This window comes from Cyprinodon tularosa, unplaced genomic scaffold, assembly GCF_016077235.1.
Source record: "Cyprinodon tularosa strain WSP-4 unplaced genomic scaffold, ASM1607723v1 ctg415, whole genome shotgun sequence".
Lineage (NCBI taxonomy): Eukaryota > Metazoa > Chordata > Actinopteri > Cyprinodontiformes > Cyprinodontidae > Cyprinodon > Cyprinodon tularosa.
In genome coordinates, this window is record NW_024039136.1 from 162,040 (window position 1) to 234,128 (window position 72,089).

The following is a 72,089-nucleotide window of genomic DNA, read 5'->3' on the forward strand; positions in this document are numbered from 1 at the left end:
AAGTTTGATTGAAGCCATTATCTAAAAATCTGCAAATTATGGATAAACTCCCAGACAGTGACCTTGTTCAAAGATTTGCATTTTCCAAAAGACAGCATAATGATCACATATAATTATATTCCTAAACAAAGAAGTGGCCCTTGTTGTATCTGATGTAAAACAGTGGATCATTTTCACAAAATTAAGTTACGCTGACCTTAGGTGATACACCACCGTAATGATTCCAAGCACAATAGCAAGGCATTCTCTGAATGATTTGAAATAAAACTAAATTAATATTTTGGAATACCAGGGTTACAGTATACAGGTGCTGGTCATAAAATTAGAATATCATGAAAAAGTAGATTGATTTCAGTAATTCCATTTAAAAAGTGAAACTTGTATATTATATTCATACATTACATACAAACTCATATATTTCAGATGTTTATTTTTGTTTAATTTTGATGATTACAAATGACAACAAATGAAAATCTCAAATTCATCATATCAGAAAATTAGAATATTACTGAAGACCAATAAAAACAAAGGATTTATAGAAATGTTGGCCAACTGAAAAGTATGAACATGAAAAGTATGAGCATGTACAGCACTCAGTATTTAGTTGGGCCTCCTTTGGCCTGTATTACTGCAGCAATGCGGCGTGGCATGGAGTCGATCAGTCTGTGGCACTGCTCAGGTGTTATGATAGCCCAGGTTGCTCTAATAGTGGCTTTTAGCTCTTCTGAATTGTTGGGTCTGGTGTATTGCATCTTCTTCTTCACAATACCCCATAGATTTTCTATGGGGTTAAGGTCAGGAGAGTTTGCTGGCCAATTAAGAACAGGGATACCATGGTCCTTCAACCAGGTACTGGTAGCTTTGGCACTGTGTGCAGGTGCCAAGTCCTGTTGGAAAATGAAATCTGCATCTCCAAAAAGTTGGTCAGCTGCAGGAAGCATGAAGTGCTCTAAAACTTCCTGGTATGTGGCTGCGTTGACCCTGGACCTCAGAAAACACAATGGACCAACACCAGCAGATGACATGGCACCCCAAACCATCACTGACTGTGGAAACTTTACACTGGACTTCAAGCAACGTGGATGAAGTGCCTCTCTTCTTTTCCTCCAGACTCTGGGACCTTGATTTCCAAAGGAAATGCAAAATTTACTTTCATCAGAGAACATGACTTTGGACCACTCACCAGCAGTCCAGTCATGTTTCTCTTTAGCCCAGGCAAGACACTTCTGTCGCTGTCTGTGGTTCAAGAGTGGCTTGACACAAGGAATGCGACAGCAGAAACCCATGTCTTTCATACGTCTGTGTGTGGTGGTTCTTGAAGCACTCACTCCAGCTGCAGTCCACTCTTTGTGAATCTCCCCCACATTTTTGAATGGGTTTTGTTTCACAATCCTCTCCAGGGTGCGGTTATCTCTCTTGCTTGTACACTTTTTTCGACCACATCTTTTCCTTCCCTTCGCCTCTCTATTAATGTGCTTGGACACTGAGCTCTGTGAACAGCCAGCCTCTTTAGCCATGACCTTTTGTGTCTTGCCCTCCTTGTGCAAGGTGTCGATGGTCGTCTTTTGGACAACTGTCAAGTCAGCAGTCTTCCCCATGATTGTGTAGCCTATAGAACTAGACTGAAAGACCATTTAAAGGCTTTTGCAGGTGGTTTGAGTTAATTAGCTGATTAGAGTGTGGCACCAGGGGCCATCAATTTTGAACCTTTTCACAATATTCTAATTTTCTGATATGATGAATTTGAGATTTTCATTTGTTGTCATTTGTAATCATCAAAATTAAACAAAATAAACATCTGAAATATATGAGTTTGTATGTAATGTATGAATATAATATACAAGTTTCACTTTTTAAATGGAATTACTGAAATCAATCTACTTTTTCATGATATTCTAATTTTATGACCAGCACCTGTAGACCTACATTTGACTCATGCTGTTGAATTAACCTAAATAGGGTCTTAATACAACAAGCGCTTCCTCACAGTTGCTGTGACTGAGGTTTACACACACAGCTGTTTGCTTTAGGGGGTATTTTCTCTTCACAAAGGGCCTACGTCGTCTTTAGATTTTTATTTCTTAATATACAACATTATTTAGAAACTTCCTTTTTTAATCGATTCAAGTTACTGTTGTCAATTATTAAAGTTTCTGAAAGGGCAAATACTTTTTGACTGCTATATGTTCCTGTATTTCTAATAGAACCACTGTAAGAAAAGGACCTATTCAGTCTTCTATTATGTCGTTCCGGAGAAGTGAAAGACTCCGAAGAGGGAGCATTTCAGGAATTAAAATCGCGCCAGATGTCGGGGGCCCCTCGAGGACTAAGGCGACACATTAAACATAATATCACCTCGTGCACTGGAGTTCAATCATTGGTTCTCTCCAGGGAGCTGTTACACTATGTGTTGCTGCCACAGTTTAAATCTCAAGAAGTAAAAAGTAAAGTAGCAGAGACGTGGGCTTGGCCCACTCAAAGCAGACGCTTGGGAGATGAAGTGGTGTCTGCAGCTATGGTGCAAATCGTATTTTTACCCGTATTGAAAAAAAAAAAAAGAAATCAACAGAAAATATTTACATTCGACTTCAACACATGTTTTTTATAGTTTGTACTGCCTGCCTTACAAAGCAAACATTAAAAAAAAAAAATGCTAAATTTTGATAAATAATTTAATAACTGAAATTTTTGGAAAATTGTTTACCATGAAATACATCTTGCAGAATTTTGAAAATTAAACCAAAAACAAACCAAACAAACCAAAAACAAACCAAAATCAATTAGTGTTCTATCAAACAAAACTATTAAAAAAAGATTGATATTTATGAATAAGAAAGCTTTTCAAGGTTTTGATCAGTGTTAATTTTGAGATGTGTGATGAGACTATTAGGTTAAAAGGAATGCTAAATTACAGTAATGACATCTCTGTAATGAAATGAAATTACTGCAATTATTACACTCTAATTATTGTAAATATGAGATGTTTAGTTTGAGTTTGATAATTAGCTGTGCTGTGAAGTAACACATTAATTTCATATTACAGTGTCTTAAACTGTGCTGTGACTTTAGGAGTATAGCAGATAGTCCACTGAATGATGCTACGCTCATTTTGTGTGACTGAAACTGTTGTCATCTGAGCCTTTTCATTTTTGTTCCACCTGGTTCTGTCTGCTGACAAAAACAACTTTTTTTTTTACAGATAAGGCAAATAACAAAACACATCATAAAAACAATTTTGAATGATAATCATGAACTTGCACAAATAAATGAAACCAAAATTACCTCATGAACTATTAAACAATTGCAAAGCTATAAAAAAGAACAGAACATTTTCAACAAAGGCGTTACTACTGTATGAATCTGTTATTTGTGTTTATTTGGAAACTCTTCTTCCTGTTTTTCAATGCCTATTTGGAATTATATTATTTATACTTACTTCTGGTGTTGTCAGATTTTATACTAAAGGCAATCTTGCTTCTTCTGTGTATGACATCACTTTGCGTTGCTTCATAGAAGAGACCGATTGAGACATTACAGGGTGATTTTACTTTCCAAAGACTTGGTTGATCTACATGGTACTTACTTCAATCTGACAGAACATCTATGGGATACAGTATAATTAAAACCTAACCCTAGCCAAGCCATCTCACACAACATGAGTGTCTGACCACAGAAATGCTCTTCAGGAAGAGCTGTACATAAAGTCTTCCCTGAAGAACTGAGGTTGGTATAGCGATAAAAGGTAGGCCAATTTAGCATTAAATCCTAAAAGCATAACACTAAAGCATAAGTATTTTTTTTTTCCAACAAAGTGTACTGTACACGGTGTATTACTATTTCAATTCATAATTGCATTTCTCTTACATTGGAGAAATGTATCTTTGCAATTAACCCATCCCCTTGGAGAGCAGTGGGCTGCCATCGCGGGGGCATCCGCGGAGCTGTGTGGGGTTAAGGATCTTGCTCAGAAACCCAGAGTGGCAGTCTTTGGGAGTGGGGTTCAAACACAGAACCTTAGGATTCCAAGCTCTATGCCCTAACCACTAGGCCGCCACTCCCCATTCAGTTTATTTATATGGAGTAAATTCACAACACTTCATCTCAAGACAAATCGGTGAGATTGGTTCAAAGTTTTCTATCTAAAGCCCCTTTCACACCTTGAATATTAAGCCAGCGTATTCTTGACTTCCAAGAATCTCCTAAAACCCTGGCATACGCTGAACTTTCTATGTATTTTTTCAATTTACATACCCATAGAGTATTTATAATCTGTCCAAAGCATATGTCCAACAACAGCTTAACTTATGCATAACGCATAGCAGCGTAATGCCCATGATATGTCACAAGCCAGTGTCCTGAGGGTGGCAGCAACCGGGTGGTGCCCGTTCTGCATAAAAAGATTTATTGGATCGCGGTATTAACCTAGCTGCTGTGTACCGCCCTGCAAAAAAAAGGAATAAATAAAGAAAAAAAAAGAAAAAAAAAAAGAAGGAAAGAGGCTTTGCAGTTGCAGCTGATTCAGCGTCATATCTTCTAGGAAGTTTTTTTGTCATGGCTGTGGGCGTGAACGCAAGGAGGATCCATAACACTCACCTTCTTGCTCAACCTATGATGGGAAGAAGTCTGCAGGAGAACTGACGGTTTCCTTCTGTTAACCCCCTTTTATACCAAAATGCTGCCAATACACCATTAAACAGTAGCTGTTAGAAACACATTCAGCGGTCGTCTGGAACATTTCAAATAAGTTGATATGCGTTGGAGATAAGTTCTTGATAAGTTATCCATAAGTGATGCACAAGTTACTCATAGGTTTTAGATAAGCTAGACACCACGACATATGAGTTACCTACACTTAGCATATGTCAATGATCCCATAACTTATCCAATGTATGCCAGCGTTTTTGCCAGGTTTTTCGTACGTCAGGCATACGCTGACTAAATCATCAAGGTATGATAGGGGCTTAAGGAAAACCAGGTACCGGTAATTGAATTGACTTATTTACTCGAAGGCAGTCCCTCACACCAAGCATGGTTGTAGCAACAGTGGAGAGGAAGAAACAGGAAGAAAGCTCCAGCGGAACCAGGCTGAGTGTGAGTGGCCATCTGCCGAGGCCGACTGGGGTTCAAGGAGACACAAGCAGACATAGAAAAATAAGCAGAGGTACAACAATAATTGGACACTAGAATAGGTTGTGGACAGGCTCATAATTGACTCATAACTGGATCTGCAAAAAGATCTCTGCAGATCTCTTCCCAGGTCCCCCTTGAAAATGAGATCCAGATCTTAACGGGGTTGACCTGGTTAAATAAAGGAAATAAAAAAATAAAAAAATAAATAAAATACATGCAATAAACAATATTTGAAATGCCCTATGATGGACTGGTGAACTGTTCGGAGTGAACCCCTCTTCTTTACAATGACTGCTGGAGGCACGCCCTCATGGACGGTTTGAACTCTTTAATACTTTATATGACTATATTTAGATTCCTATTTAGTCATATTAGACACACCTTACGTTACACATTAAGTAATGAGTCTACATTTTTAGAAACAGATAAAGGCTACTTCGTGAATTTTTTTTAGATAAAATTTTGTCACAGGGAGAGTATGTCTTCTTTCAATACTGTAAACATTCAGCAGCTTATCATGGTTCTTTCACAGCAAGAATTTGCTTTCATTACTGTGCTACAGGGCATTTGACTTTCACAGATAGTTTGCTCCAGTAAAAAAATTTAATTAAGAAGATGATGTAACCTCAAGGGTTTACTTTTTGCTCCACTCTTTTTCACATTAAGTAATTTCAACTGTTCTCTAACTCTCATCAGTGATCAAATCTTGGGTCAACGTTTAGTCCCTATCACTTCCATCTTCGTTTGCCAATAGGGTGCAGATGCTACTGAGTTTGTTTATGTGGGTAAAAGGGCAACAAGAAGACAAATGGGGCAAATTTAGCTCAGTCCTTTGTGCGATTTCATGTTCATCCAAGTCCATTAAGAGTCAGAACTGTAAACAAAAGATTCATTCCTCCATTAAGCATTTAAATCCAACCAGACCCAGGTGTATCTCTCTGTCTAGCTAAGCAATAAAACAGTTCAGACCATTTATGCATTGTCCAGTGTGCAGGTGGCAGAGAAGCTTCTAGGGCACACCTGGCAGATGATTCACCCATTAGAGGATGTGCCACACCGTCTACAGGCCATGTCCCACGAGGGAGTTCCTGACCATGCAGGTGCAGAATAACCTGTGATGGATTACAGCAAATTTAGCTCTAGTTTCGTCAAAAAGCTGTGTTGTGACTGCAAATGATGAAATTGGATGCTTACTTTCAATGAACTGGATATAAATATATATACATTTTTGGTTTACATGAAGGTATACATATCTCAGAATTAGATTATCCCAATTAAGCAGCAACAGATAGATAAAATATCTACAATGCTGGAATGGAAATGGAAAAACTATCAATTTCTATCAATTTCTTGTGAGTTTTTTATGTTTTCAAATTACAAGCAGACAGAATGTAATTTATATGCAATTTTATGTGACAGAGCAACAGTTGATGGTGTACCCTTTTTTAAACAGCGCTAAGGAGCATCACAGATTCCCTAAGGAAACATTAGATATAATGGCCATCTCTCAGAAAAGCCTGGATATTAAAAATATTTACAAAGGAAATAATGTATAAGATGCTTTTCATTGAAATCTCTCTTAGCTTGGAGGCCACACATTTCAGGCGTTTTGTAAATTGGTTTGAAAACCATGAGTTATTTCCCTTTTGATTCACAATTATGCACGGCATTGTATTGTTCTATTGCATAAAATCCCAATACAAAAAAAATAGGGATATAAGGTGTGTGTTAATCAAAGTAGCACAGAGAAAAAAAACACAAAAAAACACGATGAATGGCATGTTAAATCTGAATTACTTGGAATTTCACATTTTTACGCTGCCAACGTTTAACCCTGTCAATGGCCGAATTCGAATTTCGGGGCTGCGTCCTCTGAAGGCCAGATTTGTAGGCCGATTACGTCATAGTGCAGTGCCGCGGTCTGTTCGGAAATCCAAGAGTCCTTGCTATGTGAACTAAAAATGCATCCTTCTGTTTGCCTGGTTTGAAGGACAGGCCAAGTGTATCCTACGTAGCCTCGGATATCCCATGATTCATTATGAGTCCAAGTAAGCTGGCTGCTCGATGCTCAGAGGAAAAAGGTACTTGGCGCTGAACAGTGGTGAATATTGGAAGTAAAGTTTAATACAACACAAGTATGTGAATAGTTTCGTCTGAAATTAATGAAAATTGTTGTTTTAATGATTGTTGAGTCAGATATGTGGCGGGTAATGTCTGATTTATCTAAAGGTTTTTATCTGTTACTGCGTAAATGGATTTGGCTGTAATTTAAGGACAGGTTTAGCTAGTATTTAGTATTTTTTGTTGTTGAATTTAACAGATTTTGCAGATATATTTTTTATACAGACATTGTTTAGATTTACTTATATCTTTTTACCCCTTTTATGGAATAGAATAGAATAGAATAGAATAGAATAGAATAGAATAGAATAGAATAGAATAGAATAGATAGTCCATCTATTGTCCCACAATGGGGAAATTCTGGTGTTTACAGCAGCAAAAAGATTATAGAAAAAATGGTCACACAAATGTGGATCATATAAAAATGTATAGGAATAATATAATAGTGAAGAGTTAAAAGATAAACAGTAAAATACTGTACTGTAAAGTGTTTGAAGCAATGTTACTGTACTGTAACCTGTGCACATGGAGAATAAATAACCAATATACAGCAATGGACAGTTTTACAGTAATGGATATTTGAAATTAGCAACAGCATCAGAGATGTGCAAAATGACAGCAGCATGTTTCACTGACTAAGGTTTATATCAATACATTTGCTTTTATTTGTTCCTGCTCCCGAAGGTTGTCACCGTTATTTCTCTCTGTATTCTGGTGAGTGTAGTTTTTGTTCACTTTACAATAAAAGAAAAGAAATGAAAAATAAACAGTTTTGCAAAAGTTCAGTATTAATTATTTTCCCACTTTCTGTGTCAACAGTCACGGTTGGTAAGCAACAGAGCAGAGAAGGCTAGACATGTTTGAATCCAGAGCCAAAACTCTTCCGCTCTCCTTATTTTCACAGACTTCCAAGGACACAGTTGACACAGCCCATGAATTCGAATTCAGCCATTTTTAGACAATTTCACAGTCCAAAATCGACCAGCTGCTGTTAATGGTTTCATATGACAGCCGGAACCAAACTATGACTACACCAATTTAAAAAAGCTAAAAATCAAATTCTCCAGGATTGAAGTGTGAGTCTTTTTTTACTGGAATCAATAAAACAAAGCTGAGTTCATCACTATTTATTGTTTTGTGGGAATTTAACCTTTTTGGATGATCTTTAAAGCGCTATCACAACATAGTCCACTGTGTATTGGAAAATAAAAAACATTAATTTAAATCAGTTCAACTCAGTTAATTTATATAATGCAAATGTACTATAAATGTCAGGTGGAGTGGGGGTTTTGAGGACCCAAATGCAGAGATGAGGAGGCAGAGATTACTTTTGCTGATTTAATAGATGTCCAAGGCAACAGGGGCAAAAATACAAAAAAAAACTGAGAACCAAAAAATCCAGATAATATCAGGGAAAACACACGTGGGGAGTGAGAGATGAGGACGCAACAAATCAACAACAAAAAACCATAGAGTGAAGGTTGTGCTGCTCTTTAAAGCCCAGCACTCTGATGAGACTGATGAGATCCACCTGTGTAGGCTACCCAGGTTCTCCAACAAGATCCTCTCAAGAAGAGATGCATCACTAGCACTAATACAACAGACAGGGACACTGACAAAAATACAGTTATACAGTTCAGTTAAAGTTTTCTATCAAAGGAAACCCAGCTGGTTGCCCTAAGTCTTCCTCCATTTTTTAATTTAAGCAATGTCAAACATAGATTCTATCATTTTTATTCTACCTTTATTTATACAGACCATTTAAATACAAGATCTCATTTCCAAGAGACACCTGCGTATCTCTCTTGGAAAGACACAAATATCTTGTAGGCCTAACATGATATTTTTGATAGCTCTCATCTTTTCTTTTCCTAACAAAGTGTTAGCTATATGTCCCAATAATTAAACAACTTTGCATCTTTTTCCTACTTTTTATGCTACAGAATCTTGGGATTTCTTCTTAGTATTTTCTTTGCACATATCTGGCTTCCTTGTGTCCCTGGGTCAGTTTCATGAAGCAGGTGTAACAAAATCAGATTCAAATCTGCAACTCTATATTGATCTAGCCAAAAGTCGGGAACTCTGACTGTTCGGGTTCATAACGGCTGCTATCAATTAGTTCAATCAATTTGGACTAGGTCCACTCGGAGTTAAGCGTGTGCAACAAGTATGAAAAGCCATTATCAGTGGAGCACTGATTAAAAGAGTCACCATGACAACAGGCAACAGGAAGTGCCTATTTCACCCTACTGGAACTAGAGATTTTAATGCAAAAATGCAAAGAAATGAAAAAGGAGAATGTGTTTTAAAGAAAGAGAAACAGCACTACAGCTACCAAGGAAAGGAAAACGGCAAAGGAGAAGATTGTTGCTTGAGTTAATGTGTACGTTTATATAAAGTGGGCTATGGGAGGTCATATTTTTACGTTTATTAAAAGCACTCCTCACTGTTATTCCATTTGTAGATCACTAAAATAAGATTCTTTCTGATCAAAATCAAACTCCTAGACTGAACTTTAATAATATATTTTCTAAATTGCATTCTTGTAGTAGAAACTGAATTTTAGAGAGTAAAAAAAAAAAAAAAAAAAAAAAAAAAAAATTATACTAGTAAGAATTAAGTTTTATATATCTAGATATGTTTTCACATTTTTACTGGCCATTCTGACATTTATCAGCTTGACTGAAAATGCATTTATGATACCTGAAAAACATTTTTTCATAGTTAATACAAATGCCGACCAGTAATATTAGGAATATGGAGATCTAAAATTAATTTGTAGACATCAAGATTGTTTATTCTAGAAGTGGAGAATGTTATTTAGTTAGAAATGGTAGTTTAGACAAAGAAACAATTTTTTTTTCAGATATCAGGAAAACATATTCAGTAAAACTACTAAATATCAAAACAGCTTGCCATAGACGCTGTTACTGTGAAAACTGGATTATTTCTTAAATGGTAGTAGATCAATGTATCTATTTAGGTGAAATCTTCTGGCAGCAGGTGAGGATAAAGAATAAAAATGTTCCTCTAATATATAGAACCTGTGGATTATCTCATATGTCCCTCCTCATGTTGATTCAGTCTGCTTTTACACAGTAAAGAGACTGTTTACATACAAATGGCCATTATAAGCTGCTACCAGTCCCATAGAATGGCGTTAGATTGTGCAAGTAGGCTCATTAAGTTTTTATCATCAAGTGAATTCTAATCATCAAGTGAATCCTAATCCTAACTCCAAAGTAATTGCTTTCCCTCATGGAATTAATTAATCTATTAACATGTAAACTGAAAATAATCTCAGTAGTTCTTCATGTGCTATAAATATAACTAAATGAAACTAAAATGATCCGCATCTCGCTTATATTAAACAAACCAAAAACAAGTAATCTTATGCCCTGTCAACTGAGTTGTAGAATCCTCTGCCTATAAATATTTTTATTCTCTGTAGGAAAGTGGAGTGTATATATATATATACGGTTTATATATATATAATTATTATTATTATTATTTATTTATTTATTTTTTTTTTTTTTTGCACAAAACTAAAACAGAAATCTGACTACATCAGGAAATAAAAAAACATTATTTGCTGTAAGGGCAGCAGAGACAGAGGAAAGTCTGAAGAAAACCTGCTACCAACCAGGTTAGTGCTGGGGAGAATGTTTCTACGTGGACTCAAACAGATGTTGAGGAAACTCTTTGTGAGACTGAGAAGTCAGAGTTTCCCTGTTTTGTGGTTTAGACAACTTAGAGTTTTTGGCAAAACCTGCTTCATGAAACGGACCCCCGTCTCTCTTCTCAATAACAAAGTTTCGTTTTGGTTGCTGTATATAATAGTGTGAATATAGGATATTCTGCTATTAAATGTGTATGGTTTGGCTGAATGACTACTGAAATTCTATCCAGTGATTAATGTTGCTAAAAGAACTTTGGAAATTATTCCAGCATTGATGTTCATATATTTATTTTGTATAACAGCTTTTCACATATTTAAATGTAAATTAAGGGATGTAAAATGCGGTGTTAATTGGAAGGTTTCTTTTGTGTTTATTTTTTGTGATAATATTCTTAACTTACTCTTATTTCGGGTGTAATAACCCTGATAGGGACATTCCTTTACTAAGGTTGGCTTTCTGAACCAAAATGTGGGGGAAAAAATGGATATTCAATCAATGGATATGTAGCTCTGATTCATTTACACATTTTATACTGACTTTTGTCACAGTTTTTATTGTTGAACTGTTTTTTTTTTTGTTTGTTTGTTTGTTTTTTTACAAAAATAGCATTTTGGCGTAATAACCATTAGCTTATATTGCTTTGTTGTTGTTTTTTGTCATGGCTATTTTTCAAAAAACATTCTTATGGCCTGTTTTTCCAGAACAGGACAATCGAACCGCTTAGGAAACAGCCGATTTCCTTTCATTTATAGGCTAATTTATGGATCAGTAGAATCCGTTTTGAGAAGTTTTCAGGACATCAATGACACTGTGTAAATAATATAAATGGAATCTGGTTAAAGGTTACTAATACACTTCTATTGTCCTTAGCATTGAAATACAAATAATTCTAGCTCTAGACGAACACTCTAGTTGGAAGAAAGGCTCCTCTACATAGCAGCTACAAATGTATGTAAGATGAAAGGATAGAAAAAAAAATTTACCTATTGATAAAACATCCACCTGATTGCTGGCCTGTGCTCCGTTGTGCATATTTACATTAAACACAGCAGTATGCTTGAAATTAACTCCAGTTAAACTTTTACCCATAAAGACATGTTATACTGTACATCCTTAAAACAATAATTTTATGGACCTAGAGCACCAAAGCACAATTAATAAATATATAGAAGTATGTTAAATAAGAATATTTTTAATTCACCCTCTGCATCCTACCTTTGAAGTTATCTTAAGACATAATGTAATTCTAATCTTGGATTGTTTGCATTCCATTCATCGCTAAGGGTCCACAGATAAAAAGTAATCCAGCATATTTATAATAAAAACATTCCATGATGAGAAAATCGGCACATATAGTCAGTTCAATCTGAAAAACTCACACAGAGAAAAAGATAATTAGAAGAGTTTTATTGATGAGAAAGTATAGTCTTTGGCGCTCAGACCTCGGCAGGAACATTCATGCTGAATTATGCTTAACATGCATGAGTAGATGAATGAGAATAGGGATGTTCCCCCTGGCCTGAAACTGGTGGTGGTTCAATTTGAGCTGGTTGACAAGGTGATCTGCTGAGCAGAATTGTGGGACTAAAAGACTGAGGGAGCTGACACCGGGGCTTCACTCAGAGACTCGGGATATAGAGGTCCTGCCTGGTGATGCAGGTACCGTGAACCGAGCAAGCATGAAGCGACAGTGGAGAGGAAAAACTCCCCCTTGGGAAGAAACCTCTGGCAGAACCGGGTTCAACATGGTGGTCTTCTGCCGGACCAATGCAGTGAGAGAAGGGATGGTGACAACTGGGATTAATACTCTCTGATGAGGTTGAGGTGAAGTCGTGTCATGGAGGACAATCCAGCTGCGATGGCAGAGAGGGGGATGGAGGTGGGTGAATTGTCATCTGAATCGAAATCCGACATAGTGATTGCAGAATAGCGGGCCGCGATGAGGATTTGAAGAGTTTATAAAGTGAAAGCAGGACGCTGATTGGGCTTCGTGGTAGAGTAGTTTGAAGCTGATTGGCTCGCTTCGGAGATGGATCAGCTTCTGATTGGATGGAGGTAAGCCAGAGTTTCTTCAATTGAACTTCCGCTAGAGCTTCATTTTTTTAACATTAAAAAAGTTTGATTCTTATAGCTGATGCTTACCATCTTGCTAATTACCCTAGCTTCTCCAAACATTTCTGGTTGATCTCTGTTATGTTTGTTTTCATCACTTTCCAGCCTAGAAACCAAAGTGTCCCCGTCGATTTCTGTTGAGATTTGATGCCGGGAAAACCCTTGTAATGAGCATTCCCTCTCAACCACGATCTTTACACATGAGACCCATTATGTTAGTCCACATAAAGTCCAGCTGCTATTTGTTAATATCACACACAATTTTTGGCTTTAGAGCCAATAAGGTTACATTTAAAACAAGGGTAAGCATGGCTAATTTGAATAGTGCAGCATGGTCATATCTCCGGTCGTAAACTGCGCACAGGCAGATTTGATCCTGTATCTAACACACTGTTAGATAAATTAATGGAAAGTTAGCAAAATTGAAAAATATTTGCTTCAAAAATGTTTTTGTGGCCATCAAAATGTTTTTTTGTGCTTATTGCTTTTACACAACAATTTTATCCAAAAGTGTTGGATAAAATTGCCACTTTCAAAGCTTAATAAGCTGAATAATTTTATCCAAAATTGTTGTGTAAAAGCAATAAACACAATTTGGAATAATTTGGCACATTTGGAAAGGTTTGGAGATGCTGGTGACACCAGAAGTTAAAAGTCCCATAGTTCTGGTACTGTTGTAAGCTAGAGGTCTGAAATATTCTGTCAATGTGGTTGACATGATGCAGAATAAATAGAATGCCATAAGATAGGCCTATTATCAAGCCTGTCTGTTACCGATGTTCAAAAAAGACCCATTATTTTCAAAAAGAAAAAAAACTATAAGTCATGTTTTTACTGCTGCAGTTTAGGCTGTGTTTTAGTCACACTATTTTACATTTTTATATTCAGAAACTAGAAATTTTAGCTTTCAAATTATGCAAATCTTCTCCTACTGTCTCACTTTAATTCTATCTCTAAAAGAAGCTTTTTTTTTTTATAAAACTTCACCTAATAAAACTTTTTTTAATGTTAAAAATGGTGATTTGTCCATAGCTTCTGATTAATAACAACAAAACTCATACACCTGGCATATTTAAGCAGGAATATAAATAGAGGGTGCTTCATTAATAGTTTTAAGGGAATGCTTAGGCTTGGCATTATGTTCTACAAGATTTATCAGTGGAAGAAATTATTTCATAGACCCCCCAGGGTTGCAATTCCTTATTCTTGGCACTTTCTAAGCTTATGATTTTTTCTAAGAAAACATTATTATTTTTATTAACTCACAATTGAGCTTATACACATGATGTTACTGCATTCTTGAATCATTCATCTTTATTCATACAGGTCTTTTATCTAGAGAGGACAAGAACAAAAAAAAAGAAAAACAGTTGGATCATTGTGCATCCATATTTTGTCAAGTCAAATGATGGCAATTTCTATAGCTTGTTATAAATACAGCTAATTAATGCAAAATAATTTTACAGCCCCTTACAAAGTAATTGATGTTGCAGTTAAACAACAAACTCCTATAACCAACATTGGCGTTGGGTATAGGAGTTTGCCCTGCCCTGCAATCGGAAGGTTGCCATTTCGAGCCCTGGCTCCAGCTTTCAGTGTCGTTGTGTCCTTGGGCGAGACACTTCACCTGCTTTGCCTACTGAAGGTGGTCAGAGGGTCCAGTGGCGTCAGTGTACGGCAGCCTGGCTTCTGTCAGTGAGCCCCAGGGCAGCTGTGGCTACAGTGTAGTTTGCCAACCATCAGTGTGTGAGTGTGTGCGTGAATGGGTGATAAACTGAATGCAGCGTAAAGCACTTTTTCAAGTCTCCTGACTTGAAAAAGTGCTAAATAAGTACAGGCCATATACCATTTACCAAACTCCTTAATGCAATTTTATTGGGATGTTATATACTAGAACAACTTTTAAAAATAAAAATTCCCAACATTTTTGGCACAACAGCAAACCCATAAAAACAACAAGGCCATCTAAACTAGCCAGTTAACAGTTAAGCAGAGGGTATCCCAGAGAAACAGGCATAAATCCCTTGGCAACTTGAAAGGAACTGCATTACATAAATTAATGGGACACTTATTAATAGTACACTGTACGGTACTATCAAGACTGGAAGAGTGGCAAGAAGAAAGGCATTTTGGATAAAAGCCCAATTTGCAGTTATCACAACCCTTCTAATATATGGAATTTAATATACAGAGTAGAAAAAATGGGGACAGTGATAGGGCAAATGATCCATTTGTTGAGGTCTTGATTCTATGCTTGGCCATTGCAGGCCTGGGTCCATGCCAATGACCTATGGCTTACCCCCTCTTTCATGGTCGACACATTTATTTGGTCTATCTTCAGAAGGAGACCACAAATGCTAAAAAATTTTATTGGTGAGATGACACAAATTTCTTGCTTTTTGCAATCACTATTTCTGCTGGGAAACTGTCACTGCTCATCCCTCTACTCACTACAGAGGGATGGCAGCATCATCCTGTGGGAAGGCTTTCTGCTGCAGATACAGGGAAGCTGGTAAAAATTGTTGATAAGATGCATGAAGCTGAATAGAAGAAAAAAAAATGTTAGATAAAAACACAGAGTATATATTCACTCTCCTGCAGGAATACATATGATGTTCAGAGTTGGCCTTTTTCTAATATGACGAAGTTTGAGGTATTTTGCAAAGAATTATGAACAAAAGAAAATCAACCTGCATATGTGCAAAGCGACATTCCCCAAAAGATCTACTGTGACTTAAACAAAACAACGTTCATAAAAACTATTGACTAAAAACTAAAGCAGACCACAATTTTCACCTATAATTTTTTAAAAATCTTTTGTAAAAAATAAAAATGTTTTTTATTTAAATCCCTTTATTGTCCCACAAATTCATTCTCTACATTTGACCCACCCCATTGTGGAGCTGCGGGCTGCCATTGTGTGGCGCAATGTGAGGTTAAGGTTTTTGCTCCGGAAACCAGAGTCGAGGCTGTGGGGATCAAACCGGGTACATGCAACCTTCTCAGTGCACAAGCGCACTGCCCTATCCACTAGAACAACACTCCCCAATGAAAACCATTTGAATACCATTTCTCTACAATGATGCAATGTTATATGATGTTTTTGCTAAAGTTGTGGATATAATGCAACACAGGTTGGAAAAGTTGATACAGTGTAATTACTTTTGCAAGGCGGTAAGTCTAAGCAACAAACACATTGTGATGTTTGGGTTTTGCTGCTTGGTTTTGAAAATAATTTGGAGCATCCCAGTTATGCTATCAAACAATCAAAATGATGATTACCCAGCAATGCCAGCAGTTCAGGCTTGGTAAAATATGGTTCCAGGTGAAGCCTCGAGCCTTGACAGGTCGCCATTTTCGGGCCACTAATTTGGTCCCATTCTGGCACTGGTAACTCCCAGCACAGCAGCTAGACAATTATATCCAGGTGCAAGGATTTGATTCAACAAATTCTAGGTGGATCATTCCTACTTGCGCCAAGCCATCCCCCCACCACCCCCCAGCTCCCCACTTTCATCACACCCTCCCCTCGGCTGTGTTGTCTGTCTTCTGGGCCAGCTTTGAACACATGCCCTTGAAAAATCCACAGCCCTCATGTGTGACTGAGGACCTTGACAAAAAAGCTGAAGCACTTCCAGAAACTTGGATGTCATGAACCGTGTTGTATATTATAATAACCGGAGTGGCAGCAACTGGAAACATTCCCCTGAATATTCCAGAGGATAATGGGACATGCTAATGAGCATGGAATCAAGCCAACCCAAGAAATGAGAGAGGAGTAGAAAAGGGGGAAAGGTGCCCAAAAGAAAAAGAAAAGCGATAAATTAAAGACAGTGATACGTTCAGGTGCACTAGCTGCAGCGAGGATGTGATGTATGTGTGCTCTGTGTTTTTGGCATGCACAATAGCAGTGTACAGTCCCTCCTGTCAAAACTGTTGATGCACATTTGGGGGAAATATAATTTAGGAGCTCGCACCTGGCAGGCTCCTGGATTTCATGCTATGCTAAGGCGCTCAAGCAACGCTGAGCTGAACTCGGAGCAGATTTCTCTGCTTGCCACACGCAAAACATGACAAAGAGGACATAAATATCAATGCTTTTCCTGGTGAGAGTGGTGTCAAACTTATCTACTTCCCAGAGGACTTTGACAGAGGCTGTTTGGATTCTGAATCACAAATAGTTTTAAAAAATTAGGGAGGTTAAGGTGGAAATTAGTAAAAGAAGAGTCTGTAAAAAACAGACGAAGAATAAATAAACCATAATGTTATGAATAACAGTATACATACATTTGTGGGTTTTTTTCATCAGTATCTGTATTTCTCTTTAGATTGAATCACAATAATTGTTCTTAAGATCTTATATCCTAGATTATGTTTTCACACAGAGTCTTTTTTAGTGAATTATTAATTCTACAGGTTTAGCAGGAGCCATTTCTGAGTGAAATAAGTGAAACTTAGCCAAATAATGTGGCTAATCAATTTCATAATTAAGAAGTGGGGGTGGTTATGTTTTTACAAAGGCCAGGTTGATTTTGATAGCCCTTTCCCCTTAATAAGAAATCATCATTTGGAAATTGGACTTTGTATTAAATTATTGTATTATGTTATGTTAAAATGTTCTTAATCATCTACAGTAATTAAGTGTGAAAAGAGGAAAACAGAAGAAATATTTAAAGAATGGTATAATTCCTCACCCCATTGTTTGCAGAAGTCAACCCAAATGCATACATAAAGAATAATTATTTCAACTTGTTTAAAAGTTTGCATTTAGTATCAACACATCATTTTTTTTAATCACATAATTTTACTTCAGGTATAGGGCTCATAGTGCAGTGTCTTATTAAAAACGCTGCTCTGCATCTTTGCCTTACAGCATTTCTGTCATCAATGACACACTACATCTCAATCCTGTGGACAGCTGATTGGATTTACTCAAAACTTGGGGCTGGAGAAAGTCTCATGCTGTGAGTAAAATTGACTTAGGCCCTGTATTCAGTGAGAAAGATGAAGGGCATCCAGTCTTATCATCATCCATCCCATGTCTCCCTGCAGCCCCTTGTATACTTTGTATGTGTTATTCCTGAGAATCTGCCTCGTGTGATATCAACATCAAGTCAGGACGCAAAGTAAAGGCAGATACAGGGAGTTGAATCAGGAATGCTGCCAACATTTAATGCTCTTGGGATCCAAGATCATCGGGAAAAGATAGAAGCAGGAAAGCTTGATGAATGAGATGAATCTACAGGTTTGTTGGGGATTAGGATACTATTTTCTCAATGTGTGGAGCTTTTTAAACTTATTTCTGCTTGTTTGGTTAAAACCATCTGATGATTTCAGGGGCTAATTAGTTTTCCAATTTATAAACAGGGTCATAAAAATAAAATTATATTGCCAGCTGTATTCATTTGATAAGGCACTGTATTTTCAAAACTGTTACATACAGACGGTGTAACCAGGGGGGTTGTGTATAATTTCATTCCCAGTGCATCCTCACTGGGGTGCTGCTTCTCAGGCTTTAGCCAGAACACAAGCCTTTATTTGATTTAGGAACTCCCCCTTCCTCTTTCAGGTGTCTCTTCCACTCATGAAGTGTCCCAGTATGGAATGTCTGCATTATTGCGCCGCTGACAGAGATTGACGCTTCACCAAAACCATCTGCATATCCAAATATCCCTTAACTTGAATCAGCTTAATTGCAGACAATGGAGAGGAGAATAAAAAAAGAGGTAGTTTAAGAAGAAGAAAACACAACAACAACATTTTTGAAGTTGTAAAGCACATTTGTAGGAGAAAATATACATTTCTTTGTGGGTATTTAGGGCTAGTGCAGGAGTATTGGATGAGTGGTTCTTTTATCCGATGAATGTGGGCATAACTGGGTCGATTTACAAGTAACTTAGAGCATACCAGTTGAAGTTATTTACAGCACCCACCCAAGATGAATTCATATTTTATTGCAGTGACATGTTTACACACTGAAAAAGAGGGACTTTTGTTGAATTTTTTTTTTTTGGTTTATAGCTCCACTCCTCGTCCAGCCTTAATTTTCACAGCTGCATCTTTTAATTTTAAATCAAGGGCGCCGTCAGGAAGTTTTGAAGCAGTTACCTAGATGTGGGACAGCAGACAAAAAACCAAATAGGAGAGAATGTTGCTGTCAGTTAGGGAGGCAAGAGGATGGACATGGGGTGAATAGAACAAATAAATGTATAAATGAACTAGAACGCTCCAAATTCAAGCATACCCATTCTTAAAGTAATATTCATAAAATACCCCCCCAAACACACACACATACACACACACACACACACACACACACACACACACACACACACACACACACACACACACACACACACACACACACACAAACTATCTATTTTTCATAGAAATGTATCAACAAAAAGAAAAACATGTGATAATTTTATTGTTATTTTTATAAAAATCTACATGTTTACTTGAATCAAATCTCATTTTGTCTTTTTTTTTTACAGGTATTATCTTATGTGCTGCATTATATTTAGAACCTGTAAGGCAAAGGAAGTGATTTAAAAAGTGAGATTAATAAGCACCGTACTTTAAAACAGTAAACTCTTTAAAAGAGCATAATTAAGCAATAATCTGTTTATTTTGTTACTCTTCCAATTTCTCTTGTCCTTTTTTGTTTCAAACATGTGAATGAAATTTCATATTGAAACGCATATAATAATATTAAAAGTTGTATTTTTATAAAATTATTAGAAGGAAGTTAAATATTAAACAACTGACCAAACCAGGCAATGGTAAAAATATATATCTAACAACAATTTCTTGTATCAAGCTTTAAAGGGTTAATATAGCAGTTATGATCCCAATCAGCATAACAGAAGCCGCAGCGTCCTCATACAGAGAATAACTCAGTAGGATAAACTGTTCAAACCTTTTACAGTGTGTCACCTTTTTGTTTAACAGGCCTCGGGATCAGAACACTAATCCTTCACACTCGCCTTGGTTATAATTACCTTGCAGTGCCTTTTGCAGACACTATTTCAAAGATGTGTTTCTATGGGCTCTAATCCTGTTTCAATATAGCTTCCTGTTGGAAGTAATAAATAGAGGTGGTGAACAAAAAAAATGACATTCTTCGTTAAAAGGTCATGGTCCATTTTAGTTTGCGTGTTTGCAGAAGCATTGTGAAGTTTTACAGCTTGAGCATGTTTGCATAAACAGTACTATCTTCTCTGGTTGGATTCTTTTTATAAAGGGAAATATTTAAATTTGCCTGACTGAAAAGTGTGACAAAATTTTTTAAAATTGCTTTGCTTGTCTTATTGTGGGATTTTTTCCTTTTTTTTTTCTACTTTTACAAAACTCATCACTTGCATAATTAAAAGCATAAACAACTCCCGCAGTGCAGTGACAGTTTAAACAGTGAGACTCAATTACAGATTGAGACTTTAAGCATAAACAAGATCATTTCTAAAGATTTTCCACATACAGAGACTAATTATGGGGGGATTTAAACATAAAAGTGCTGAAATAATTTACAAGAAATGGCTGATTTCAAAACAATCCTCCTATACTCACCATTAGGTAAGCAACATGCAGCCATCTATCTGTGTGATGATAACGGAGCCGGAGCTCTTTTTGAAGCAGTGACAGATGAACAGTAAAAAAACATAAGATTGGGAGTAACTTTTAGATTCTCTTTATAGAGACGTTTCATTGCTTGTCCAAAAAACACTGTTCACTGCTGTGTGTGGCATTATTTATCTAATGGTAAAGTCTGGATGCAGGGCAGGGGGTTGTCATATACTAAAACTATTGAAAAATGGAGACAATTCATGTGACAACCATACACTGTTCCTGCTATTTGCTGGAATGACAATAAGAAAGCTTTCACAGTAACTGAAACCATGCTTTGCAAAAAAAATGTTTAAGCTCTTGAACTTTTTTCATGGTGCAGTGTTATAAAAACATCTTCACTGGGTTTTGTTGTAATTTTATGTAGTAAATAACTTAAAGATAAAAGTATAACGTTCATCATTTTTTATGCATAGTATGTCTGCATATTTTGAATATTTTTCACAAGTTTATGTTATTTCTTTTAGTAAAATACACAAAGCTCTAAATGTCTTCTGCAAAGATTCTTAATACGATTTACAACTATTCTTTTAACTGGGCCATTTCAGTATGACACCATTCTGTTTCATGGGTTTAAAAAGTTCAATCAATGCTACTGTCACAAGCTTTTTGTAACCTTTAGTAGGTTTTGTTCCAGGATTTCCATGTTTTTATCACTATGTCTTTATTCCTCTCCCAGTAACTCTTATCAGCTTCTTTTTCCCTAATGAAGAAAAAGCAAGTTTGTTGCATAATTCAGCTATCACCATGCTTCACCTCCTGGACAATGTGTTCAGGTTGCAATGTTAACTTCCTTTCATACATAATATTTTGCATACAAACCCAAAATATAACAGCAGTCAATATCTTTTATATCATCTGATCTGAGCCACGACTGCAGGTCTTGTATATAATTGCAAACATGATTGCTGTTTTACTTTAATTGAAGGCTTTCTTCTTTGTAAAAGATAAAATGTTGCAGTGGGCAATAAACAGATTCTCCCACCAGAGCTGTGGATACATGCTGCCCCTCCTATGTGACAATGAAACTTCTTGGCCGCATGTCTGATTAAGTGGACAGCCATCTGCAGAAGTGGCTGCATTTGAATGGAAGTGGTTGCATTGGTAGTATGGTATGTGGAGGGTATCAAAATTCTATGTCTTGGAAAATAAACATGAAAAGTTTTTCTGTTCACTTTACAATTATGCACTATGTGTTGTTTTTGGTTTACAACAAAACATATTAAAAATATTGTATTACAACTAAAGGCTATAATTTAAAATATTCATGTGGTTTAAATACTTTTGCAAGATTCTTTATTATAATAATAAAAACCTTTAAAGCTTCATCTGGAGAAGTCCAACGTACATTTTTATAAAGCCACAGCTGCTACCAAGCTATCTCTGTCAGCTATAAACCACAGTAGTGGGGAAATATGTTGACTATCATTCTGATGGAGGATTGCTCTGTGCTCTAACATAAACTTTCATTCAGGGTGGGGCTACAGAGCTCCCATTTTTTAACAGGTTCAAACCTTGTTAGTCATTTAAAGCCTTTCTGTTTTTCAGAACTTGATCTTGTGAAAGGACATGACCTTTCATGAGCACTAACATTTTATTTGCCCTTTTGCTGGAGTGCTTTCATTATACCTCAGACAGCAGAGCTCCGGCACACAGGCGTTCAAGCAGTAACCTCGCTCCAAAAGAAAAAAACACAGGGAACATCTTCATATGAGTTGGAGTAATGAAAGAAACACAATGTTTTTGTGTTTTCTGCATGAAGGTGACACATTTTATTGTAAAGGTCTTTATTATTGCAGCGGTTATTCAAACACATTCCAGTCTGGCAGTGAAGTGCTTCCATATGTCGGCATAAAAATCCATCACATTGAACTTACCTCAGCCAAGAGTGAGAGTCGTCTACAACTGCAATGATCTAATTTGAGTTGTTCTTTTTCTTTTTGCTCACCATGTCACTCAGATGGTTTGAAGCTCTATTTTTTATCCTCTTTAAAAAAATAAACAGAAGAATAAATTAATAAAACTTGTCAATAAGCATAGGGATACTTATCTTTCCCAGAAATTGAATTGCTGTGAGGAATTTGCAGAAGTGCAGAAATAATCATTTCTATCGCAGGTGGAAAACACCAATTAGTGATTAATTGGAGGAGCAGGGAAAATAATAAACAGCAAACACCTGGACCAAGCAGATTTGGGCCAATTGTTATCAATCAACCCATGAGTGAGCAACGGGCAGCTGGAGGGAAGCAGGAGAGAAGAAAAAACTACACAAGCTTTGCAATACAAAAGAAATGTTTTCTACATGAATTAATATTAGCATAAAATTTTAATGATTTTGCAACTGTTGCAACTGTCAAACGGTTGGTTACCCAGTTAGAACAGATTAATCTCTTCTGTAAAATTATAAAATGGTGCAACACAAGATTTAATTTGATGATAAGATGCACTACAACAACAAAAGCCAGCATTGTTTGATGTATTCATTTTCATCAAAATCTCATCTTCTGTTGTATGTGCTTTGAATCCTTTAGCCTTATGCCTCTTCCAATTACCTCCAATATCACATTATTGTGTGTTAATTAGCATCAAGAATCACTTTGGACCCCATGGATGTGTTTCTTATTGTCACAAAGGTGCTCTATTTCATCCCTGTTGAGGAGATCATGGAGTTCACTGTCGCTTCTGGGAGCAATGTGACACTGTTACATCACAGATTTTCATCTCTTCTCACCAAAACCTCACACAGTATCACTCAGTTAACTGCTGGATCAAAGAACATCAGAGTCAATGATGTAAAAATCGAGCCAGAGCCAGCTGTTGCACACAGGTTGGGGCCATGTGCTGCATACTGGGGCCTTGCTAAGGGGGATTTGGTACCCTCATTTGGTTTGGGATTATCCTTAACCTTTTTTTGGTTTTGCTTTCACATACAAAACTTCAATCCTTTTCGTCCGCAGTATTGTTAACTTTCTTTGTGTTTGAAATTTTCTCTACATTCCTCCTCACTTCTGTCTGGGTTTGACGCCCAAACCTTTCTCTCTGACAGCTTCATATCTAATTTCCTGGCTGCGTTAGATTGGTGCACAGTCCTACAAACACTCCCACACAGACTGACACAACCAGGGTCCAAGTCTTTCCTGGCTGTCACAGCCACTTGCCTTGCATTTCCACCTGTGTCCTGCTGATGCAGCTGGCGAAAAATGCTACTTGCCAAGTGCTTGGTTACACTGATGATACCTTGATTTCCACATTTTGTTGCCAAATCTTACCTTTGATTGCTCACTTTCTGCAGCGGTGGTATGATTATAAATGGATACGCACACACACTGCAGAGATGGACTGTGATTGAGGCATCAGCTGGCTGCTGTTGATCTGTTGCTAAGCGGTGTTGTGATATTGCAAATAAGATATCAGAATGACTGAAAGGTCAGTGCAAACGTGGAATGAAAATATGTTTCTAACTCTGCTGCATGCTTCCAGCATGTCATAAAATTTTACTATCTTGGGGGACGGGGGGTAGAGTTATAGCTGGAGGACATTGTAACAATTTTATTCCATTCCTAAACAAAAATCATTTATGAAAATCTTCGCTAAAAATAAAGTCTACAAACTTGAACAAAAAAATCCAACACAATTAACATAAAGCTTTCTGCTATTGTTAAACCTTTTCATCATCTTTAAGTAATCACACATCACAGAGAAAATAAACTATTTTTCGACATTAACATAGTAAATAGCTGCAGTTGTGCTTGCAAAAATCAAGCAACAAGGGGAATTATGGATCCATTTTATTTCTTTGCACACTCTTTTTTTTTCCTGGAATGATTCAGCCACAAGGGAGGAAGAAAACGCAACTCGTTTTATTTCAAATATCTTCACTCAAAACATAAGTCAGGCAAAACAACTTATATTTATTGCTCTTCTTTTGAAATAGTTGGAAGGTTTTGGGCCAAAGCCCATTGGAAAAAAAGGCACACACACAAAAAAAAACAGAGCTTATGCAACCCTAGGACTAAGTACTTGTACATAAGATAGATTGACTTGCTGGCATGTTGTTACTGAAATTCCAAATAAAGACTGCTAGATTACATATGCCTTTTTCTTCAGATTGACCCCCCTATTATGACGTTTCAATATTAAGAGGTCTGCTGTTGTTTATGTTTTTAAAGTGATATACAACTAACACACCACATAACGTGCAGAACAAATGTGAATGAGTTTTTATAGACTCAAGGTGAAAAGCAGAGTGCAACACAATGAGAGCCATAAGATCTGTTCAAATTACACTGGGGGTGTTGCACAATAAAATTCAATCTTGTAGGATTTAGTTTTGGCTGTTTTCCTCCAAGCAACCTTCACTCTTCCAAGTATATACATATAAAAACATGCTGATGTGAGAAGGATCAGTGGATCAGACTGTCCCTGATTATCTTTGGCTGGTCAACCTCACTGCAAAATAAGGAGTCATTTTCAGACTCATCAGATAAACAGATGTCGACAAGCTGCTCCGTAAGTGAGAAGACCTTTTCTCAATTGAACGCCATTGAGGCACCATATGTACATTAAATCAAAATATGAAGTGAATGATGAATTCATTAAAAGCAAAACTGCTACGCTCTAAAACTCCAGCGCACACCAACAAGATGGGAGGAAAGGAAGGATACGGAGTTCGATTTAGGTCTTAAATTTGACTTTATGCTTAGAGGGGTTTTTCTTTTTAATTTTGTAAAAAATTACAAACAATGTTTTAGTTAGGTTGTTTTGAAGTGGCAGGTGTATAAGTCTTCAGGCATGGACTCCATTTTTGTCCTGTCTGTCTTTAAAAAAACATGCTCAATGAAAATAAAGCTTCCTATAAGCCCTTCTGATCAACCCAACCTACTTTTATAGCACAATTAAACAGTGCCATGAGTCTTTTAAAGTTCCAGGTTTGGACCACAATGTTGGCTCAACCCAGAGAGCATTTTTTTTTTTTTTTTTTTTTTATAAATAACTCTTAGAAATCTCTTAAAGGTTTGATTTACAGGAACATGAAATTAAGTTATACTTTTATTGATAGATATTGAAGTGTTATAGAACTACATCCTTTTCACTGCTTTGTGTCCACATGTTCTATTTATATCCTTAACGTTGATGTCCAGGTTATTACTCCGTTGGTTTTCCTTTGTCTATGTTTATCCAAAACAAAGAAGCGACGCATGAACCTGTGTGTTTATTTTCCGTGGGGCTGCAGAGGTGTGCAGCGGTGTCACGTTGCAGCAGAACGCTAATTGGAGTGGCCTCATTTAGCAACGCGTCAAGGAAAAAAAATGGAGAAGCGTCAGGACGACACCGTGTCAGCGCCTCCACAAATCTCCTGCGCGCTCTCAACTTTAATGGCGTGTCAGACATCACAAGTAATGCGAGGGGGGTCATCGTGAGCCTATGCTTCACTATAACGAACCCCCTCTTTTCCGCGGCTCCAAACCCCCCTGGCACCGCGGTTGGAAAGCGGAGATTAATGTCCCAATCCGTGACGTAGTTAAATAAAATAAGTTAATTGATAAAAATACAAAAAAAGGCAACTATTGCTATATAGTTTAGCACTAAAACGCAAATGACAAAATACCTAATATAGTATATTTAATTGTTTCTTATTAATACAGCAAAACTCAATCTAACAAAGATAAATAAATAAAAAACGTATTGCACGAGTGAAATGTTTACAACAAACTAACGCTTTGTATTGTTTGTAAATTAGTCAATCGGTAGCTAATTGGTATGTAATGTGCAAGAAAAATTTAATTTTGACATATCAACTTATTGCAGGATAAAATATGATCACAAACATGTTGGAAAAAAAGATTAAGATTCGATAACATTTTGGTATATTTATCAAGATTTATCAAAAATTAAAGCACAATTATATTTCCACCTTTTATTTGTTGTTATCCACCGAAGTACAAAACTTCTGTTGTTGTTTTTACCAGTGCTGCAAATATTTCATGCCTTCACTCTGCTCTAAAGAAGAACCCTGCATGCAGAAAGTTTAAAGCATCCAAACTTTTGATGTTTTCCTCTTTGTTATATGGTGAATAACGGTAATTTAAACAGACAATGGAATGTTGCAAAAAAAAAAATTGAAAGCATTGCTTTTAAAGGTAAAGTATCAGTTGGTCGTACATACGGTAGTAATAGTTAAGCATAAGTATATCAATTTTGATTTTAGAGATGTATTTAAAAGCTAACGTCAATTCTAATATGTTAAAGTAAAATCAAAGATAAAATAATTGGTCGTCGACAATAAATTAATGTCAATATCTGGACATTATGCCACGTAAAAGCGTTTCATGCCAACATTATAACAAAGTAATGGTTTAACAAATGTCTGCACGCGAATGAAGTGCAGCGTGGCGCCCTTGATTTGAATGTGACCTTTTATTTAAAAGTAACGTAGCTGTTTATGTATAGGATTTTTTTTTTTTTTTTTTTTTGCAACCTTTCAAAGTCTACAAATCGTATTTCTTCACAAATACAAAAAAAACATACAAATACATTTGATTGCCAATGTTAAATTTGTCGATTATTTAATCAAGATGACTATATTTTTTATACTTAGATCAATAAATATTTCCACAAAAAGATGGAACTATTTGGGAAATTTAATGTTGTGCTTTAAAGATATCTACCAAAGCCATCACGCTTAAAATCAGAACCTAAAATGTTTCCTTTCCTTCTGAAACGTACCACGATAGCCTGCACATTTGCACCGACTCTTGTTTGTTGTCATATAGACAATTCCACCTCTAAATGTGTGAGCAGTAGCATTCTGATGCGCAGATAAGCCGCAGTCTGTGCCTTGCACGTCAGTAACACACACTTCAGGCTCGGTTTACTGGCCACAAGTGAAGTGCGGCTGATAAATATTCATGACGGTGGCGCTTATTGCGCCTTCTTCGATATCTGAAGCGGTTGTCATTTCCAGACTTGTGCGTAAATACATCTGAAGTGGATGTTTTGGGTTTCCCCCCTTACTATTTGAGCAGGTTGCCGTCAACACATCTTTTTACGAGCTTTTCGATTTCTTTGTAGTATGTGTGTGTTAGTTGGGTTATTGGGGGAGGTGGGCGGTTTGGGGGGTTAGTGCGTGTGTGTGAGATAGAATGTCTGTAGGTTCAAAGTGTAAAATAATGGTAAAGATTAAGCAACACGTTGAAACCCTGATCTCTTGTGTGGAGTCCAAATTGGCACGCAGAGCCATGGGCGTTGCCAGACACTGGTTTACTGGGGTTCATGCCCTTGTAAAACCCAGAATCAAGTATCCAATAAGAAGTTGCGAACTTTTAAAATAAACCGCCGAGAGATTAACTCGAACTGATTACAAGCAAGCACAAATGCATGGAAATACGGACGGATTTTTTTTTTCCGGGCTGTTTCTCATTAACTAATGTATAATAATAAATAAATAAATAAATTCACTGTAAACATTTAAAAACATTAAGAGCTGCTCCTGATCTGATCTCTGATCGTGCACTGGAAAAAATTGAAATCTAGATAAGTCATTTTTTCTTTACATAAGTGCATTTGTTCTTGAATTGAGGAGGTATAAAGTGACATTTTGCCAATTGAACAAGACAATTTACATTTAAAATAAGAAAAACACAATTGCATTGTCTTATTTCAAGTGCATATTATCTAATTGTCTTATTTTAAGAGTAAAAATGCTCCTTCCATTGGCAAACAATCTCATTTATCTACTTGAAATAAAGATAAATACACTTAATTTAAGACATTCTTACTTATTTCTAGATCGTTTTGCAGTGTGATAGCTGTAGGATAAACTGAAAGATATTACTGTTGGTTTTGAAGGAAAATAATATTTTTTAAGTAATAATGAGACAATGGGAAAAGTTGGAGGTGTCTATGCGTTCTATGTTACATAATCAGATTTACATGCTTTATTGAAGATTTTAAACACATAATGAAAAAAATCTGCTCTGCTCTATAGCTGCAAACAAAAACTGCACTCTCTAAAAGCAAGACAGGACTCTCTTTTTGACTAACCTCATTTTTTCTCCCCCATTACTTTGCATAATCTTGTTTTTACAAATTCTAAAGAACATCCTCACTATGATAATTTCACTAAGTTGCACAACGGAATGGTACCATGACTTAAAGTAAAGCAGTAGTAAATCATTAGGTCGCTAAAACTGTTTTGCAGCTGTACCACTTCATGTCAGAATATACATTTTACTTTGCGATTAATAGATAGGACCTGTTGGATAAATGTTACTGATAAGTAAATTATTTACATTAAAGCAACATTTCTGTTTCAACTCTATAAAAAGTGTACTGAAAACGTGTTTTTTGGGGGGAGTTGTTAATCCTAACTTTTTTCATGTGATATTGATAAAAAAAAAAAATCAATGAAGTAAATGTAGGCTACTCATAAGCACCTTACTATATTGCCTCGTGTTTCTATATTAGCTCTGTGTAATGTTTAGCATTGTTTGCTTCTATTTCACTTTGCTGGTGTACCTGTTTTTTCTCTGTGAAAAATAAAGTGCATTATATTCTTTCCTTTTTTTCCCCCAGATAGTGTCCAAATAGCATGTAAAAACTCCTCTCTAAATATGCTATTTGTTCTGCACACGTTGAAAAAAAGAAATCCCCCTAAAAACGACAACATTCGACACAATATGCAGCTATATGTAAAAAAAGAATAACATAATAAAAAAAAAAATCAGCCCACAGCTTCCCTTTTGATCTCGATTTAAAGGATAAATAAATGCATTTTGGCTGGATTTGTCGGTCATATTTTAATCAAAAAGAACGCGTCCACTTTAAACTATCTCAATTTTTTACCATTTGTTTGTTTTAATCCGTACAGCTGCTAACTTCCTCTGTCTGCAGAGTGCACATTTTCCCCCTGTCGCGGTGCGTCATTGGCGCATCTGCACTGGGACCAGATAGATAGATAGTGTTAAATAGAGTCGAAAAAAGCCATTTTGTTGCCACCCTTCATTTATCTCCACGCGTAATAGTCCGTGAAAAGAAAATATGAATACATTTCAATACATTTTCAACATAATCATCTGAGATGAAGCTTGCTATGTGGCTATATGTTGCAACTTCTTGTTTTTTTCATTGTTTTTTTTTAATATAAGGGTTGACATTTTTGTTCTTTTTTTCATTTCTGTTGCATGTATCTGCAGTCTGACAGATAGCGGCGGATCCGTGCACCCTGGCAGTGTTAACCATGATCAGTGGCGGCTGCTGATGTGATCTCTGCCTAATGGGGCGGTCAAGCAAGCTGAAGCCAGTAACAATGAAGTGTGTGTGGGTGAAGAAGGGGAGGGTGGAAAGGGGGGGTCCCACATTGACTCCCAGGCTTTCCTTCAATCTCTCTCTCTCTATCTTAATCTACGATAGGAAGTCCGACGAAAAAAAAACGCAAAAAGAAGAAAAAAAGAGAAAATAAATTAGATTTGAAAATTAGATTCCCGAACAATTAAGTAACACAAAATAGCTTACTCCGGTTTTATCCGCCGAGGAACAACAGCCGTGATTAATCGATTTAATTTGCGTATTACTGGAGGGCAGAGCGGTGGATGTTAATTTTGGATAAACAGAAGATCCAGGAGCAAGAGAAAGAGGGGGGAAGTGAATTTAGTAGTTATTATCGAGTGTCAGGAAAGTTCTCTCTCACACACACACACACACACACACACACTCATCACATTACACACATTCTCCTATCAACTCACACACACTTATAATGAAGAGTTCAACTTATTTCCCTTAGAATTCCTCCAAAGTAACTAAATTGGTATAAAAAAGAACTATTTTGGCCATAATTTTCCATATATTAAAAAAGAATCAACCTTCAATGAAATGCATTTTTTTGTATTTTTTACAGTCCTTTAATATAGTACGAAATGTATCCAAACATTTTTTCATTATTATTATTAATATTATTGTAAACTAAAATTTGACATACGAGCGCATTTCTCCATAAATACCGATCATTTCTAACATATTACCGGCCCTTGTACATGCGGATAAATGTGGAAAAACCCAGCTACTTTACATGGAATAATACTTCCTCTCAGACAGAGCAATTGACAGATTTTTTATATATATATTTAGCACGTACATGAACAGATTGACACGATTTTTTTTCACTACACGACTCATCGACATGACATTAAATAACAACAATGATACTCTGTGCTATTCAAACTGGACCTTAATTTGACGAAAAATTTATAAAAAAAAAGAAAAAAAAAAACAAATAAAAATATGCTGCACTGGATAGGCTACAAAAGCACATTAATACTAAGAGTCGGTTAGGTCGACGTGTAGACTGTGATAATACTGAATATTTCACATTTTGGTACACAACTAGAAACATTCTTTCCCCCACAGTAACCTTAGAGGCCATTTTCATGTCTTCATGACATTTTAACAAATTCCTCCTTAAAACTGTGATATTTACAAAATAAAATATTACATTTCATTTTTTTTTCTTTCTTGCTGTGTGCTCCAGTTCGGCAAAAATCCTTATTTACAAAAAAAAAAAAAAAAAAAAGAAAGAAAGAAAGAAAAGGAAAAATCAGGCCTCTACCCGCAGATAGCATGCTTTTTCTTTTGTGATCTGTTTCTGTGCAGCAGTCTCTCGGTAAAAGGAGGAGCTGTCCATGTTTCTGTCCATGCATCACGGCAGTCTTTAACTTCACCTCCCGTGCTTTTTTTTTCCTCCGTCCATCTTTCTGATTTTTGTTTAGAAAGGTCGAAGTTTTTTTTTCCTCTCCTCTTTTCATAAAATTTTCCATTGTCTTTTATGCGTTTTTCAAAAATATTTACACGTACCATTCATTGAAATTTGACGACAGCGTGCTGTGGCTGGCTGTGTGATGGACCGCTGAAGCTGCTGGTGATATGGAGCTGCTGCTCTGGTTCTCTGTGGACGGTGACACGATGGTGGGAGGTGTGGAGGACTCGTACCCTGAACTGGCCGCTGGGGAAGGCTGCGATCCTGGGTTTGTGGATTCGTGGACCTGCGGATATGAGAAAGAAGGGAAAATATTTGGTAGCCACTTGCCTTTTTTAGACAAAACAAACAAACAAACAAAAAACAAAAAAAGTAATAGGGTGCTGATTACTGCTGACGTGATTGGTTTGGACATCCGAAGAAATAGAAAACTCAATTAAGATCCTTATATGATTTTGCGCTTGAGAAAATATGAAAATAAAAACAAAATAAAAAATCAAACACTGAAACACACACACAAAATCTGAATTTAGAAAAAGAAAAACAAAACAAAATTGGCAAAAAAACAACAATCCTCAATAATATATACATCAAGTTTTTTTATATATAAAAATAAAGAAAATGGAATCCTACTATCACAAATATATAGAAAAACAATCAATTTATGGAGCTTTTGTTTTTACCTTCATGTGTTTTCGGAGGGAGCTGGGATGCGTGTAAGACTTGTCGCACATTTTGCACAGATATGGCTTGTCCGACGTGTGGACGTGCATGTGTTTCTTACGGTCGCTGCTGTTTGCAAACCTCCTGTCGCAGCCGTCGAACTCACACTTAAAAGGCTTCTCACCTAATGCAAGACATGAAATACGATTTCTTTAAAAACAAGCATGCATACATTTAGAGTAAAAATAAACACAATCGAAAACCTTGCTTTGTGCATGCACTGAAGGTAATTGCTTGCAATCTAGTAGTGTTAAAAATGTAAGTTTGATCATTTGAAACTCTTTTGCAGTGAACTATTTTCTGTGGAGGATCATATGCAGTCTCCAGCTGAGCATCTGTAGTAAATAACCTGATCGCATGCACTTTTTGTCAGCTGCGATTTGGCAGGAGATTCTGGCATTTCTTACCGGTGTGAGTCCTTTTGTGAATTTTTAGGTTTTCCGATCGTGCAAACACTTTGCCGCAGCCTGGGAACGGGCACGGAAAGGGCTTTTCTCCCGTGTGAACTCTGATGTGATTTACAAGTTTGTATTTGGCTTTGAAGGGCTTCCCCTCTCTGGAGCAGTCCTCCCAGAAGCAGACGTGGTTCGTCTGCTCGGGCCCCCCAACATGCTCCACCGTGAGGTGGGTCACCAACTCGTGCATGGTGCTGAAAGTTTTGTTACACGACTTTTTGGGGTTCGTCAGCTGCTCGGGTTCGATCCACTTGCAGATGAGCTCCTGTTTGATGGGTTGCCTCATGTAGCGGAAAAAGGCCCCGGCTCCGTGGTGCGCAGCCATATTCATGTTCATGGGGCCATATCCGTGCAGCTGGGTGGACGCGTAATGGTCGGAGCGCGGGCTTGTGACATGGCCATACTGATCGGCCCGGCCGTACACGTCCCCTGAGAAGCCCAGCCGCATCTGGCTGTTCACCACGTTGGAGGACGCGTGGCTCGCCGCCTGCTCGTGAAGTCCAGGGAAGAGCAGGTGCCCCGCCGCGTCCGAGTGTCCGTGCGGCCCCGCAAAGCTTCCAGAGGCGAACAGACTGTGCTGTGCCCCGGTCGCGTCCCCGAAGCCTCGATTTCTGAACAAAAAGTCCCTGGTGGAGTTAAACGCCGCCGTTGAGTAGGAACCAACGTGCGTCGGGTGGTGATGGTGTCCCAGGGCGGCCGCTGCCGCATATCCGGGAGCCTGTGATGAGAACGCCGCCTGCCCCGAGCCGATGTCGTGGGAGCTGTGGTTGATCTTGAAGGCGCCCATGCCATCCGCGAACGGGTTGATCCCAAGCGCCACTTCCCGCTCCGCCACCTCTCCTGTTGAGTGATGCCGAGAGGAGCCGAAAGTAGTGACTCCTATGGTGGGATACTGTGGTCCTGCGTCCAAGAGCATCTTCAGTCTTGACTCTTCGAGACGACTGAGCGCAGAACTCAATGAAAACACGCGCAGATATTCTTCCTCCTCCTCTCTCTCTGCGGTTTATCTCTTCTGAACTCGAATCCACCGAATTTTCTGTTTACTTTTTTTTTCTTTCACGACGCGAGGAATTCCCCTGTACAGCTCATCTGATGCACATTTAAAAACCACGTATTTACTACATGCAATATTGTCTTTTTGCGGTTTATCTTCCTGTGGCGCAACTTTCACCTCCTCAGTCAGGCAGTGAGCTCTAGACTGATAGTCGCAATCATTCCTGCAGATAAATGAATTGAAAAGACAACACAGTCCAGCCCTGATGAATGGGAGAGAAGAGGGGGCGGTCACGTGGGGTCTGCAGCTGCTCCTTCATTGGTTCTTCCCAATAACATGCACTCACCAAATAACAATCCACCGTGCTGGGGCCCGAACCTCAATGTCTCTTGACATCATCAGTCGCAGATATTTTCAGATTGCTGACTGGGAATTTAGTAAAACTGCTAAATAACAAAGAATAAAACAGATATCAGCTTAGAACATAAAGTCAATATAGGTCAGAATGTCCATGCCACGTTGTCTTTGTCAAACACATTGGGTAGAAAAAAAAATTGTAGCCTATTAGAGAAGATTGGAAACGTTTTGCTCAATTAAGCATTTTGCCTGGATCTGACGTCAGTCTGTCTATGTCCGTCCATTTATTAAAAATCATTATTGGATGCATTGATATGTCAGGTGGTGTTTTTTTCTCATGTAGACCCTTTTACAGTTTTGCAAGGTGACTGGATTTTTAATTTCATATATATATGTCACGACCACTTCCTTCTTTAGATTGGTTTGTTATTGAGTTACTGTATCACATGGAAGGAATCCGAATCTGAATATCTAGTATAGGCTACCTCTCTAAAGTGTGGGCCATCTGTGATTTAGGTTTGTAGGCTACCACTGTTTAACTTGGACCTATACCACAACCCTTAATGCTTACATCGTGGTTTGCCTGTTTGCGGTACAGCAACTTGCCCCCTTCTTCGCAGGCTACTGGTGCATGAAGTCTGTTGGGTTCTCGAAGTTATCAAGTGGGGTTTGTGGTGCCCTCTCTACAGGAGCCTCCGGATGCTGGAGTTCAAAGCCAAAAGAAATAGACCAGGCCATAACATTATGGATCAGTCGAGGTGGCCTCTAGATTCTGCACACTGGTTCCTCCAAATCAATCCTCATACCGAGGAGAAAGGATCAGGTTAAGATCAAGAAGAATTTAAGAATCCTTGAGGCTTCTTTAAAGCATATAATTGATGTATCTCACAGAATTTAACTTAATATATTCAGCAGACCATATGATGATAAAATATGCAAAGCAGAGTTGCAAATCACGAGCAACAAGTTAAGATAAATGTAGCATTGGGAGGCATACAAACTGACTTTTATGCAAAAATATATTAAAATGACTACCGGATTTAATTTAAATGTGTAATGCATGCTGTCTTATTAAATGTCCAATGATTACTTATGCGCACAAGTTATATGTCACCATGTTTATTGTCTCGGATTTACAGTAGATTTAAAGCCAACGCCATTTTTTATGAGACCTCGCTGTAATATGCGGTGTTTATGTTTATGATCCTGCACAGCTCTCCTGCCTACATGTCGCGAAGAGCGACTCAGTGAGTCACTGAGTGAGTGCATGCACAACTTGGGCCAGAAATAGCCCCTTTCCGACCAAGTTTTTCATTACACTGCTCGCTGCTGCTGCAATGCCCCTCTCTAAATGTGCAGCTGTGAGTCCGTCGCGCTCAAAGGCCTTTTAATAGACGTCTTTGGGATTCGGAACGTCTCCAAATATTGACTTATGATCTAAGGCGATGCTGTCAGTGTAGACAAATCAATTTGTGGGGCTTCTAAAACAAAACACAATAATGGCATTAGTGATCATCTGCAAGCCCAATATTTGAAATCAGTGTTACACCACTAGCCTTTCTTTTTTTCATTTCACCGAAATAAGCACATTGAGACTTCTTAAAATACCACCTTGCCTTAATCCGCTGGAGCTTTTTCCCCCCCTGCAAACATAACTATGATTTCAATTCAATGCATGTTATTATGATTATTTTTATCATCATTGTTACTGATCTCAAGGCACACATTTCCGCCTAAAGAGTACATCAAAGCCACCCGTTCTGTAGGCCAATACTCAAATTTCTAATCGCATTCATGTGAGTAATCGACTCAATTTTAAGGCGCACAATATATAATGTAAAATGTCATAAACGTAAAGTTTTAAGAAAATGTGAGATTTGGAAAACGTTTAAAAATGGTAAGGTGTCTTGATTTCAATAAAGACTTTCCAAATACCACTATCAGAGAACAACACTGTTGCACAATTTGGGATATTTTACTTTTTGTTAAAGAACACATTTACATAACAACAAAGAATTTTGCAAATATAGCTCCAAAAACACTAGATCTACTATCTTAATGCATTTTGTCTTTGTTTGCGTAATTATGACCATAATATATATTTTCTTCTATTTTTGTGGTACTTACACTCATTTTATTTTGGAACTACAGTCTTTGACGGAACTACCTGTAACACTCATTTGCTGCCTTCCTTAGGTCTTATACAAAAAAAAGAAAGAAAAAAAAGAGAAAAGAAAGAAAGAAAGGAAAGGAAAGGAAAAAAGGGGAATCATAACGTATCCCGTCTATTATATTTTTTACCCTCTTCGAAAAACTGGCCCCTGGTAACCCGCCTTCAATTGCTGAACACACATAGATATACAAACACACAGATCCAGATCTCCGGGGGCTGCTGGGACTGTCAACCCTGCTGCATGCGCTGTAGGTTAGGGGCGGTTGCATATTCTAATAAATAACTTCCTCCAAAGCGCTTATTTACTATATATTTACGTTGCTTTAAATGAAAACTTGACATGCGGCGCGATTCGTTGCACCCCATACTCCCCACCCCCCACTAAAAGCGATCTTTTTATGTGTGTAAAGTTGTGCGTAATTTGCCAGTAAAGTTGGGGGCTGCACACGTTGCGGTGCAAAATGAGGACATCACTGCATTATTTATGATCGACAGAACTTGTATACATTCTTTCAAGTAACCGCTGAAAGAAATTAAGAGAACGGCTGCCACTTTTTTTTTTTTACTGCGTGAATATAAAAAAGGCGACGGTATATCCGTATGAAATTTTCGATAGTTATATTCTATCATAACCTTTGCATAACTATTTTTCGCAAGCCTTGCCTTCCGGCTTCGCGCATGCGTACTGGACGCGCGCTGTCACCGAGACATTTTTCATCACGCTGGAAACTGTCACCGGTGACGTCAATCACAGAACTCTGACCAATTAGAGAGCGGGATGATTGTTTAGCTCCACGGGCTCCAGCGCCTACCATGAATCTCTATTCAGTATCAAAGCGTCCTGCTGCTGCCTCTCAACCGAATGGGATTCCATGTTGTCTGCAGATAGACTTAACTTTATAAAGTTTTTTTTATTTCTTTTTTTTTCATTGCGATTAAAATATATTTGCCATCATCATTATTATTTTGCCTGCTGTCAAGTTATTCTAAAATTAGGAAGTAATGAGCGTGGATGCTTTGGGAAGCCCCGTGATGGACCCTGCGTTTTCCAAACGGAACACGGCGCTGAGATTAGTTGACTTGGCAGGGGCTCACCACCATCACCATCATCACCACCATACCCCTCAGAGCGTGACAGGCTTCCCGGGGTTCGGCAGCCATCCACACTCAATGGCTCACTCGCACCCTGGGGAGATTACTGCGGAACCCCGCCTGGGGCCGAGTCCATTCGGGCCAGAACACATGGGGCACTCCGCGGCCCTCAAAATCAGCCCAGCCCATCATTATCCCCACCACCATCACCACCACCACAATCATCATATGGCAGGCCACAGTGAAGTGGTCTCCAGTCAAACGGGAGCTTTTGGCCCGATTCAGCCGACGTCGGTCCCCTATCCTATGCCCCACACAGCCCAGGCTCTATCCGCAGGTAGGGATTTCCTCATCCGGAGAGATCTGACGGCTCAAACCATGCCCGTACTGACTGAACAGACAGCTGGTTCAGCCTCTCACCACGGAATGTTTGTCTCAACAACAGGTAGCTATCCCGGACACTATGGTCAGCACCCTGACGCAGGGAACCACACCACCCTCTTCTCCGGACTCCACCACGAGCAATCTTCCAGCGGATCACCGGGTGGCCAGGCGCTGAATGGACAAATAAGGTTAGGACTACCTGGAGAAATGTACGTTCGGTCTGATCACTTGAGTCAAGTAGCAAGCTCCAGGGCTGATCCCTTCTCCGCCTCGCCTCTGCACGGCTACGGCGGTCTGAATCTAAACATGAATCTCGGCGCTCACCACCACCATCCCCATCACCCCCACCACCACCACCACCACGGAGGACCCGGGGCTTTTTTCCGCTACATGAGGCAGCCGATAAAGCAAGAGCTGATTTGCAAATGGCTGGAGCCGGAGCACTCTCCCAAGAAACTCTGCTCCAAAACTTACAGCACAATGCACGAACTCGTTACGCATGTGACGGTGGAGCACGTCGGAGGACCGGAGCAGGCAAACCACATATGCTTTTGGGAAGAGTGTCCCAGGGAAGGCAAGCCCTTTAAGGCGAAGTACAAGCTGGTGAATCACATTCGAGTGCACACAGGGGAGAAACCATTTCCATGCCCCTTCCCTGGCTGCGGGAAAGTGTTTGCAAGATCCGAAAATTTAAAAATCCATAAAAGGACGCACACTGGTGAGTGTCAGATTTTTATACAAATACATGCATTGGAGAAATATCAGCTGCATGAAAAAAATCGTAATTATTGTTATTATTTTATTTTTACTTTTTTTGCAGTAGACTTTTTGAAACTTTTTTTTCTCGGTTCTACTGTTTCGAATATGCAGCAATAACCCACACGCAACAGACACCTTCTATAATAGTGTGCTACAAGTTACTTAAAGGTTGGCTGTGAAAGAGGAGGATTATGGTACAGCTCACTCATGCGTTTGACGGTTCAAACCTCTTGTTTACACAAAAAAGACAGAGACCCACGTCACGTCTTATCTAAGAAGCTCAGTGCATGCCAAACCATGTCTGGATGAAAAAAAAAACTGTGAGAGTATTGCATCTTCCACATTTACTCATGCTTTCTTATAATTATCTTTATTGATATTCCACCTATTTTGAATAGACGTTTTTAAATTACACGATGGATTTTGAGTGCTTTTGGTTTTGCATGCAGGTTTATTTATGCATGTGATGAGTCCTTTCCAAACGTCAATTTGTAGAACAGCTTCTCAGTGAGGAAAGCTGATTTTGAATAGTTTTAATGCAACAGGTTGCCAGCACCAGGTTAGAGCGTTTTACTTTATCTGCAGTATGAATGCTAACTTATATGCAGTGCAAACTTAACAGTAAAAGAAAATGAACTGATTGATCAATATGGCTGCATGCTTCAGTGAGCTAGAAGGAAAATAAAGGCCTCAAAATGTCGAGTCAGACTTGTAAATGATTACAGTGAATACCCCCCCCCCAACATATACACATACACACACAGCACCCCTCCTTCTTCTTCTACATTCCTGCCCCCCCATGTATTATTCATATCATTTGCTCACATTACCTAAATACAAATCTGTTAAATTATTTCTGTGTTTTGACTCCCGAGGGGCCTGGTCTTTTTGGTATCATGTTTAAAACCCAAGCCGAAAGTGTGGTTATGACTAGGGTCTGCCCCTGGGGTCTGTTTCCTCCAACGGTTTCTTGTACTACACTAATATCCTTGATTGGCTCTCTCAACCCAACAGCTGAAGGTCAAATTGATATTCAACCCGCAAGTGTAATTAGACAGAGGCAATTACATATTCTCAAAAGCTTTAATCGGAGGAGGAGAAGGAGAGAGAAAAAAAAAAATCAGCAGTGGATGATTTCCGTCTAATTTATTCAGATTGTCTTTTTTTCCCCCCACATCTTTCTCCCTCATATTTAATCAGAAATACTTAATAATAAAAAGTGAATTTAGATTCAGTCCGCATTTGAGTGGCTCGAAAAGAAGCTGACAGGTTGGGTTACTAATGAATATGCTAAAGACATTCTGTTGTTCCTAGTATTTATCAGCGTTTTCAGTCACTTTTTTTGAGCACCCCCCACCACCACCACCACCTCCCTGTCCCATAGACCCACATTCACCAGTTGCATTGCATGCATTGGAAACTGTATTCTGCAGCAACATAAACATTGTTTATTCGAATGAATGCAAACATTAAACACGCGTGGAACATGGTGCAACATAACATTTATTCCTTGGTATCAAAAATGCTTTAATTCAAAGCAAAACTCGCATAAGGTATTAACTTATATTTAAAAATGCGATTAGTCTGTTTGCACTAAAAGAAATGGGGAAAAAAAGAAAGGGAAATCTAACCAGTTGTAAGTGGGAGACTTAAAAAAAGACATAAAATCATGAACTTTGTAAAGATGAAAATTCACCTCATGACAATAAGAATAAAAAAAACTCTTTCATAATTGTATAGTCAAGTAAAAACAAAGAAACGAAACAAAAAAAAGTTAAATATTTAGATTTCTATACAGCTTTTATAGTTAGTCATATAATGCCGACTGATGGAAAGTTACAGTCAGTGATCTTTGCAGCGATCCTTCTTTCTGTGCAAGCAGTTTAATCCGTTTATTTAGAAATTATTTATTATGTGTTTTAAGGGAAAAAAATATTACATTTATCATGTGTATTAACTAAATTTAATTCTATCTCCTTGGCTGTCAACAGGTGAGAAACCCTTCAAGTGTGAGTTCGACGGGTGCGACCGACGTTTCGCCAATAGTAGTGACCGGAAGAAGCACTCCCACGTGCACACCAGCGACAAGCCCTACAACTGCAAAGTTCGGGGCTGCGATAAGTCCTACACGCACCCCAGCTCCTTGCGGAAGCACATGAAGGTGCACTGCAAGTCCCCCCCGCCCAGCTCTGGCTATGAGTCGTCAACTCCATCTCTGGTGTCACCTTCTTCGGACTTGGGGCGGGAGCCATCCGGGGGCCCTTCGGTGTTGTCGGAGCCGCCGGCGGGGGCCTCTCAGCAACAACAGCCAGCGAATTTAAGCGAGTGGTACGTGTGCCACAGCTCAGGTGCGAGCGGTGGGCAGACACCACCCAGCGGCCACTCCACGCCAGACCCATCTGAGGAGCTTCCTTACAGGAACCCCCAAACCAGGGACGCGTTCTGATTTCGATCCCCTCATATATTTTCAAAAATGATTGGGTGCCTGTTAGGGCCCTCTGGTCCATATTTTTTTGTTTCCTTTTTTTGTTTTGGAATAGCCACCGAAACAGACATTCTGAGCCACTTAACTGAAACTGGGAACCCCTTCTGACGCGCTTTCTATTAAAAGACAAATATTTTTTATTATAAATATTTTTTAAGCTATCCAAAACGGCTCGGTGCTTCTTCTGCGAGTTGTGTAAATCACGTAGAAAAAAAAAATGTGGTACATTCTTGTATGCTGCAGGCATGATGGTGTGCAACTTTTTTTGCAAAAAAAAATATATAAATATAATTTCTGCCTTCAGTATGTTTTTTTTATTTATTTTCAATCGGACATGGTAATATTTTGTACGATCGAACCAAAGTGCATGTTTAAAAACCGGAGCAAGTTGTACATTTGTAAATTTTGTACACGTTAAATGTGTTTGGATGTTGGTTGGTTTTTGTAAGGAGCAGTTTACATCTTTTTTAAAATATTGTTTTGTTTATTTTTTCTATGGATTTGTGCAAAAAGGAAAAGATTTCATCTTTTTTTTCATAAGCTTATAGTATTTCGTACATGACGTCAATTGTAAATGTTTTATCAAAGTTAAAATAACAAACGGTGATTTTTGTATCATTGTCAGTGGGTTTTTGTTTCGTCTTAAATCAAGCACTAAATGCGTACCAAACTGCCTTGTATTTCGTGAGTATTTCGAATAAATCTTGTATGAAAGTAAACAACTTTGAGGACTTCAGATCTGTGGGAACAGTTTTTTTTCTTTAGAAGAGATATTAAAAAAGTATATTTTTCCAGTAAAAAATAGGTTTTGGACTATTTATTAATATATATATTGCTGTGAGTGTAAACCGACACGCGCACACAACGGTAGCAAATACTATCAACAGTTTTGATTTTTATTTACCAGTAAAAAAAAAATGGGGTGGGGGGGGGGGGGGGGGGGGGGGGGGGGGGGGGGGGGGGTTCTCGTGTTAAATCTTACTTACTCAGCTCAGCTTTGCTTTGACGAGGACTATGGGCTGCGAGTCTGATGAAAGGCTACAATATGCGGATCTAGACTTCAAAGAGCCATTTTGCACAAAGAAACCATTTTTTTCTTCTTTGCACAACGGTGAATCCTCATGGTGAATTAAGATTTCTATAGCAATAGCCAAGTCAAACTCAAATGATATGGGGCCAAGTCCCGAGGACTCAAAAGCCGGCTCCAAAGAATGTAATATTTGCTTCCCATGGGGTAGGAAACGGTAATCTACGTCCTTTATACTGCAGACCAGAGCAGCATAAAGAAAGGGGAAAAAAATATATTCTCTCGCTTAAGGCCTACTTTAGGAAAATCAAAGGAGGAGCCGCTAAAGCGCAGTTGTTCATCGCCATAATAGATTCCCTTTGCAACAAAAAAAAAAAAAAAAAAAGCTCAAAGAAGAACCTCATATTTTAGCGTTCAAACATGGCATGCATTAGACTGTCATGTTTGCAATTTTAATTGCAAGGGAAAACAATCATATTTAACAAACTATTTAAGATAGCGCCATTTTTCGTTTTAAGTTTAAAGCTGAAAGAGGGAAAACTTCTCAGACGAGTTTCAACGTGGCCTTGACTCAACCAGAAAAAAAAGGTGGAAGGGGGGGTTGGGAGGGGGGCAATACTGATACTTTTATATAGTTTGGTTAAGTTCATGACAGAAAGCAGTTCCAAAGAGGAAGAGGATGTCTCTCCCCTCTCTCTCTCCCTCTCTCTGGTTTAGACCCTGTAGTTTGTGCAAAAAGAAAGGGGGAAAAAAAGAGTTGGGTCTCAATTGAAGGATATTCTTTGAAGTAGGGAGTTAGTATCAGGGAGATTCTTTCTGGGTCGTCTGAACAGCGTTGATGACATGGAAAGTCTTTTGTCATCGATTTGCTGGGCTCCTCTCCCTCTCTGTTCAAAGTCTCAGCGTCAAAATAGAAAAGAATGAGCGCAAGCGTCGCAGAAACAAAGAGCGTCCGAAGTTAAAAATTTTGCTGGTTAGAAAATAAATAAGACGGTGAACTTGCAGGAAAAAGGAGTAAACTGAGACATGGTAAACTGTGGTATAATTTTTTTTTTTATTCCGGTTTAAGACCTTAAAAAAGAAAAAAAAAAAGAAAATAATATATATATATATATATATATATATATATATATATATATATATATATACTTACAAACTTCAACTCTGTTTGAACAGTTTAAGTTAAAAAAGCTGCAAAAAAAGCTTTAGTCAAGCAAAATGTACAGTACAACAAATTAAAAGGAGGAAATATTTTTTGCTTGTAGCCTAATATTTCATGACTTTTATGGATCTCAATATGAAAGATGCCTAATAAGTAGTTTTTTCATATATAAAACTAATTCCTTATGTTTGGAAGATCACCATAACCTCAGAAATGGCTAATAGATCAATATGGTACAGGAACGTATGTCCAGGTGTTGCAAAAGTTAAATCTAATTGCATTAATAACATAAAAAAACTGTTATATAATAAAATAAAACTAGTGCCTTAAATGCCTCCTGTATTAAATATGATGCAAAATAAAATATTTGTTTGAATTAGTCTTGCTTTAGTAAAACAAATATTTTTTTCTCAACAGAATTAAAATAAAAAAATAAAAATGTATTAAAGAGAAATTAATATTTACTTTTTGAATTATTTGAAAAGTTTTATTTTCAACTTTTGAGGTTTGAATCGTATGGATGATAATACCATAATCAAGTGATATTTTCAAAAAATACAGACCTAGAGATATAAATAACTAAAACGTGCTTTAGCAGAACAGTTTGTAATTATAATAAAGTTTTCTTAAGATTTCATCAGTTGCTAAGACATTTTTCAAAATATCAATGCTTAAATGTGTTGGTATTAGACCCTTTTAAAGTAAATCTGAGAAAATGTATACCCTGATTCCTTTAAGGACCTTTGATCTGACAACAACCTTAGGGTAACGAATCAAGAACAGGTGTGTGTGCATGACAGAGCCCCGTGACCAGTAACAGTCCCTGGCTGCAGGGCAGTTCCACCGGAAATACATATCCACATTAATTACGGCCGGTCGAAAACTCAAAAGAAATGGGAGGTGTACAATTTCCAAAGCGCTACAAAAGCAAAAGAAAATGAATCTATTTCATTTCTTGACGGAGCCTGTGGCCACCACGGCTGCGTCTTACACAGGGCCTCATTTGAGTGTGAAATATAATTTCTTTGTAAAATAATGGAGGCGGTAATCCGACTTCCGGAAACTGTCCGGCGTTTCTGAACAAAGCCCCTTTAATAGGGGGATTAGCAGTCTTGGAGTAAAAGGACCCCTCGCTCCACCTCCCCTATGTCCTCCACGCCTATAACCGACTCCAACTCTAAACCATTAGCACCTCTAGCACCAACCAGGTCATAATTATCAAGAATGAAGTGGACGGAACTGGCTTAATGGAAAAGAAAAGCCAAGGGGTGAAACAGGTGCAAAAGAGCAATAACAATCAGAAAGAATGAAGAAAAAAAAAGATGGATTAATTTGATCAATGAGGTGAATTTAAGCATTAACAGCGTTTTTATATTTATTTACTATTATTTTTATTTATTTATTTACAGGACTTTGATTGAGTACGCAGAGAAGAGGTCAAAAGCCGAACCGCTCATCCGGCGGAACTTAACCACAACCATAAAAGGCTGTCAGGATTGTTAAATATATTTTACTCTGATACCAACCAAGGTTAAGCTTCCAAAGGGAATATTGCATGATCACCCCGGGTATGATATATTGGCCAGCACGGGCTTCCGTCATAAAGATTTATGGTGTCATTTAAAGCCGAATTAACTGTATTTGGTGAATATATATATATATATATATATATATATATATATATATATATATATATATATATATATATATATATATATATATATATATATATATATATATATATATATATATATATATATATATATATATATATATGGTACACCCTTGCGGTCGCTTTTGTAAACAGCAGTCCAAATGCACATAAGTCACTACAGATAAATATATATAAAAAAAGGTCATAATTTAGGCTACTGCTTCTAGTCTGCATTCTTGTACAAATTTTTGGAACTCCTTCAGTGTGAATCGGCCCCCTTTGCCCTCCAGCAGCCAATGTATATCGGGCCCGAACACGGAATTCTAACAACCCTCCACATTATATGGCAGAATGTGCCACATACTTCACACCTGCACCCTGAATAGCGGCTCCCTTTCAGTCCGCGATACGCCTGTTGGCCCTGTTCTCAATGCAGCTGCGTGAGTGAATCGGGCGACCCGCTTATTTGCTCTCTTTTGATCTGAGATCTCTCATTTGATGCGGCAGTTCTGAGCTGAGGACTATCTAGTTAGCAGGAGCCGTCTGATGACTTGTATTATTCACCCCTCGAAGCAGATTTTTAACATGCGTGTGGAGGAAAACTTGTTGCCTCAAATTGGTTTTCGTTTTGTTCGAATATCGTTTGAGTCTATCAGAATGTCTTGGCAGGGGAAGGGGATTTATGCAGAATGTGATCCATTTTTTTTCCAAACATACGACTTTATTAACAAGTCAATCAGTCCTTGTATTTATCAAGTCCAGAAAAGAGTTGCAAAAAAAAAAAAAAAAAAAAAAAAAAAAAAGAAAGAAAGAAAGAAAAAGTAAAAGCTGTAAGGTTTTTTGTTTAAAGGCATACAATCAAAAAACGTTTCTAGTTTTCAATTGATAATCGATCTTAAAAAATTTTTTTGGAACCATCTGGGTTATGCAAATGTTTTTTTTTTCACCTTTGAAATACCGTGTTCCCTTATCTGTTATTATTTGGTGCTATGCAGCTAATGTAACGAACTGATTTTTTTCTGTTTTTGTTTTCTGTGTTTTTATTTTTTAACTTTTCAACCACATTGTCAGTTTTTTAAATACAAATTGCATTTGTTAAAATTGGTTTCCATGAAACATAAACTGAAATTAACTCAAACGATATTTCATTTCAACCAATCGGGTGATATTTGCTGTAATTTATTTATGAGTAGGCTAACTGGACTGAGCTGTATTTGACTGATTAAATTTCTCTTGACATGTTTTTGTACTTGAAAAGCAATTTCTCGTTTAGGGTATAGGCACATTTTTTTTATCCTTTGAATCAAATGGTAAGGATATGTATGACAAATTCCTCACAGATCCACATCCAGTCTAAAGAAGCTGTGAAAAAGTTTCACAAAAAAGCTTTACACTGGAAAAAAGGTCTAGAAATAAGTAAACATTTCCTAAATGAAGTGCACTCTTAATCTGATTAGGTAAATGAGATAGTTTGCCAATGGAATAAATATTTTTACTTTTAAAATAAGATAATTAGAAATAAGACAATGCAATTGTGTTTTCCTATTTTAAGTATAAATTGACTTTTTCCATTGGCAAAATGTCACTTTTACCTCCTCAATCCAAGAACAAATGCACTTATTTTAAGAAAAAATGACTTATATCGATTTTTTCCAGTGACACTTAAGTCTAAATAATATCAAACATGACACGACTTGACTTTTAAACTCTCACTTTTATAAAACCATCAAAGTTGTGAAGAGAGTTTACTTTTTCTATCTTAAACTTGATATATTTTAAAAACATTTGGTAACTTCCAGATGCAGCATCGTTATAAATGATATCTGAGATGTAATTCAGTTTATATATCGCATAAAAGAAAAGAAAAACAGGCTCCAGGAGCAGATTTATTCAGTTTATGAGCGCGTTAAACTCCCAACTTCCACGTGATAAAATCCAGCTCAAGAAGCTGGAAAAAGCCAGAGAGCTACTAAAACAAAAATGAAAATACCATATTCCCTTCCTTCACTCTGGAAGTGCTTCACAAACAAGGAAATGGACCGTTTTAAGGATAAAAAGAGGAAAAAAAGATCCCTCCTACTGATTTAGTCAGAGCCATAATGGCAAAAGTGCGTTCACACACTCGAGAAAAGAGACAGTACATCATCATATATCAAAATAACACGCAATATTAGGAGATGCAAATGCTGCCAGCATCATTGGTTTGTCTGCACTATTTCACACGTCGGATGGGGAAACGTGCGCACAAACAGACGCGCAAACGCACAGTTTGAGGAGACATATAATGCCCGTGATCACTCTAGCAGTATCAAAAGACTTTGGGTCATTTCGCCATCTCCCGCAGGAAACACATTACGCCTCTCTCGTATTTACATACTCTTTAATATTTGGCAAACATTCATAAATTACACACTAATGAAATGTTCGACGGTCCTTGGAGATGCGGCTAATGAAGACAGACTTTTTCCTCTTTTTTTGCTTCGCGACTCGTCTTTGTTGGGTTTTAATACCACTCCCTCCATCACGGTCTATTAACTATTATTATAGTTATGTCAGGCCACCGCTGACTCGTTGCGACATGAGGATCACCTGCTGTAGGTGGGCCCGCGGTGGGACACCAAATGACCTCCATCTATAACGCCAATAGCCTATAAAAGTGTTAAACGTTTTTCAGATAATTTTTCCAGCAGTATAACCCCAAAGCATCAGGATGCATATGATTGCTTTCTTTAAAGTGACAGAAATTGAAACTATATGTTCTTTGTATTCGTTTAGAGATTTTTACGCAGCCCATGCGGCGGTTTTAGTGCAAAATGGTAAAAGAAAGCGGTGCGTTCGGCTTGGGTGTCCCATAAGAGGAACTTGGACAAAGCAGCAGAAGAGCAGAAGAGAATGTGCAAAAAATTTTAATTATAGAGAAGTGACGCCAATGAAATTAAATTCATATGTGGTCATACTTTTTAATTTTATTCGTTTTATTAACCAAAATCTAAAAATACACAGAAAAACAACAAAGAAACGAGCAGAATAAACGGTAGCAAAAAGAAAAAAAAAAGAAATGTCGACTGTATTGTCAGTGCGACAAATATGGATCCTCGGAGACGTGTTTATTTGACAGAGCAAATCCCCAGCGTGTCAAGATTGTCATATTCCCCCTTTTCAATGTCCAATGCAAATGTCTCGGCAGCAGCATGACGCGTTTATTACTTTGTCAATCATCTGGAGACGGGCAACATTGAAACAAACGACTCCACGTCTGGTAATAGAATAAAAGCCACTGCAGTATTGTTCAGTCTTATTCTAACTTATTTTTTTAACATAACCTTTCAAACCAAAACTATTATTGTTATGATTATTATTAGTAGTAGTTTTAGTATTAGTAGGAAGAAGTAGTTTTGGGGAGAAGGAGATCATCTTTCCAATTTCATTCGCGCTCTGTCATTATTATCCTTCTTGTCCACGAGTCAATTCAACAAAAAGAAGAAGAAAAAAAAGTTTTAATAAGATTCCCTTTTTTCTGATTCCCCCCCCCCACTTGGTTTCAATAATAAACCTATCTTCATATACTGATTTGTGTAGCCAAGGAAACTGCTCAAACCGGAGAAGAACCAATGCTTACAACTGTTTATTATTTTTATTCTGCCAATGTAACTTCTTTGAATTTATACATTTTCTTTTTTACGGTTGACAATTATTCGTTTGGATTTAACTTAAAATAAATGAAGGGAATCCAAAGCAGTCAGATCAGGCTCAGTGAAAGGTAAGTGTTGCTGAATGATAGGTGAGTGTGCGTCCCTATCTCTCTCTTATTCCCCTTCTTTCTGTCCTTACCCAGACGCCAGGGCTGTCTAATTTCCAGGTATAATTAACTTTATGCTCAAAATCAATTGTTTCCTGTACGCAGCCAGGGTCCAAGACTCGAAGCAGCGAGAGGCCTATTTGAGCATGTGAGAAAGCAGGAAGCAGCTATACCTGCCACTCATTAAGCCCACAAAAACTCAATACAAAGAGGGGAGAGAGAAAGGGATTAAACCTGCTAGTTATACCTGCAGTGCAATTAACACTACTTATTCTTCTAATCCTTCTGTTCTGGAAATAATTCAGTATGCAATATTGACGCAAAAGACAATTCCGATCAAATGTCTAAATTATATAACAATGTATTTTATTTTGCCATTAAAATGTGGAAAGATTATTAAGTTCCTCTTTAAAGCAATCAGTAAGCTTGGCATTTATAATAAAGTAAGTGTGGATTTTTCATCTGAATCAAGTCATCTCCTTCCTCCTTCTCCTTCCTTAAGCTTGAGGCGGATATAATCACACCGCCCTTTTGGAAACGGAGGTAAAGCTACAACTCTTTGTGTCTGTTGTGTTGTAGGTAAATCGTAGCACACTTGAACTGAAAGAGGACTTGACCTTTGCCTTTATGCTCCCCACCCCAATGTTTGTCTAAATCACAATCGTCCTTTGTGCTGGGGGACATGCGCGGCCCGCGACACGTCCCATTTTAGGCGGATGGATGTTCGCCCCCATCGCACAAAAGCGCAGAGCGCGTCAGAGGCGCGCTTGGAAACTTTTCTAAAAAATAAAAATAAAATAAAATCTAAAACCTTAATGTAAGAGGACTACTGACGGAATGCTGGATAAAATTGACAAGAGAGAATAAAAAGCTTAAAATACATAGATCCAACTGCAAATCTTTAATTAGATACAAATTTTATAGATTTTCTAGACAGGATGACATCATTTTCTTTTCTTTCTTTTTATATTAAGATTTATGCCAGCAGTTTTGTGGTTCAGTAGATTTTCAAATGAATTCCCTTTCTCTTAAAAAAGTATGATAACACAGCATAACTTTACTAAACTTTATCTTTGTCATCAACATAAGTTTTTTAAGCTCTATCTTTTTTTAAAGGTCTACCTTTCTTAGAGATTTTTGGATTTATGATTGACAGAAGAACACAAAACACATCAACCATATTGTTAAACTAGTGTTCCAAATAGAATAAAAATAATAGAAATAATTTCTGACCTCCTCATCCACATATTTTAACTGTTATTTATGTCTATAGCCTACACAATAATGTTTTCTCATTTTAACAGATACAAAGTAAGCAAACGGTAAATACAATTATAAGAAATGTATTATCAAATAATTTCTTCATTTTTCAGATTGAGTTATTGAATCTTTTTTTCTGCTGGTTTTATTCAAAGCTTTTTTTCACCATTCAGCACATAAGGATTAGGTGTTGGAGTTTTGATGCTATAGCTACAAAAACACTCCCCACCAGCACCACCTCATAATAAAAAAAGCCCTTTTTGACACATCACTGTTGCATTACTCTTGTCAGTTTTCACAGTATCTTTATTTTGAGCAGGCTCATTGAAGCCCTTTTAACTGTCCTCTCTGCTCCACTCAGAAAGCTGCGGACGGTTTCATTGGGAGCGATAGAAAAACACTATAAGGGAGGCAGTAAAAGCACCGCTGTTTATGACAGAAGGGGACATGATGGCGCTCCCTCAGCCTATAGGGGAGCGGGAGTGCGTTCATTTATCATGACTGCATGGCAGCGTGTGAGATGACAGAGAATGCAGAGCGGACCCCCTCCTCTATTTTTTCTTTATCATGAAGCTACACTTAGATGACTCTCTATGATGATGATGATGATCAGCTGCCCCGCTCTTTTTTTTTAGCCTGGGCTGAAGTTGGGGGAGGGTTGGTGGTGTCCCCCATGTTTGGTTTTCCACATTTACATTTTTATACCAGAACATGTCTGTGAGTGGCATCTTTATCCACAAGAGGGATACTCCAAGTCTTGGTTGGAACTGAAAGCCTCAACTGGTTCCCACCTCAAGGTGCTTATACTTTGACATTATGTAATAGTTCCATCTCAGTTCTACAGTCTGAAAACCACAGCAGCTAAACATAATCTGATTTACACCAAAAACTTACTTGATTACACATTTCATAAGAAGAGGCATTGACTCTAAAGTCCATCATCCATTGCACCCTCTTTTAAAATTTGTTCTTAAGTGGTGATAATCCGCAAACAAAGATATGACTTACTCCACTGAGTTTACAACTGAAGGACTGACAACGGTTTCTGAACATCATAATTAAAGTTTGAGGCAGATTTGGAAATGGGAAGACGCAGCCTTGAAGGGATCACAAGAATGTGTGGAGTTTCCTGAGCCTAGCATTAAGTCTTGAGAAAGCTCTGCAAATGTAATTCCTGTTTAGGTAGCACACTCTTTGTTCTATATTTTATTGTCTGTACAAAAATGTAATTGCTGCAATCAACAAGTTTTCCAGAAGAACAAAGAATGTACACCTAGAATTAGCTTAATGTATTTATTGTTTGTCATGACTGGTCTTGGTAATTATTTGGTTGCACGGGATACCAAACTACTTCTAGCCCAAGTGCTCATGTATTTCTAAATGTGTGGCTAGAAGACATGAAACCCCATGACAGTTTGAATGTTTTAATCAGTAAGAATAAGACATATATGGTACATAATTTTTTGTAAAAGAAGAGTTCATGGACAAATGCCCAAAGAATACAGCTGGTTCATTCATTGTACTTGTAAGTTGGATTTTTATCTGGAATGCCTCCAAAAGTTGAAGTTGGAAGAGTGACATGACCTGACTTCCACAAGAATTGCTGTTACTTGCATCAACAGTAGAAAAACATTCTTACTTTAAGTTTTTATTTACTTATGTTACATTGAGTAAGTCTTATACTACATCTCACTGTTTAAAACATGATGTTTCAGTGCTGTATATGTGTGCAAAATACTGTCTATACAGGGTGTTAGTCATTGTTATAACAGTGGCTATGTGAACAATATACAAAGCTCGCAATGACTATGGTGCGGCTGCGGTTCTGATCCAGTGTAGGTTTGCTGTGAAGGCAAGCAAGAGCTTGATTTTTCTGAAATTTATCAGAGCTCTATCTTTTAGTGCCTAACCTGTCCAGTTTGCATTGGTTCATTTACAGTGCTGGCCAAACTTCCTTTGTACGGAATTTTTCATTTGATCAATACGAACTTGGTAAGCACTGCACCATGGCTAATGTGATTGTGCATACTGAGTGCGTACAGCCAAACCGTAGTTTGTGCGAGCCTTGATGAAACTTTTACAAGCAGTAAACTGGAATACTGCAACTCAGAGATTATGTTAGTGTGGCTTCCCATTTCCAAGGTAAATGGAAGAAAACAAAATATTTTACTCTCTGACTCGGAATTCCACCTTTCAGGGTGGTCCAGTTTAGATAATCTAATCATAGTTTTAATTAAGTGCAAGGTGCAGGTACAAAAAGAATGCACCATATGCAACCCCAAACCCCCTTCTTTGCTTTTAGTGTAATTTAGAGACTTGGATACAGTGCCACATACAGTACCAGCATAGTTATTGCAACATATTGATTTAGAAAAGATCTTTACCATTTCCTTTGGGTGTCACAGTTTCTGGGCACAATTTTGAGTTACTTGCAGTGGAATATTTCACACTTTATAGCTGTATAGTATAAAAATCAGCTCCCACAAACAATTATAAGAACCCAAATAAATTTAAGTATCTTAAAATTAAAAATTAAGCTTTTTTGTGACTTCCATAATGCATAATGAAAATATTGTTTCCATAACAATGGACAGGAAATTGTTTTCATAAAAGTATTAAATTGTAGTAAGATGAAATGACTTAGGTATAGAGTCAAAAAATTGGAGACGTGAATTCACGCAAAGCCTATTCCAATGTTTCCAAAATACTGTACATTTTTTTAACCATGACTAACATTTGATGAAGACATTTCAGTCTTCCAACAGCATAAATTTTGCAAAAGACTTAAAATATCATTGTGTCATTTTAAGGTATGTCTTATACATGTACAGAAACCTCAAAACAGGTGAAAGTACCCCCTTAATCTCTGATGGTACCCAGTCCAAACAAGGCCATTTTTGATCATCAAAAATTATGAAAATTATCCTTAGGGTGTAAAGATTTTTATCTTGTGATTCAAAAGTACAAAACAAAACATAATAATAATAATATAATAATAATAAAAACAATATAATAAATCATAATAATAACTAATAAAACAAATGTACATATCATTATTATTAAACAAATTGTATAGGGTTCTTTTTGCCTAGTGAAATTAAATAAATCTTTTTTATTTATTTATTTACAAGTAAATCCTGTGCTTTGCAAACTTCAAAGTCATGATTAGGGGAAACTATTAATCTTTTGTAATTTTAATGCCTAGAGTGTTTAGAGGAAACTTGGGTAGGCACAAAAAAATGTGCTTGGGCCAAGGGGCCCATATTCCCTGAAACCCAACTTTGCATCTATTGCACTTAATATCTTAGAAGCTTTGCAAAAATAAATGACATTTATGTGAGTAATGACAGAGAAAAGAGTTCTTGCAAAGGCCACATTGATTCTTCTAGCTTTGTTAAAGTGGAACTTAAGAGAGGAGAAAAAAAGAAGTCTGTCATCCTCTCCTCTCCATAACTCTGTTTCTTCTCACTCCGCAGATCAAAGGCCTCGAAAATTGGTGTCCCAAAGATGTACATTGTTAGGATGACAGGGGCTACAATGCAGCGAGAAAGCGTGGTCTATCAGACATGTCAGCCTGCAGAAAGAAGAGGGAGGAGAGGCGGAGAAAAGGGTCCTGGGTGTCGATTTAATGCCCCTGACTCTTGGAATTCAAAGCTTTTTAGCTGCAGCCAAGTTGCTTTTCCTCCTCAGGATTCTTCAAGGGAGCATCTGTAGTCCATGTCTGGTGGGAAATAGTTGCTAGACATTTTCACAGCAGGGGGCGGTTAGATTTGAGTGAGTCAAAATTTGACTTGACAATAAAATCACTTTTTTTTTTTCTAGAGTGCACATATTAGGTTTAGAAGTATCAAGAAAAATACTCGCATTTATGAAAAAAATATTTAAACAATAGTAAGGCTCATGAATCTTGAAATCCACTGATGAGGCCAATTGTTTGAATTTAATATTTAAAACTAGTGAAAAATGTGTTTGAGAAAAGATATTTCTAAATCCTTTAAGTACAAAATCTAAGAAATGGTCAACTAACTTAGTTAAATGCTATGACATTACTAACATAGTTTTGCACAGATTATTATTTTTTATTCCTGCAAAGATTTAAACACATTTTTCCCTTAATGTATAAAACATTAAAGTAGTAACAAATATTTTAAATAACCAAGAAACTACAAATATACGTTTTCCCTAGCAACATTTAGCATTAGCCCCTTCACTTATTTAGTTAAAAGCCTTAGCTTTATTGTAACAATAGGACAAAGTGCGACCAGAACACTGGTGAAAGCAGAAGACAAGCTTTTTTTAACAAGATGGTTTCTTACATTTTCCTTTACCAGCAAGATATTCTACTCACTCTGAAACTATAGCTTGCTAACACATTACAATTATCAATTAACCTTACAAAGCTGTATAAATAAAAAAAATAGTAATAAAATAAATAACACAACCTAGCATTTTGTTTTCCTCTAAAAAAGTATGTAATTTTGAGATGTCAGGGTTATGTAGTTTAGCTTGATACCAAACTGGAATTAAGCATAACTGCTGTAGCTATAGTAGCCAAAAATGGATGTAACCTTTAATTCTCATTACAATATTAATCTAACAGTTCATAACTTTCATCAAGCTAAAACAATAACTTCTAATGCAAAAAGATTAAAGCGTTGCCCTTACCATTTGCTATTGCAGGGATACCCAATGTGGGGGTCGAGAACCACTTGGGGGTCACGAGACATCAAGCTGGGGGTCATGAAATGGTTTCTTACAATCACTGTGATTTGATCCCTGAGCTATATAGAGGGATAAAATATATGACTAAATACATAAATATGAATGTTCCATATAATAGGTAATTGTACCGTGAAACTAGTAAATATTACATTTATCTATTCAAATTTTTTTTTAAATAATAACTATACCAATAAATGAAAAAAATCACAAATAAACTATTAAAACATGTTTTGAATAATCAATTAAATCGTTAAATGTCATTTGAATAAAGATATACATACAACAATTAAAATTAAGTACTTGATTTTCTATATACATTTGAATATAGAGTAAAATAATTATAAGCATCTTTAAGGGGTTGCCAGTCTTTTGTGTAGTTATTTTTGGGGTCACAGTCTGAAATATCTGGGAACCCAGTGCAATTGGTTATGCAGTTAATAAAAATTAAATTTAGTGAAACCAATCTTTTTTGTTAAATTTAAGTTACCACGTTTGGAAATGATTTAACACCAATCTAAACCTGCCATGTTTGTGAAACTAACCGGTATGTAATATTGCATCTAAAAACCTGTATTTTTACGGTTAAATCATATTACTTATATTTAGGTGGGTAATTATGTTTACCCTTCAAACTTTATGGGTATAATACACAGGTCTACTAGCCTAATTTAACACAAAAGGAAACTAAAACATTGATGTTGGTGACAACAGAAGAGCAATATTTGTGTCTCTGTAATTACCCTGCTGCTCCAGCATATTCTGCAATCGATGCAGTTCAGATTCCCCTTTGTAAACATTTGTTGTATCTGATGATTTGAGAACTGGTTACTTGAGCTAGGGTAGAGAAAGTACCCTGAGAAGAAAACATTAGTACAGATATCGTTCTGGGATTAACAATTTCAAGTGTATTGTAATAAATATCTTTTTTGCACAAAACAGAGTGCAGAAAAAGTCTAAGTCCTATAACATGTGGTTTTTGCACAAATTTGAAAATTTTTAAGGTTTTTAATCGAAACTTTAAAGAGGAAATTATACAAAAAAATAATTGTTGACATTTTTAAAAAGTAAAAACTTTAGCCACACCTGGTATTGAAATAAACTGTTATTTAACTTCCACTTGCATTTTATTCATCCTCTAAACACCGCAGCAGAGAGGGAAACTGATAACTGAAATGTCTCAATTCTACATCTGTGCACATTTACACATGATCCTTCCACCTTTTGTGGCGACACAGGAAAAAAAAAAGAAAGAAAAACCAACACTAAAATACACAGGACTAACTGGAGACCAGTCCCTTTGTTGTGCAAAAGGCAGCTGCCCGGCCCTCTATTATGAAGGAGCAGACTGACCGCATCCTTCCCCACTGCCCCCTCACCAACCCACTGCACAAAAAGAGAGGGATGTTCTGCTTGCATGGGCAACACTGTCGTTCCAACCCTTAGCAGTCCTCTTACACTCCATTGAAAGGAGTGGGAGTAGTGGACACAGCCTGATCTGTTGAGTACAAAAGGCCCTGCGTAGAGTCCCATTGGAGTGAAAGGAATGAAGGGGATGGAAATCCATGAAAGAAGGTCGCAAGGCTTAGAGGAAGAACGGAAGTTTTGTTGTTGTGCTTGATTTCCCTTCTGAACTGAAAGGATGGAGTGGCTGGGTAAACCACTTGTAGGCAGTTTGCTCACCTTTTAATTGGAAGACAACAATTGTCATTGACGGCGTGCAGATTCTTTGCAGAAACACAGCATATTCAAATTAAACTGATCTACTTATATATAAATCTCTTCCATACTTATGAGATTTTACATGTTACCAGATACTGCAGATGCCAAGCATCACTGCAAGCAAAAATTGGTTGAAAAGACACTGAAAAGACGACATGATTTATGTCCAAACGACATCTAAATTTGAATGAAAAGTGAAAGATGAAAATTTTCAGATCATTGAAAAGATGTTGGAAACTGGGTTTGCAACGTCTTCAGGGTCTATTATTGGACCAAAATGGGGCAGAATCTGACAGACCAAACACAGCCCAATTTTTACCAACTATTTCTGCACTAAATCAAGACTATAGACGGACCGACCAGATTTGGCCTATTAACCAACATCTAAATGACATCTGGTGTTTGGCGGGGTACTTTATTGTGTTCTGTATCAGAGCCAGTGCTGGCTTTTGTATTAATTGGCCTTGGGTTGGACCCTCTTCCTGCCCAAATAAAACGCTTTCACAAATCCCAAATTGAGTTTTACATAATCTATTATCAAGGCAGGCAATTTTAGTCAAAGTTTGACCAATCGATAAATTTAGGCTTTCATGCTTTTCTCAATAAAAGGTGCAGTTGGTGCTTACAGACACTTATAAAAAAAAGTTGTCATGTGCGTGGTAAATAACAGTAAATGTGTTCTTTTTTTGGGTATTTTTAAGGGGAGGAAAGCTTCTTAGACTTTCTAAACTGCCTCTCATAGAATCTCAATCGCTTTGGTTATTACCAGTTCTTTAGTATGTAAGCAGTCATTCTCCGAAGTGGAGCAAATGTCTAAGAAAGAAACAGAAATAGTAAATAAAAAAAAACACTATATAGTAATTTGTATTCAAATAGCAACTTAAGCATCTTTAGAAAGGTAGTATCAAGCAAACATTTTAACCACAACACTACAGAAACTAGCAGCGTGCTGCAATTTTCTCTGAAGTGGTAACAACGTAGCAGCAAAGTACAAAATAGTATCTACTTCTGCACTATATATAAACTCAGATTTCAGGGGGGGGGGGGGGGAATAAATGGCACTGTGGGTTAGTCAAAAATGCAGCAGATTTTAACTCCGGAAAGTTACCAAAACATGCATGAGATTTGAGGGTTAAGTATTGAATATGTTGCCTGTAAGAGGAAGGAGGAGAGGCCTGTGTCCCCTGGGGAATCCCATGCTGGCAGGGTTTATGTGGACACACACGCACTTTCAACAAGGATCCAACATGAGCCTGTTGTTTCAAAATGGCCTCATGATTTATACCCATCTAGGTTTTAAGCGGCTTGTCATTTCTGCTGAAATAGAGGTGTTGACAGCCACACTTGACAGCTTCTGGCTCATACTGTTTTTATGTTGGCACGGCATTGCTGTTTCATGCGCTGAATTGAATAATCACCACATAGGCATGCTGTACTAAGAAGAGAATGCATTTGTTTGTTTTGCTTTGGCTTCATGGATAAAATTCAAACAATCTTGAGGATTTTGATTGCAAAAGCAAGACTTTAAAATTGTCTCTTGGGCAAATACAGGTAAGCATTTTGAGAATTCAGTTCAAATGTAGGTGAGTTACAAAACTAAAAATTTTTTGTTCAGTAGTATTGTGGGACCTTTTGAAAAGGTCACATTGCCTAAAAATGTGCTCTAAAGGCACATTCCACAGTCCACAGTCAGACATGGCACAGTCAGGCTGTTTCAACCACATCAACATTAATGTGGGCCACACAGCTACCCCTAGTCAAAAAAAAAAAAAAAAAAAAGCACTCATGAGTTCTCAATCTATAGATAGTAAAGGTCTGTCTCCTTGTAACTCCACTGAGCAGGTTCAACAACTGACACCAGGCATAGGAAGCTTTCAGAAGAACTCAGCCCAAAGAGGCTGGCTGATTAGGCGGAAAACCGTGCTGCCTGTGTTAACTTGTAACATAGATCCGTTGGTGGTTACTGCACAGCAGGTCTCACACATCATGCATAAATAAAGGAGACCCTGTGTTTTCCTACGAAGTTATTCCAGACTCGAGTGTGTGCTATTTTAACTCTGTGACGCCGCATGGCCACCTTGCAATATAATTACATCATCTTGAGCCTTGTCATTCAGTCACTAGTATGTGAAGCATGTAAACTCCATGGTTAGTCATGTATCACCCTGCTCTGTTTGACGTTTACGCACAGCAATGGTCTCGTGTAACTATGAGCATATAGTGTTCAGTCAAATATTTAATGCCTTGTAAAACAGTCAAAAATGTGTAATGTACAGTGAACGAAAAGGTTCCTGTCTATGAGAGGAAGTTAAAATGACTGTAATAATATTGTCAGCAGACAAGCTTCTTGTTTGTACAGTAGTCTGAAGAAATTTCGTCCCCTTTAAATAATATTTCTGATTATTTTCTGTTTTTTTGTTTTGTTTATTAAACTTTAAAGTTTTAGATCATGAAGTATTTTTACTATCACTAATATTACTAGAAGAAATACAAAATGTGGTTATAAAATTGTGATCCAGGGAAATGTGATCATTGTTCCGAATTGTATTTATTAGTGGACAATGGCTTTGTGTTTCAAAGGAATCTCCTTCTTAGAAAGGATTTTCCAATGCTTTTAGGACAAATGTCAGTGACTTACATTCTCAAGTTTGGTTTTTCAAAAATTTTGAGTCTACTTCTAGATGTCACAGAGGCTCTTTTTAAATGGTTTTGTAATTCTGCAGATAGACACTTATAACTCTTCGGTGTGGCTAGTGAAACTCAACCAAAAAATGAAAAAAGCCTTCAGTTATGCTGACACTTTCTCTAAAGTAAAATTAAGCATTTCTGGAATAGCCTCTCTGGAATTATAAGCAGCAATTTTGTCGTCAGCATACTGTTCATCTAAAGGCCAAATAACAGATCTCTACAAGACCCTTAAAATGTGGGTCAAAGAAAGAGAACACTAAGTTTGCTCTTAACTCTGGGTTAACTTCAATTCTATCCAGAAGAATTTATGTTATCAATGAAAATACAATGCTGAGGCCTCTGTAGATTCAAACTACGAAAATTACTTCTCAGACAGGTCATCATTTTGGTTGAGGTTTTAAAATGGGTTTCTAAAAGCAACACATACCATCATGAATTTTTATAATTTCTAATGATTGGATTTTATATCAGAATTTTACACCTATTAGTTTTCACTCTATTGTTTAGAAAACTAGCAGCAATATAATTAAGATATAAAACTATAAAAAATAGGTAGGTAGGTAGGTAGGTAGGTAGGTAGGTAGGTAGGTAGGTAGGTAGGTAGGTAGGTAGGTAGGTAGGTAGGTAGGTAGGTAGGTAGGTAGGATATAGATATATATATAATATATATATGAAATATGAAATATATATATATATATATAATATGAAAGATAATTTAGTAAAATAAAATATTGGTTTTGAATTTGGTACTGGACAGTTTGTCCAGTACAATGAATTACCTTGCTCATGAATAATGAATCAACATACTGTACCTGTCAACAGGTGTGGAAGTCTGACTGCCTCAAAGTGTTGCTCAACAAAATTTTAGTACAGGAGCTCCTTCATACGGTGGCCCTGAAGTGCAAACTGAAACTACAAATCTAAAAGCGCAACTACTTTAAGGAAATCGCAACTACATAAAGCAAAGCGCAACTACATTAAGAAAAACAAAACTACATAAAGCAAAGCGCAACAACATTAAGAAAAACAAAACTACATAAAGCAAAGCGCAACTACATTAAGGAAATCGCAACTACATAGAGCAAAGCGCAACTACATTAAGGAAAACACAATTATATTAACCTATCCGGAAAAGGTATGTACCAGTGGGAAACATGAGACATCGCTGATTGGACGACGGCGCCGTTTGACCCTTGAACCGGAAGTCATTCTGCCTGCTGCGGCTTTTGAAAACATGGATATTGTCGGCGCCCCAAACATAGCTGCCGTTATCCAGGAATATTTTGAATCAGGACATACGTACAAGGTGATACTGGATATGCTCAAGACTAATCACAAAATTTCATTTAGTTTGCGTACACTGAAGACACACTTAAAAGAAGCTGGACTGTTCAGACGACGCAACTTCCGGTTCAAGGGTCAAACGGCGCCATTCTCCACCATGACCATAATCAAAAATGAATATCGATCAATCCTCACAAATGAGCACCTTGATATGTGCTTGAGAATGGCTTTGTCGTCATTCAAACCCAGTTTTAAAAGCCTTGCAGGTCAGCATAAAGCCCACTGCTCTCATTAAGCCATAAAAAACAAACAACAAAAAAAAAACTGTCAGTTCAGGTGTTTTATAAAATATGTGATTTAGGAAATTGTCTTTATCAAACTGAAAGATTGTTGTTCTCTACTTAAAAAAAAACACTTTAGATTTTAAAAAGGAAAATTTTTCTTTTTTTTAATTTTTTTTAAAGCCAATGTATAACATGGATGCATAAACACCTAATTTTATTTCGGTGTTAAATTCTGTTTTAAGTAACAGATTATAATAAAAAATTTCTCCTGAACCTTAGAGGTTGTTGATTTTCTTTATTCGGAACCCGGAAACTTTTAATTGGTTACCCCTGGTCTACACAATCTACTCCACCACTTTGCCTTTTCCTGTGTAAGGAGTAATTGTCCTTAGTGCTCCATTGACCAAGAGCACTACTCTACCTTTACCTGATGGCTTCTTCATAACTCTTCCTTATTTCCTGTTCATTTTCCCAATATACCCACTGTTTAGGATGGCCATGTTGTGAGGATGCTTTTCTAGGCTGCAACAAATAAAGCAACTCCTCTATGCAAAGACAACTACAGCTGTGGGGGTTTGTATTTTAAAATATGTTTTTGTCTGAGTCCAGGGAAAGAATTCCACTGTAATTTCTCAACAGAGCATGTCTAAGACACAAATGTCAACATGTGCAAACTATGGTTGCACACGCTTTTCTCTAAATAGAAATCAAAGTCCTTGCTTGTTTTGTGCAGAAAACAGCTCAGATGACATGACTTTCTTTGCAACTAAGTTATGTAACCTTCTCCATGTAGTTTTAGTTTCTTGACCAAGCCATTCAGAAACTGAAACAATGCATAAAAACACTGCGATGCCTGCATTAATTTAGCAAATTTAAAACATTAGTGTTGTTACTGGGTACAGACATTTTGATCAATTTAGCAAGAAGTCAGATACAATAAAAGGAGAGTATAGAAGATAAATCGAAATCTTGATATTAAAGTTTGTAAAAGATCACTTAAGATGTAAATGCAAATGTGCACTTTTATGCATGATCAGGTTAACTTTCAACACAACGCTCCATTTAGAGATGTCCCAAGACACCTGTTATATTGCAGATTACACTTATTTTTACTTCAAACAAGTGATATGGTGTCAAAGACAAGCAGCAAAAGTGCAAAATATCTGACTTAAAATGACCATGGCCAAATAATTAAAGCACAAAGGGAATAGAAAGTTCCTTGAAATAATGGTAAACACATGGTGTCTGAATGTGTTAACCAAAGCAAGTTGTCTGTTTCTCTCCACAGGGACTTGCTGTGTGGGAATAGAGGCTCCATGCATGGTTGCCATGCATTGGCCCTTACGTTTTGCACATGTAGGTAAACAATCCTGCCTTGTCTACCGAGAGGCCTGCGTTTATACATGGGTGCAAAACATGTGTTGCAGCCACAGTTGCATCAAAGGTCACTAAGCTGTGCTTTGAACACTTCAAAGCAGGGGGATGAGACTGTAGCTTTTAAGTTTTATGGCAGGTGTAAGCAGGGGTTGCTGACCAGCCCAGGGTGGTCTGCTGCCTGGTCTGCATAAGGCTGCTGGTGGTTAGCATGGTAGAGGTGGTGTGTTGAAGGTCCGAGACTCTGGGGCATTGGGGGGGGATACACCCCACTGACCAGGCTGTACCACAAGCGTCTTCGTGCAGCACGCCACATTTGGAGTCCTTGCATCTGAAAAGCTTCTAGGAGTCGACTGGACACAGGCGGACGTCCACTTCAAGGGTCTCTGGTTTCAGAGGACCTCAGCAGGGTACATCTAAAGGCCTGTCTCTGTCCCATTTTGAAATAGATACAGTGGCAGAGAGCAGAAGGGAGGCCAAAGCCTGATGACCATACCACACCGAGTGACCACACGGCTGCAACCCCTCCCCTGGCAGACTAGAAACAGACCCTGTGGCAAGTTCAAAGGATCCTAAAGGGGTCTTGCCAAAGTTCATTTGCTGGGCTTCATTGATCTCAGCAACTGTTGGGGTTCACTATGTTAATTTAAATGTGGGACTTCAAAGAGGGCCAGTTTATTGAGAGTTCTTATGCACAATAAGTTTTGAAAGCAGCAGACAAAGTAATCTCTCTCAGTCAAAACGCAAAACTGAAGCAAATATATTTTCCATGTAAATTAAGACTTAAAGAATATAAAAACATTTACTTTGTTTGATTAAAGTTTTTTTGTGCAAATGAAATAGATCTTACTATACTCCTTAAAGGAATAGTACACCCAAAACATGATTAGCCTTCATTTTCTACTCACCTCCATGCTGAACAACACTCTGGAGTACTTTTTTGATATCTCAAATGCATCTGGAGATCTGGGAGGCTTCTTGCTGTCTGCTGACATTCAAATAATGGAGGTCCATGGCGCCCGAGACAGAAAGGTCCATAAAAGTCCACAAAAACGTGTCAATATTCCTCCATACTGCTCGTCCAATGTAATCCAAGTGTCCTGAGTGGGTAGCATCCAGAATTTACTCGAAACGAAGTAATTTAGAATGTTTTTAGAGCATAAACAGTAGTGTATAGGATTTCCTAATAGCGCCCCCATGCGCGCTCACGATTCTACGGAAGCCGGCAGACCAAACCGGAAGGAAGTGCGCATTCAGCGTCTGGTCTGCCGATAATGCAAGCGTAGAAGAAGAAATGTGCTGTTTACCTGTGCAAAGAAAGAAACAACGAAAGAAAAATGTCTGAGGACTTCAGTGTTGAGGAAGAGCATGAGTTCTTTGCCGAGCTGAATGCGCTGGTTTGGTCTGCCGGCTTCCGTAGAATCGTGAGCGCGCATGGGGGCGCTATTAGGAAATCCTATACACTACTGTTTAGGCTCTAAAACGTTCTAAATGACTTCGTTTCGAGTAAATTCTGGATGCTACCCACTCAGGACACTTGGATTACATTGGACGAGCAGTATGGAGGAATATTGACAAGTTTTTGTGGACTTTTGTGGACCTTTCTGTCTCGGGCGCCATAGACCTCCATTATTTGAATGTCAGCAGACAGCAAGAAGTCTCCCAGATCTCCAGATGCATTTGAGATATCAAAAAAGTACTCCAGAGTGTTGTTCAGCATGGAGGTGAGTAGAAAATTAAGGCTAATCATGTTTTGGGTGTACTATTCCTTTAAAGCATCTTTGTAAGAAAAAACTCTCACCCCGAGCCGTACAAAGTCCATATTCATAAAAGAGCTCCGAATTCTAGCTGTCAAAAACTTCTTTATACAGCGTATCATGAACATTGAAATCAACACAAAGTTGCTTAATAACTCCTCCCGTGACATAGTTTGCTAGATTGATCATTTCAACGTTTACAATATGTATAATTATGCAAGCGGAATACAAGGGGGTGCTGTGCGTCTCCTTGATGATCCCGCTATGACAGGTCTATAACAGCCCTCTCTCCTTGAGCTAGCAAGAGAGCCACATGCACATTGAGAAAACCCATTACAGACCCGGGGTGAAGCAGGTGTGTTTGCTGCACTTCACAGATGGCTGGAAGTGTTGTTAATGGGAGAATAGTAAACACCAGAAAACTTCTTATCTTTGATGTGGGATTGTTTGGACAAGTGCTCTAACTTATCCAAGTGATGGAATGTGAGGTCAGTTCACACATATGATTTGATTGACCTTTGCTTGCAAGGTCTTACTTTATGGCACATTTTATTATACATTTCACTGGAGAAATTTACGGTTTGCATAAGCTGATGTAAGATATGGAAAGTTTGAACATTTTGTAAACACCGTGCTCTTCCAGTATTTGCATGAAAAAAATATGGCATGATGTATTTTTGATTTATGTGACCCTCAATAAGAAAAATATCTCTAATTTTGCTCAATTTATGTAAAAGATCAGTCATTACAGTAATAAAATTCAATCTTTGCCATATATTCAGCTTTTTAGGGACATACTTTAAGGGATGGTTCTAGTTTTTGTAACCGTAGTTCTGAGAATATAGTATTAAAACATTTATAGTATTAAAACATTTCAGACTACTGTGACTTTCTAGAGAGGTGAGGAAATTCTCACAGCTTTACAGCCCTGCCTGCTAATATTACCACTTAAAGACAATTTTATATTATTAGACACTAAGCATTCACAGCTTTAAATGAGACTATTGCTTGTTTCCTAGTTAAACAAAGTTCCTGTCACTAAGAGAATACTTTATTATTCTGTCTGACTGGCTAACTGGGCAGATCAGCTTTTAGAAACAAATATAAAAGAAAGTGAGAGATAAGTCATATTTGATGTAACTGTGCATATAAATGATGCATGATACAAAAATATACGCTTGTCTTGGTGTACTTATGAGCTGCATATGATAAGCAAGAATAAAACAGCCTCCGACAGCTATCACACAGCATAAGTTAACTACGTTTTTTTTCTTATGGCCCCCATAGATAGAGAGACAGAGATGGGTAGTCAGGCATATTCATAGGGGTTATTTTAATGTGATGATTTGGTTATCAACAATGGCAAAATCATTACATGTAAGGAAAAGGGTGAGAAGACCTGAAAATGTATGTGCTAACTGCAGGAAAAAAATTAACAATGGCAGAGAAGAACTTTTCATAAGAAAGTTTCATGTTTATATTCAACCTTCTGTGAAATTCTGTTAGAACAACATGATCCATGGATATAGAGAGAGTGAAGTGGCCTGATGCTCCCGATTGAGGTTCTCCAGCAGGAGGTAGTCTGGAGGGGATCACTGATGTATTGGGATTCTTTTCTTATCATATTCTAGATCCCAAGTGTGAGTCCTGAAGCAGTGGTGGACCAAGCACAGCTCCCAAAGGCAGTACTGCCTTTCTGCTGGTGCCTTGAGCTCCAGCGCCTCATGTAGCTTAACAACATCATTGTAATGAAAAAATAGATCATCTCTTGTTAATGCAGAATTTTTATTCTGAATGCATTTGAGAGGAGTTGAATGTTATGTTACTGACCACCTGGCTTAGAGTTGGTAACTTAGCTAGGGTTTCTCAACTTCTCCCTCTAAACTTTTTCTTCAGCACCCATTGAACCACTGTTAAATGTGTTCCTGTTGTGTTTAGGCTGATTATAAGATTCAGCTTTTACACACATAGAAATATAAAATAGTTATCTATTATCGTTTTTTTTTAGCTCAGCTGTAAATTTGACAAAATCTGTATCAAAGCTCTATTAGTGAAAGTTATGTTCAGGGAGAAAATAGGGTTCTCAAAATCAGATTCAAGGCCTTGGGGCAGCCCTGCAGCTTCCAATAGTGTTATTTTTAATAGTAAATGGATGTAATTCAAGTAAGTAAAGTTGCAGCTACCAATAAAGGTGAAATTCAAAAGTTTTCAGATTCATTAATATATTCAAGGGGTCTCCCAATTTTCTAATCTGGTGAAGTGCTCTACTGGATTCCAATCCGCACTTTTCACAAATTTTTTAGTTCTAATTTACAATGCAAGTGCTCTGATGCACTCTGCCTCACTCCACTGCAAAGCCAGGAGGTGTTCTGAAAAGCATGTGTTTATCTCGCAATAAAAGCCAGTAATAAATCTGCAACGAACATTTAAGAGGCAACAACAGTAAAAAATAGCTTCAGATATTTTCAGAACTTTTGCTCTTTAGTGGGTGAGTACATTGAGTACTGAGAACGTGTTTTGTGCACACCATAAATAATTCCTTTAGACAGCATAAATGTAAATAAAGACATGTGCATATATTTATTGCTATCCTTAATTTTATTTAATGCATATTACAAAATCTACTCTGCTTTTTGAAAACTATTTCGAAATTGAGGGTGTAGTGCTTGGTTAGCTTTCTTTTGGTACAATGTAATTATTTAGACACATGAATTTCTTTTAGCATAAGTAGAAACAGGTCAAATTTTGGTCATGCATACACCACCCTATGGAAGGCGTGTTAAAATTCTCATTAACTCACATTACTGTAGAGTTTGCACCAAGGTGCAGCTGCAAGCAGTGGAAACTGGGGGTAACATGAGTATTACAAGCTGATCTTAGCTGTTTTTTAGCCAGGCTAACTGCTCAGGTGGCCAGACTGCATTTAGTTTCTTCATGCATAATTTGCCCTCTCACTTATTGGCTCTTTTATCCCCTCAGTTGTAAAACCTGTCATGAAGATTTTGTCATCTAAATCTGTCCATTAGGGGCTTTTACAAATGTTTAAGACATTGGTGACCTCATTTATGCTTACAGCATTTTCCAGTTCGGATCTCCTAAGAGATTCACATTTAAAATAGAATAGAATAGAAAATGTCTTTATTATTCCATAATGGGGAAAAATACTTCCTTCCTTATCAGGTTCAACACCACGTCAGATTCAACAAACGTTCTTAACAGTAAATGATCCTCATAAACCTGATGCAGTCTACCTATGTGTGAGCGCGTGTTCTGAGAAATGTGAATTTGCATAATTACCGCCTTATTAAAGCCATATAAGGCTACAAATTCCTCCGCTTGACAGAAGGTGTTCATTTACAAAAAATGCATCATAAACAATAAAGAAAATCTTGACAAGTTCAGAGAACAAAGTTCTGCTGACTGAGAGCCGAACAGAGAACCAGTAATAGCCGAATGGTGGGAAATAAATCACAAAAGCTGCAAATGCCATGGTTGCAATGTTACAGAAGTATGAAGAAATATATATATATATATAATAATTATTATTACAAAGAAAAATGATCTGATCTTTGATAAAATAGTTAATGAAAAACATTGGTGGATGCAGGAGGTGCAACATATGATGCAAATGCTCAATATGATATCGCCATCAACCAACATGACACAACATTCTGTTGAATCTCATTCTAATACACACACACTTACTGTACGTCTCCAGACAACGTCTGTCATTCCTTCATCATGCTCTCCATCTCTCTTACAAAACACATAATACAAATGTAATTTACAATTGCAAAGTTACATAATATATAATGATGTTCCCCAAGAAAATGTACAATTGCTTTAAAGTAACAAGAAATTTAGAAATTATGTGAAAAACTAGGTTTGGATAACAACTGAATCATGGTGTAAGACTCAAAACTGGAGCACTTTCAAAAATGTTTGGCACCAACGACCACGCCACGTTGAAAGTCACTTAGTCTAATGTTCAGTTGCATTGATACAGTGACAAACTATACGAGACGGTTTGTCTGAATTTAGATATTTGGACTATCAGAAATAACAATAATAGAAAAGTATTTTAGAATAATTATAGCAGTTGAAAAAGGACATTCTTTCTTTCAATATCTAACTACGAACTTCATCCTTTTTTCAGGGACCAGTGCCTCTGTAGAACTGGTCCTTGGTCCTTTGCCCTTTCTTACAGCCCCTGTACTAAATGGTAAATTTTCTGTACTTATATATATACTGTATATTCAAGTCAGGAGACTTAATCAAAATGCTTTACACTACATTCAGTCATTCACACGTACACAAACACACACCACACACTGATGATGGCAAGTACACTATAGCTCACTGACAGAAACAAGGCTGCCATACACTGGAGCTATTGGGCCATCTGATCACCATGAGTAGGCAAATGAATGTGAAGTGTCTTTTTCCAAGGATACAACAACACTGAAAGCCAGAGTGTTGTTGGTTTGAACTGAAACTTGAACCAACAACCCTTGCAGGAATAAAAAAAACAATTCGTTTCTTGGACCAGTTTCCTTTCTTTTCTTTTTTATAGTTTTCCTTCATCCGCAATTTAGAAATTAAGAAGTTGTCATTGTAGCTTCAAACATTTTGTTATATAATCACAGTTTTCATCAACACATTTTCTAGTCTCCAAAGCTACAACTGATATTTCACTTGATATTTCAAATGATAAAATTTCAGCATTTTATTTTTTTATTTTTTGGTTTCTTCCTCTGGATGGTCCACCCATACAAGAACATGGAACCCAACCTGACCACCCACTTATATTTGGTCCATAATTGCCACTGCTCAGAAACTGCCAGTAGCACAGGCGATTTCTCATCTAAATAGATTGGACCACACAGATTTTGTGTCTGTTATTCTGACTCATCATAGCCCATCTAATCAGTCACAATATCAATAATTTTGTACAGAAACATACAGGACTACACGCTTCAGGACCCCTGATGGAGCAGATTTAGTTTTGAAACAGTAACAATTAAATACTAAGTGTTCCTTATTGCACATGAAGCTGGCAACTCCAACATCCATTTATTTTTCTAAAACATTACTTACACCTTCCATGTTTTAAGTACAGCCCAGAAGATTTGTTACAGGGTCTTTATTAATTGTTTTCTACTAGAAAGGGAACACTTTGAAACACCCAGAGAAATATCATTCTCCAAGACTGTTGGACTTCTTTCTGCTTTATTTTTGTGCAGGGATCTTGAAGTGAGATTATTAAAAAGTGCTTTAACTGGTGCTTCCTTGAATGAGCTTTGCTAAATTGGCCATTTTCTTCCTTGTGATAGATGGGACTTCCATAGATGCGTTCAACACGCTTTGTTTTTCTGTCGCCCAGTCATCACCTATTATCAAAGACAAATTTTCAATATCACACTGGGAGTCCAATTAAGGATTTACATTGTGACAGTATTTTTCACTTTAATTACCATGCTTGGCGCAAAGGTTTGACGCATTTCCTTATTTATCAAAAAACATAGTGAAATGGAATTCATCACGTAAACAGATAGTTATTGGAGTGTGTAATTGTAGCTCCTTTTGCTGGTGAGAGGAAAAACAAAAACTTAACATCACTTCACAGCATATTCACGTTTTAGTTCAAAAGATCTATGGCTGCATGTGGATTAAAACAAATGAAACAAATGAAGATCTACATTTTAAGGTCCACAAATGCAGTAACATAATTTTTGAATTATGCATTAGTTATCCATATAAAAATAGGTTGTGGAATTTAGGAGAACATGTCAGGTCAGTGACATAAATGCAACTATCTGAAATTGTGCAAGGAGTTGGAATTTCTTTTTAACCGTCTTCAATGGAAAATGCTACCGGGCAGCCACTGAATTCAACTTGTACATCGAGGCATTTGAAGCCGGCATTAGGGGACTCACTTGTAACACTTAAGACCTAAATGCTTCATTGTTAAAGACGGCTGCAATAGTGATAAAGTTAAGTGGCTACAAATCGAAAATTTCCTGTGGGTTTCCAGACTTTACATACAGAGACGGTAACAGTCCAACGGCCCTGGATAAATGTTAATTTGTCTTTATGCTGGTCTGCGGGGTAGAAATGCTGACAGTACCTCTGCGCAGACATGCTTTGAATAATCATCTCATTTTATGAGAAAAAAAATTAATAAATAAAAAATTATGTGGCTGTCCTCTCTAAGTGACGGTTCCCTGGAAGCACGGCCTGCAGTGGATTGAAGCAACCTACGGCACCCTGCTTAATGCCCAATTTCGATACAGCATCTCTACCAGCTCCTTTGTGTGACCCTGCAAATATCCTCTGGGCCTCTTCATTAGTCTGTCGGGCCTGTGTGCAAAGGCTCTCCAGTTAATTTGCCCTGGCGAGACTGTTTCCCTGACAAGAAATTGGCTTTGAAGAAAAAAAAATAGCTGGCTGCAGTCACTTGAAGATTCATAGAGGCACAATTCATGCAAATATATATATATAGCTGGTTTCTGTTTCTCTGTTTTTTAACACATCCCTCATCCATTTTAAGTGCTCCAGCAAATCTCTCACACCACTCATTGGCTTGTTTATTGCCAGCTTTCTGGGGCCGATCTTGTCATGCACTGGTGATATGAGCACGGTGGTGGTTCTTCTTTTTTCTGCATTGTTTGGCCGACCACTTGCTGCTACAATTGACCTGCAAGTGGAGCTGATGACCAAGATGACTAACCCCTGGGGAGCCTAAGTCAGGGAAATCATGCGAGAGATGGAGAGAGACAGCCAGACAGACCAACTTGCACAATACACATACACAGAGACACACTATATTGTATGTCCACAGCACTCTCAGCGGCTGCGCTCCCCGGTTGAAGCATTTGCGGCGAGGAGAGATGCCACATTTATGCAGCACAAGGCCGTCATTTCTTTCTGGGGTTTAGGAGCTCCTAGTGTGAGGCTGGCGTGATGCGCCCAGTTCTGACAGGTGCTGCCATCCCAGCAGCTTAGCCAGGCCGCCGACCAGACATAAGATGTCTGTTCAAGCCGTGGAAGATCCAGAACCTTGCTGGGAGCGTGATCCCAAACTTGGCACAGACCATAACAACAATCACTGGAGCCGATTTAATTGTGTCGCTCTTGGGAATGAGAGAAGTTGAGGAAAAGACGAAGGCATGGCACCACCACATCTAACAGCAGAACACAATATTTTATGCTATATTTTTTAGAGAGCATTGAAAAAGTGCAAACTCTTCAATTCTTTTTCAAATCCTCTCATGTTACAGCCAGGGGCTTCAGAGATGCAGCATAATGTGGAACTAGTTTTTGCTGCAAATTATTTTGAGTATATTTATGCAAGCATTGCACAACTTGAAACTTTGTAATAAAACTTAAGCTTAACCAGATCAAATGGAAAGCATCTATTAGTTTTTCAATTACACACAGATTAGTCTGAGATCTGGTCTTTTGATATAACCGCTCTAAAATATGAATGTTTTATGATCCAAAACCCTTCTATTTTGTAGGGAATGTGATGCTCTAATCAGGGCGACAAACCACAGTACATATTAGACAGTAGCTAGCTTTACATTTAATAGCTTGGTGTTATGTAAGAGGGTTATTTTACAAAAAGGAGCTTTTTTCAGAAGATGCTTAAGACTAGTTGGCTGTTTCTTCTTTAAAATAATAGATAGATAGATAATTTGATTATTTATTTATTTGTTTTTTGTTTGTAGGTTGTTTTTTATGTGGTGACACAGTGGCTAAAACTGATGTCTTGAAGCAAAAGGGTCCCTGATTCAAATATCTATCTGGGCCCTTTCTTGTTTTGCATGTGAGCATTTTTGCTTCCACTCACAGCCCAAAAACATTGTTTGTTAGGTTAACCGGTTTCTATGAAATAGCCCTGGAAATGAGTGTTGCTGTTATCTTGTGTGACTGTGATAAACGGTAGACTTTTTCTAAGGTGTTCCCATGGCTCTTGCCAATTAACTGCTGGAGTTATGCACTACCACCTATCTAGACAAATAGATTGATGGATTGGAGTAAATGTGTGCTTGCTGTGTGTGGAAGGCCAGAAGAAGTTGCTTGTGCTGGAAGCCATTCATATAATAACTGCAACTGATGGGGTCTGAACATACATGCAGACCAAACTCTTCGGATTTTTATGTAAAAAAAAATATGCACAAACCTTGTATATATCCCCTCTATTTCAAGATTATACGATACTTTGTATTGTTCTGGCACATAAAATCCTATCAAAACACATCAAAGTATGCAACAGTAACCTGACAAACTGTGAACAAGTTTAAGAGGTGTGAGTACTTTTGCAGCACCCCATGCATGTAGTCCTAAAATCACTCCTCTGGCTTCAGATAGAGCTCTTTCTTTCCTTCAATTGCCAAGGCAGGGTGCATCCCACAATAGCTGTGGTTTGTGTGATCTGAGGGGAAACAGAAGGAGACAAACTCCTGCCATGGAACATTCGGAAACATGTCTACTTCCCCTGCAGGATTGTGTAGCT

General features: G+C 37.6%; 2 protein-coding genes across 3 annotated transcripts; one reads left to right on the forward strand and one right to left on the reverse strand.

The window, feature by feature from the left end:
• Positions 1–29,795: 29,795 nt before the first annotated feature.
• zic1 (zic family member 1 (odd-paired homolog, Drosophila)) lies at positions 29,796–33,832 on the reverse strand. The gene is made up of 3 exons (XM_038298785.1): positions 32,550–33,832; positions 32,103–32,266; positions 29,796–31,705 (listed from the first exon to the last, which is right to left on the reverse strand). Exons 1-3 carry the CDS (start codon positions 33,511–33,513, stop codon positions 31,508–31,510), a joined length of 1,326 nt encoding a protein of 441 aa, XP_038154713.1. The 5' UTR covers positions 33,514–33,832; the 3' UTR covers positions 29,796–31,507.
• A 3,124-nt stretch (positions 33,833–36,956) lies between these two features.
• Positions 36,957–41,560, forward strand: zic4 (zic family member 4). 2 transcript variants are annotated; one of them, XM_038298789.1, is made up of 3 exons: positions 36,957–37,550; positions 37,659–38,315; positions 40,348–41,560. In XM_038298789.1, the coding sequence occupies exons 1-3, from the start codon at positions 37,124–37,126 to the stop codon at positions 40,800–40,802; spliced, it is 1,539 nt and encodes a 512-aa protein (XP_038154717.1). In that variant the 5' UTR covers positions 36,957–37,123; the 3' UTR covers positions 40,803–41,560. The 2 variants fall into 2 exon arrangements, with proteins under 2 accessions (XP_038154717.1, XP_038154716.1); XM_038298788.1 differs by having other exon boundaries at positions 36,957–38,315.
• Positions 41,561–72,089: the final 30,529 nt, after the last annotated feature.

Coding starts and splice junctions, on each gene's coding strand:
- zic4 (XM_038298788.1), top strand. CDS start 37,124: ATGAGCGTGGATGCTTTGGGAAGCCCCGTGATGGACCCTGCGTTTTCC. Junction 38,316..40,347: donor CCATAAAAGGACGCACACTG/GTGAGTGTCAGA, acceptor GGCTGTCAACAG/GTGAGAAACCCTTCAAGTGT.
- zic1 (XM_038298785.1), bottom strand. CDS start 33,513: ATGCTCTTGGACGCAGGACCACAGTATCCCACCATAGGAGTCACTACT. Junction 32,267..32,549: donor TCACAAAAGGACTCACACCG/GTAAGAAATGCC, acceptor GTCTTGCATTAG/GTGAGAAGCCTTTTAAGTGT. Junction 31,706..32,102: donor CCCTCCGAAAACACATGAAG/GTAAAAACAAAA, acceptor TCATATCCGCAG/GTCCACGAATCCACAAACCC.